A 72,089-nucleotide genomic window follows, 5' to 3' on the forward strand; every position below is an offset into this window, starting at 1 on the left:
AATTACTGTAACGAAATACCATAAAACTGACATTTCGTTATTACAAATTAAAGCTTTGGATTTCATATTTAAATTTGTTTCGGTTTTAGATTTAGCTAGGATATTACACTCTATTTGGTTTGTTATATTATTTAAAAATGTGGTATTTAAATTGGATTCATTATGAAATTCTACGCCTAAAAGTTTAATTTTTTCGTTTGAAAATGAAATATCTAGTGGACAATCAGTTCTAGTTTTCCATGAACCAATCCATAAACCATTACTTTTATTTAAATTAAATTTAGAATTACTTATTGTTTCGAAACTATTATATTCTTTCTTTAAAACGGTAAAACCATCTTCTTTGGATATGAAAATATTTACATCATCAGCGTAGCTAGGAGTTATTAGCGGTCGATTTAAAAAAGGACGTAATTTTTGCCTTAGATGACATAGTAGTGGTTCGATAGCTAATACAAATAACATACTAGATAGGGGATCTCCTTGCCTTATTCCAGTAAATATAAAAAAATTTGCTGTTAACGTATTGTTTAATTTTACTCTGGCGAAAGCATTTTTATAAACTGTTTTAATGAAATTTAATAGAATTCCATCGAAGCCAAATTTTTTGAGAACCGCAAATAAATAGTCATGGTTTATCCTATCGAAAGCTTTTTCCAAATCCAATGAGACCAGTGCCAAATTTTGATTTGACTCATTATAGTAATGCAGAGTATCTCGTACAATATCCAAATTGTCCCTTATATTTCTACCGGGAACTGAACATGTTTGATCTTGATGAATTACGGTGAATATTACAGCTTTGAGTCTATTTGCAAGAATTTTAGCTAGTATTTTATAATCGGTATTGAGTAAAGAAATTCCACGCCAATTCCATAGATTAGAATGATCACCGTTTTTGAAAAGTAAAGTTATAATAGCTTCGTGAAAGGATTCTGGAAACTTGTTGTTTTCTATGCACAAATTAAAAATGTCGCGCAAAATTGGTACGAAAAAAAGCGAGAATGTTTTATATAGTTCAAAGGAAATTCCATCTTTACCGGGGGATTTGTTGTTTGGCATTGAGTTTATAGTTTCTTTGACTTCTAAATTTGTAATTTGTTTGTTTAATTCTTCTTTTTGTTCATTTGATAACGTTGGTAGCGGACTCAAATATTTTTCAATATTTTTGATTTCGATATTACTTTTTCGAAAAAAGTTTGTGTAGTATTTATGTACTTCTGAGAAAACATCCACCGGATCAGTAGTGAGTTGGCCATTACTTTTGATTACATGAGTCAGTTTATTAATAGATTTTTGATTTTCTTTTTGTAATAGTAGCTTGCTTGGTATATTAGTTTGTAGGTTCCATTCCATTTTAGATCTTATTAAAAGTGCTTTAGCTCTTTCTGACTCGATAAATTGCGCTCTTTTTAAAAAATTTTGTCTGATATTATCGTTTGTTGTTTTTCTAGTTCAAAGTTAAGTTTAATTATCTCCGTGTCTTCTCTCTTTTTATTGTTATACGTTAATTCTTTGGTTAATGTTTTTATCTCCCATTATAATTATATTTGTACTTAAGTCATCGTATTCTTCAATGTCTTTATCAATGGCTTCCAACATTTCTATCGCGTGTTTATCTTCTTGGGGTACATAAATATTATAAGCTACTAGTTTAAATTTTTGTTTTTCAAAATTTATGTCCATTTTTTCAAGATATCCCACATCTAGTACTTTAAAGGAAATAGTTGGTTGGTACGTCATTAATATTTTAGCTGAATATCCCATTGCAGTTCCAGCTTGCATTGTAGACAAGAAATTGTAATTTATTACATAGGGATTATAAATATTTTTTGGAAGAAAAGTTTCTTGTCAGGAAAAAAAGGTAATGCTTCTAATTTTTTGTAAATTTATTTCTTTGATGTATTCGTTCGGGCTATTTAACCCTCTAACATTATGAGTTAAAAAGTTTAATCTCATTTGGGAGAGAAAAATAAAAATTATGGCAATATTTATTTTTTTTTACATAGATTTTTGTAAAGTAATTGTATTCGACGTTTTTCATATTTATCAGTGATAGTATCTGAATATTTGCTTACTTGATTTATTAATTAGTTTATATTTTTCGTATATTTTTTAGCTGCAGTACGGGGCTTTCGTAGTCCTTTGACTGTATTTAAAAAATCAGCAAAATTTTCTTCACTTAGTTTTCCTTCAGATAGTGGTATATTTTTGGTGCCTACTACTTTATTGACCGATTGAGAACTTGCGTCCGAATCGCCTTCATTTTCGTCAACGTTTTTCATGGAATTTTGTTTAGTAACAGGGATTTCTTTTATTATGTACTCGTTAGTTTCAGGGTTTTTAGATACTAGCGTGGGTTTTTTTAATTCTGATTGTTTCTTTTGTGTATTATATAGAGGTAATGAATTCCCTTGGAGAAAAGGCGCTACTGGTTTTAGAAATTAATTAAAAAAGGTTTCTTGATTTTCTGTCTTATTTGCGTAAGATTCTTCTAAGGTTTTCGATTCTTTTTCTTTCGGGGAATAACATTGTTCTTCTGGTGAGGAATTTATCTCCGACCAATCGGCTATGACGTTTTTTGGGCTATTTTCTCGTTTTCGTTTACTCTGTGGGGTTTCTAAATTTCCGTGTTCTTGATTTTTTAACATATTATTTTCGATGACTAAGTTTCTATTAGGCGTAAGTTGCGGTGCCGTTATTGCACCATTGGTTATTATTTTTTGAATTTCGTGTGGTTGGTCAATTAATGTTTCATTTTCTATATTAACTTTTTCAGCGATATTTTCGCCTTCATTCGCTTATTTTTCAAGTTTTTCTTTTAGAGCGTAACATTTATCACTAGTATGACCCTTGACTTTACAATGCATACAAAATAAATCTCATACAGTTATAAACATCACGTGGGTTTCATTTTCAACTTTTATTGTTAATCTTTCCGGGGGGTTATCTTTAAGGTGCATGAAAACTTGTCTTCTAAATGTATATGTGTCTAATAACGAGTTTTCTTGCGAATTAAGCGAAATAAAATTAATATCGCTTGCCATTTTTCCATATTTTTCAATATAAGGCCTAATTTCATTATGTGGAATATATGGCGGTAGATTTGATATAACAACCCTTTCAGATTGTTTAGCTACTTTGTTAACACTTATGTGAATTCCTCTCAAATCAAAACCTTTTTCTGCTATTTCGTCTGCCAATTCCGCTGTTTCTACATAAGCTGATATTCTATTATTTGACATTCTAGAAACGTACAGTACCTTGCATCCTTGAAATTGTTGAGTAATGGCAAGAGCGTGGTCTTCAGCTGGTATTTTTTGAATCCCCGTGAATATTATACCTTGTTCTCTTGTTACTTGTGGTGGTTGATTTCTTGGTTGACGTTGATAAGTAATAGTATTTCTTGTAGTATTATTTTCATAACAAGTGTTGTTAATTGAATTTTCCCTCGGCCGATACCGATTTCTATCTCTATCATCCATTTTCGTGTAGTCGTAAAAGCATACCCGTAAAAATAAACGGCTTAGGCTAAAAAAAAATTCGCAGATCAAAAAAGCGGAGACCAAAAGCGCACGTCTTACCTCGACGAGAGCAAGACGCAAAAAATAAATAAATTATATTAATCTTATATTTAATAAAATAATTATAAATTATATTAATCTTATATTTAATAAAATATTTATAAATTATATTAATAAATTATATTACTCTTATATTTAATTAAATATTAATAAATTATATTAATCTTATATTTATTATAATATTTATAAATTATATTAATCTTATATTTAATTAAATATTTATAAATTATTTTAATCTTATATTTATCTAAATATTATATTAATCTTATATTTAATTAAATATTTATAAATTAGATTAATCTTATATTTTATAAAATATTAATAAATTAGATTAATCTTATATTTAATATAATATTTATTAATTATATTAATCTTATATTTAATTAAAAATTAATAAAATAGATTAATCTTATATTTAATATATTTATAAATTATATTAATCTTATATTTAATATAATATTTATAAATTATATTAATCTTATATTTAATTAAATATTAATAAATTATATTATTCTTATATTTAACTAAATATTTATAAATTATATTAATCTTATATTTATTATAATATTTATAAATTATATTAATCTTATATTTAATATAATATTTATAAATTATATTAATCTTATATTTATTATAATATTTATAAATTATATTAATCTTATATTTAATTAAATATTTATAAATTATATTAATCTTATATTTAATAAAATATTTATAAATTATATTACTCTTATATTTAATTAAATATTAATAAATTATATTAACCTTATATTTAATTAAATATTAATAAAATAGATTAATCTTATATTTAATATGATATTTAAAAATTATATTAATCTTATATTTAATATGATATTTAAAAATTATATTAATGTTATATTTAATAAAACATTTAATAATTATATTAATCTTATATTTAATTAAATATTAATAAATTATTTTAATCTTATATTTATCTAATTATTTATAAATTATATTAATCTTATATTTAATAAAATATTTAATATAATATATATTAATCTTATATTTAATTAAATATTAATAAATTAGATTAATCTTATATTTAATCAAATATTTATAAATTATATTAATCTTATATTTAATTAAATATTAATAAATTATTTTAATCTTATATTTAACTAAATATTTATAAATTATATTAATCTTATATTTAATAAAATATTTATAAATTATATTACTCTTATATTTAATTAAATATTAATAAATTAGATTAATCTTATAGTTATTTTAATATTTATAAATTATATTAATCTTATATTTAATTAAATATTTATAAATTATATTAATCTAATATTTAATAAAATATTTATTAATTATATTAATCTTATATTTAATTAAATATTTATAAATTATATTAATCTTATATTTTATAAAATATTTATAAATTATAATATTCTTATATTTAATTAAATATTAATAAAGGATTTTGAATGAATGAATGAACGTGGGGTTTATTGTGTAACAAAACAATCCTGGTTACAAGATCAGCTAGTTGATACACATTTTAACAAATGAGAAAAATATACAATGGTGAAACTAATGACATAAATGCATTTTTATGAAAATGTACAGCAATAGATAAATAGTATGGAAGTAAAAGTTATAAATTTTTTATGTCTGACAATTTACAGCTAAATAGGTCTAGTTTGTGCGGATAGTTATTTGCAGTTTTTTGTAGACGGTTTAGTGGGTTAAGGCTAGTATACAGTGTGTTGAATATTTGCTTATTTCTTAGCTTGTAGTTTGGTACAGATATGTTTAGATTAGAAACAATATTTTCACTGGCTACTCTATTATTAAGTATCTTAAAGAGAAATATTAATAGGTGGGTTTACTAGTGTCCAGCAGGGAAGTAAGCCAAAGGGGCAAATATTTGTTCGGATTTTTTTTAATGATAGAAGGTGTCAAGAGGTGGCGTTAGTAGTTGTAGGAAGCTATGTCGTCTGCTTATAAACTCCGTCTGTTATAAATTTTAGGGATTCTGTCGTGTGCATCGACGCCTCGTGTGATAGTCGCTTGTTTTTACTAATTACAATGAATGAAAATAATAGTGTAATTATTTTTCCCATAACCGGCTACAAACGTTCCATTAAAGATGTGCCTTTTATAACCTCGGAGACTATTCAAAAGTATTACAATTCAAGAAATCCAACAACAAAGCATTACCGAAAAAGCTATAACTACCTTGTCGAGGGATATGTTGATTCAGATTCAATTTTGACAAATTCTAACAGTTTGAAGTAAGTTGAAAGTTTATGTTCTTTTTGAATCAGTCGAATTATATTATATTTATTAATCTCCATTTATTTTAGGGAAAATGGACTAGTATTTTAAAAGCAAAATGCTTTCGCAGTCAAAGGAAAAATGAAAAACCATATCTAGTAGCGGTAGTATTGGCCACTTCTGGATTTCAAGTAGAAGTGAAGGATGGATGTTACTGCGAATGCAAAGCTGGCCAATCTGGAACTTGCAATCATCTGATTTCACTACTGCCGTTGTTATCGCTATTAAAACAGAAGGATGTATCTGATCCACCCCAACAAGTTGCCTGTACAGATCTCCCGCAGAAGTGGAATAGACCACGGACTTCAACTATAACTCCTTTGGCGCTTGTTGATGTAAATTTTCCGTCACCTAAGGAAGGTGGAAGTACGAAGCCACTACCTTGTCGTATCTACGAGAGTAGAGCAAACCCTCGGACTGCGGAAGAAGTTGAATTGGCACTGCTAAAACTGAAAGCGGCTTTCGAAAGTACTAAATCTGACGATGAGGATGATATGTTCTCATGCATTCCACTCCCGAACTCATCAAAATGGGTTCACACCAAAATGGGAGACGCTTCCATGAATTCCCCGCTTAGTTTTCAACTGCCATTCAATACAACAGGATTTGAAGTTGTCCATAATCTGACAAGGTACCCAGCGGTGACACTGTCCAGCAGAGCTATAGATTTTAAAATTCCTTCTTTTTCAACGAACTCTTCAATACTACAAATCACTGGCCTTTATTTTCCTCTCGATTTTCAGGAAAACGATATGTTTTTGGTAATTTACAAGCTTTTTGTCAGGGTGTAAAGTTTACTGATTCTTCTACATTTCCTTTTCAGAAAAATTTTGTTACTAATGAAGATTCGAAAGACATAGAAAAAGACTCAAAAAGTCAGTCGGATTCGAGTTTATGGAAAAAGATGAGGTCAACGTGGCTAAATTCTTCTACGTTTGGAACTGTGTGTAAAAGACGAAAGGAAGAATGGAATAAAGCTGGACTGAAAAATGTTGTGAACCCCAAGGATATCGGACATCTAAACGCAATAAAGTACGGGAAAAAGTTTGAACCAGTAGCTAAAAGCAAGTACGTTCAAGAAATGTAGTTCCATCTGGATATGTCATCAACCCAAATAAATTTTGGCTTGACACCTCACCCGATAGATTTGCATATGATCCAAGAGAAGCTAACCCCTTCGGGACTATCGAAATAAAATGTCCCTCATCGCTGCGAGACGAAAAGCCATCGAAACTAGTGAATTCAAGCAATTATCACATCAAACTAAAAAATGGTAATTTGAAATTCGATAAAATGCACAACCATTACCACCAAATAATGGGTCAAATGGCGTTGACTAGATACACGTGGTGCGACTATATTGTTTACGTCGCTCAAGGTCTTATCATTCAAAGAGTATATTTTCACGCAATCGAGTGGAGGGTAATGGAAGAAAAATTAGATCGATTTTTTTTAATAACATGTTGTGTAAACTAGTCGAAAACAGAAACTCTGCTTAAGTCAATCTCATAAGTAACATCTGTGATATATGATAATTAAGTTCCTATTTTTATTTTACTAAAGTAGAATTATCTACTAAATGAAGTTTTTAACGGGTGATATCATGTTATTATGCCATAGCAATTATCTGTGATTGACTTACTCCGTAGTAATATTTTACGTTATTTTAATAAGATGAATTATGAATGAAAATTATATTTTGTAATAACTAAAGTAGCGAAATAATTTTAGTTAATTACTCAATGTTTATTTCAATATTGCTAATTTCTAGTCATGTGGAAAATTTGACAACAAATAAATTACTCTTCGTAATCATGAATTAAAAATTATATTTTAAAAAACAATCAAATATATTCATACATCTATTGGCCACTCTAATGTATCGTCGAATTGAAATGAATCAGCATTCTCATTATTTGCTGGGTTTTTGTTATTTTTCTTCTTTATAATTGTTTTTTGAAAATTGGTGAGAAGTGCAGCAACAGTAAACAACTGATTTATCACTGGAGATAAACTTATCGGTATCGGCCGGTCAAAAATGTGCCAACCTTTTATTCTTTGTATTCGGCGCTCTACATGTATTCGAACAGCTGCAATTTTTTGGGTTTCTTCAGGTTCGTGTTTTTCAAATAGGTCTCGTGGCCCAAGAAACGGTGGTATATTGAGTCGAACATTCTTTTCCTTAAGCATATCATCTATTAAAAAGCCTTTGTCGGCCATTACACTGTCATTCTCATCGAAATCTAATTCACAAAAGCCACTTCTCTGAGCAAGTTCTTTATCCGATATGCAGCCGGTGTATAAGCTTGACACAAACGTTACGAAACCATTTGGACTGATTCCGATTAGAGCTTTGTAAGTGTTACATGATTTGTAATTGGAGTATGTACCCGATTGTAACACTAACGAGCTTGGTACTTCACACTTGATCTCACTTGCGTCCAATATGACACGCGTTGAAGGATAAGTGGTTTTGAATTCTTCCGGCATGTGGGCGTCAACTTGTTCCCTCGTAGGCCAGATACTAATTTGGCTGAGTTGCAAATACATATAATTGACCCATGTATTACAAATGTTGCTAACAGAAGCTTTTGAAATTCCAAACCTGTCGGCTAAATCATGTACAAATATACCAAGCCTCAATCTCATTAGAACCATGAAAAACTGATCAACTGTACTAACTTTTAAACTACGAAGTCCAGGGGAGGCATTAGTATTGCTAGCGCTTGACGATCCCTTCCAATATATAATATTGCTTCCATCAATTCCTGGATCAAGAAACTCGTACAACTGCATAACTCTTTTATAGTTTGGCAAGCCGGTGTAGAACGCAACGGCTTCATCATCCGTTTTGATATTTTCGATACTGGGAATCAACTTTTTGATTTTATTTTCAAGTTTATTTCTTATTTTTATTTCTTCGTCTAAACGCTTTTCCACTTGTTGCAATTTGAGGTTTTTCATGTACGATGTTAACGTTAGCTCGCTTAGGTTTTTTTTTCAAATTAGAAATCTCATTTTTAAGTAACGTGTTTTCAGTCAACACTTCATTCAGACGATTTGTCGTGTCATTTTCAATTTCCATTACTTTATCCTCAATTACATCTGCATTTTCTGTGGGTTGGTTTTCTTCTACTTGTTTCACTACATTTTCATCTTCTTGTGAGATTAAAACTTCGTGCTGAGCATCATTTTCGTTATTTGTTTCATTGTTCGCAAATCTCCACTGGAATTTAGAGGGAATGACATTTTTCTTCAAATAACGTTTACCGTTGGGAGTCAGTTCTCCAAAGTCAGTTTCCTTAAAATGTTTTGAGCACACGCAAATACTTTTAACATCTTTATACAAGTAGTCCCTTCTGCGTATTGTTTTGAGCCAGACAGTCCTTAATTCTTTCTTTTTTGGAACTTCATGATAAGATACCTTAAAAAAATTATTTTTAACAACGGAAAAAATAGAAAGCCAGCTTTAAAAAGTCACTTACATTTTCTTCAGCACCTCTCTGTTTACAATTCAGTACACAACAAAACCTACGCATGGCTAGCAAAGGCTTATACCCATTTCAATTTGTTTAAACCTATAATTAATTTAAAAACACTTTAAGATAGTCTTTAATCGAAAATAACTTGCCTTAATAAATTACAATGACTAGACAACCCTCACATAAATTTTAATTAAATTAAACAAGTGTAATTCATAAAAATATAACCTTGCATGAGCTAACGAACTAAAAAAAAATTTTGGGCAGAGGGGGAGGATAGATTTCCGCGACCGTTGGCGCCATCTATCTACGGATCGGTGCTTAAAAAAAATCCGAATATTTTGTACCCCTGTAAAGGAAGTTTCTTTCCAGGCGCACTGTAAACCCACCTATTCAGTTTTATCTCGAAATTGTGCTAAGGTATTAATACTAAGGTCAGTAAGAATTTTTCCATAATTATAATTGTGGGATTTTAAAAAGTTGGTGTGAAGATATTCAACAAATTTCTTTTGTATATTTTCTACGCTATGCAAAAGGTATGGGCTGCACCCACCCCAAGCTAGTGAACCGTACATGGCCCTAGATCTAACTAAACTCTTGTATAAGAGAACAAAGTGTTTTTCAGAATTAATTTTTTTGCAGAGTTTCAGAATGACGCCTAGCAACCTCCTACAGCTGTTAACGGTAAACTGAATATGTTCCCTGAAGTATAAACCCGCGTCCAGGAACACGCCAAGGTCTTTAATAGAAGATTTTCTAGGTATTGAACCGTTGCCAATTTTAAAGATATACCTTAGGATATCAGTTTTACGAGAGAACGACACCAGAGCGGATTTAGATGGATTTATCGGGAGGTTGTTTACTGTGCACCATTCTGAAACTAAATCAATGTCGTTCTGTAGAAGTTTACAATCATCTGGTTTTAAAATATGCTTGCAAATTTTGTGGTCATCCGCGAATTGAAATAGTGAGGAATGTTTAATAATGAACTGCAGGTCGTAAATATACATATTAAATAATAGCGGCCCTAACGACGATCCTTGAGGGACCCCCGTAGTGACACCGTAGGATACATCCGTTGTAACACCATTACATTTTACGACATTGGATCTATCAGTCAAATAGTCGCCTAGCCAGGGCAGTAAGGTGCCGTGGATACCGAATTGGTCAAGTTTTTTAAGTAGTAAGGGGTGAGAGACTCGATCGAACGCTTTAGCAAGATCTAGAAAAATGACGTCATATTGTTGTTGGTTTTCTACAGCCCTTGTAGCTTCATTTAGAAAAGAGACGTGGTTAGTATCTACGCCTTTACCCCTTGAGAAACCATGTTGTGGAGAATTTGGAAAAGTGTTAAACCAATTTGAGATGTATTTATGAACAATATAATCGAAAATTTTAGCAAATACGCAAAGCAGGGATATAGGCCGGTAGTTCTTGGGATCGCCGGCGAACCCATTTTTAAAGATAGGACTGACAATTGAGGTTTTCCATAATGTCGGAAATATACCAGTGGATATGGACAGGTTTAGTATGTGTTCAAACAGTGGTAGAAGAAGGTCACCGCAACCTTTCACTATGAATGCCGGAATAGAGTCAATTCCGGTGCTGAAACTTAATTTTAAATTTGTAATAGCCTCTTTAATATCAGATTGGTTGATTTTAATATTGTGAAAGGTGTCCGAAAAAAGTAAATTTTTATTGTAATCAAAGGGTTGGTCGGGTTTAGTGTTATCAATAGAAACTTTTGATAAAATAAAAGCGAATTCATTCGCGAGGTCAGTAGGGTTGGTAATAAAATTTTGTCCTATCTTTAGGCGAATTTCTATGGGAGATCCTTTAAGGTTTTTGTTAACGTATCCCCAAAACATCCGAGGATGTTTCAGGGCCGTGTTGCAGATGTTTTCAGTATTAATTTTCCCGTCTCTTCGAATAAGTTTTTTAGAGGCTGAACGTAAAGAGCTAAATTGTTCGTAATCCCTAACGTCCTTTGTACGGGTAAATTTCCTATGGAAATATCTCGTTCGTTTCAGTGTGGCAATAAGTTCGGTGGAATACCAACAAGGAAAATTTCTAGAAGTCTTATGAACTTTTTTAGGAATACAGGTATCCATGGCAGTTAGAATGTCGACACAAATATTCACATCATTATGTTCATAGAACTTGGTCCAGTCAAAGTCCCGTAATAGGGTGTAGAGCATATAGTAGTTTACTTTGCGATAGTTTAAAGATTTTGATGCACGCGGTACAGATTTATCAAGGTCAGCGAGGTAGTTTACATAGAATGGAGGGTGACGATCGTGCTTATCAACAAATGGTTCTTTCAATGGGAAAATATTTACAGAATTTACATTAGTAAGGCATAAGTCCAAAATATTGCCACAGTCGTTTTTTAGAATGTTAATTTGCCTTAAATTACTCGCGTAGCAGATTTCAAAAATGTGATTCGCTTTAATTTTGGTACCATCACTGCATTCGAGATTACTAAAAGTGGGCCAATCGAGCTTAGGTAGGTTAAAATCACCTAGTATGATGAGGTCCTGACTGAAATTATGGGCAAGCAATTGCCAGTGTGAGTTAAAAATCTCATATACATTTTCAGAAATGGTTGGGGAAAAATAAACTGTACCAATAAGGAGGGAAGAAACTGCGTTAATTTTGACTTCGATAAAAACACATTCAGGGACACTTTCTAGGTCGGTCCGCCTTATGGCCATTAAGGAATTCCTCACGGCAATAAGGGCACCGCCACCCCGAATATTGGGATCTGAGGAACTGTCCCTGTCCGCGCGAAAAACTAAAAAATTGTCACTAAAGTAGTCACCATTAAAATGGCTGCCGTTGAACCATGTTTCGGTAATGCAGATAATATCCAATGTAGTTAAATTTATATTATAGAAAAACATTTCAGCTTTAGTGCGTAGCCCACCAACGTTTTGGTAACCAATTTTGAGAGAACTAGCCATACTAGGATGAGGGGGAAAGGGGGTTGAGAAGAAGGTCAGCGCGTAGCCTACCACTAAATTCCTTAAACAGGCAGTGATGCGGCCAATTTCCAGGGTCTTGAAGCTGTTCAAATTCCGTGTTATCGCAACTAATGTGGAAAGAAGAGTAGCTATTAAATTTAGTTTTTAATTTTGTGCATTTGAGGGATTTCAGATTTGTTTCCTCAGTCAAAATTTCTAAGAGCTCAGAATCAGATAAACTGGGGGCCAGCCTAGTAACGAACAGGGCTTTCCTAGGTACACGTAGGTGACCAGTGGCCGCTTTAATTTTAGATTCGTTCTTGGTACCGCTAAATCCTGGTCTTATGGATTTCGTGGGAGGACCTGAGTGAACTGGAATAGGTGGAGGGGGAGGAACAGAAACATTAGACAGACAAATGGGGAACGATGGGACAGGAGAGAGAGAACCGTGGGTGGAGGGCAGGTAAGCATTAGCAAATGGACCAATGGGTGTTCCGGTCATTTTCGCGTATGTTTGAGAAAAAGGCATACAATTGGTAACCGATGGTACAAAGGGTGTTGCGTTAATATTAGCGAAAGATTGAGTGGTTGTCAGCGGAGGAAAGATTGAGTCGGCGTTCGACGTCTGTTGAACGGTAGTGGTTGAAGTCGAAGAAAGTTGTTTTAGAGAATATAATTCAGATTGCAAAATAGAGATTTCAGTAGATTGGTCGCTGATGAGTGATTTTAAGCAGACATTATCATTGACTAGAGCGGAGACAGTACCCTGGAGGTCTTTTACCATATCCACTAGGAGACCAATATTGCAGTGTAAACTGTTCAGAATTGACGAGTCACTCCGCGTCATACTATTTATATGGAAAAGTTCATTTAGGACTGCTTCGAGGTCCGCAGAGGTTAGGGAGACCGAAAGAGAAGGGCGACCAACGTTGGAGTTTGAGGGAGAGCCTATGGGGCTGCTTAGATCCTGGTTTTTCTTGTTCGCCTTCTTATTAACTTTATTGAGGCAGGAAGGACAAGTATATTTGCTCAGAGCTGCATCAGAACCGTCCCATAGTGCGTCGAATTCGCTCTCATTAAGATGGGGTAGACAGTAGCGATGTATGCGCTTTCTGCAATTCCCGCATGGCAATTTGCGTTGTTTGCCATAAAACTTTTTGTTGCAATGCAGACAACTGTCAGTAGACGGAGCCATGTTGAGATGGTGAAAAGATAGAGAAAGGAAAATGCTCCCGTACAATTTGTCCAAATGGTAAAATCAAAAGTCGCCGTCGCGTATCCAGTGCCACCTCCCACTACCGTCCAGAGTGGAGATATACGCGTATTAGACAAACCAAGATAGTCGCCGTCACGTAACCAGTATCACTTTTAAGAATTAAAAACGCGGACTTTTGAAATAAAAACACGGCAGCGCAAGAATTGAAAAATTCCGCGCGCTCGTGCGCTCGCGAAATAAAAAGAAACCGACTTTCAAAACCCGTCGGGCCTAAAAAAACGCCAAAACGGAAAACTAACAAACTTTAAAGTTGATGATACTTGCATAAAACACAATGAAACACGACGGAAAATGTCTTATCCGAAAGCACGTAATTGTCCTCTTTCGAAAGATATAAAATGCGGCACTGTACACAGGGAAAATCCAGGTAAAAGCGCGAAAAATCACGGAGCGGAAAGCGACGTGTATCCCGCGTTTGATGATATTACATTTTAATATTTAATAAAATATTTATAAATTATATTAATCTTATATTTAATTAAATATTTATAAATTATATTAATCTTATATTTTATAAAATATTTATAAATTATAATATTCTTATATTTAATTAAATATTAATAAAGGATTTTAATCGTATATATAATAAAATATAATAACAAATTTCGGACATTCATAAAGTTACACTACTCTCCCAACTAAATTCAAAATAACGTTATTTTAGCTTCTCCAACTTGTCCCTTTTTCAAGTCGTATTTTGTCAGTGAAAAAGACGTCTTTTTTTCGCGTCAACGCTATTTGTTCGTTTTCGGTGACGCTCTACAATTTTCTCATTGACAATTTTCTAATAGCACCTAGCGGTTAAAATTAAAATTTTCGAAAAACGTGAAAATATTTTTCGATTTAGATGCAATTTTCGTTGAAAGTGTCCCCCGGTACGTATAATGTACAGTACAAATTTCAATTTTCTAGAAAACAGTGTTTGGAAAAAAATCACTTTTTCGAGCAAAACAAACACCCTGTATAGTTTTCCGGTGAAACGGACAATATTTTGAAACATGCAAACCTTTCTCTACGTGATTTAACAAGGGAAATCAGCGACTTCAAGGGAACTAAATAAAAAAATTAAATTTAAAATTAAATGGAATGATTTATTTGGTAGATTAGACTATTTTTGGGTGGATTAACCTAGTAATTGGTAAATGCGACCAAATTAGGGAAAATGACAATATATTAGGGTGAATTCTAGAGGTCGGGGATGGTTTACTTTTATTCAATAGATAAAGCTCTCAAAATTATTCGTAAAACGTTTTGATCAAGTAATTTATATTTAGGTATTATCCTATTATTTTTTTGATAAATTTGTAAAATTAATCGGAAAAAAGACATTTTACGAATAATACATATTTTTTAATCATTTTCCGAAATATTAACCGGTAAATTTTTTTGTTTACATTTTTCCCCAAAAAAATCTATTTAATCATGGATAATGAGTAACCGTTACCGACCTCTAGTGAATTCGAGTGAATGTACAAAAATTAAAATTAAATTAATCCAATTTCATTGAGGTAAATTCTATTAAATTGAACTAAGTTAAATAAAACGGGTACAATTGATTAATTTCCGTTAATACAAAGAAATTAAGACAATGGCGAGTAAAATATGAGGAGATAAGTTAAGTTAAGTATATGCAAATTAATTTTTCTAAATTGGAAATAATAAGCATTCGAACTCACTCGCATCTCACTAACAAAATGCGTTGAACAATACGAAGATAAATTATATGATAAAATTTATAATATATATATGTATAAATATAAAATTTAATTGGAGACGTTTCGAGCCGAGGCCAGTTATCAAAACCTTAATTTAGGACTACTTACATAAATGTAAAAGCACGAGATTTTGAATTATGTCGCGAGAGACATCTGCGTCAAAAAGAGAACGTGAAATAAAGCAAAACAAATAAAAAATGAAAAAGAAGAATACAATTATGAATACATTAATAAGTATAATCATGAATGTATTCATTTCTACCATGAATATCAAACTATACCATTTGGGGCACAATGGGCGAATCAGGAGACAGGGGTTTGTTGTTGACTTGATTCGCAAAAGGTTTCCGGGGTTGCACAATTTATCCGGTGAAGAAAATGACTCGTGATTCTTAGAAAAATACGTGTAATTTTTTACAAAATTACTTGATAATCACATAATTAAAGGGTTCAAAATTCTTACCTTCGTTCAATTAATAAGATGTGTATTAAAATTTTAGAAACCAAATTTCGCGCTAAGCCTTGGCACTGTAAGCTTCTCCAATGTATACCTTTGTTTTGTTTTATTTCACGTTCCCTTTTTGACGCATATGTCTCACGCGACAGTATGTAAAATCGCGTGCTTTTAATTTTATATTAATAGTCATTAAACAAGGGATTGATATAGGGAATCGGCTCGAAACGTCTCCAATTACAAAACAAATATGATTATACCATGAAAGTGTCTCCAGTTTAAATTTTATATTTATATTATACCATGGTAACAAACAAGTTGAATATTTAACACGTGTTTTGTTTCGCTGAAACAAAATTAGGATTCAAACTTTTTATCAAATTAATTTATTCTGTTTCACTGGATAAGGAAATTTCAATAAATTCATCTATCTTATCATATAAATAAAAATTTGTTACCACGGTTAAATCTAATAATTAAATGAAGTCTTGAAATCAGTCGCGGTTTCTATACTTTATTTAATAATCATCTATATTAATTAAAATTTTTTCCAAATAACTTCAATTTACTTCACTCATTCATTGCCAAAATTTCAATTAAACATAAAAAATTCGATTAACTGTTTATTTGTGGATATTATTCGCTACAATTATACGATTTAATATGCAACAAATAAGTTCATATTCTGATAATTTTCAAATATGGATATAAAAGTAATGAACGGAAAGTTTCGTATCTGAACGCCGAGCCCTGCATTCGCTTAACCTGTTTTTTTTTTTAACTTTAAGCAGTTTTCTGAATTTTTTGTTTAAATTACTTAAACAGTAATTTTATACATTAAAGTCTACTCAATCCTTGAGTTGAAATCAAATCTGTGAGAAACACGTCGGGTTGTCTCATTGGTTCTTAGAATACAAAATGAAGCTTATTTTTGCGATTTGGAGTTGACGAAAAAAAAAATTGGAAAATATTTTATAATTTGGCTGTTTTACCATTTACATTTATTTTTTAATTAAAAAGGTTTCATCGTGGGATAGTCAATAAACACTTCTGTTCGATTGTTATTATGGTTGACGCTTATTTAAATTGATAAAATGGTCAAATAACTGTATAATAATTACTTCATCGTTGTCTCCCTAACCCCATTTTTCTACATTCATATATTTGGTATATTTTTCCAGTTTATATTTTTTAAACAAGGGCTACCAAAAGAAACCAAAGTAAACTTTTTCTAGTGAGATATGTGTGTAAAAAATTTGGTTTTCTTAACCAGCTTGATGGGTATCCTCTGAAAATATTTAAAAAATTAATAAGTCAGAAGTTCGTCAAAGAAGATTAACGGGTATTAAATTTGCTGATATCTCTAACTGGGAGAGCTAATTTTACCTAAACAAACCGACTGAAAAATCTGTTTAGGGTACTTGGTATCTTCCAAACCAAACTAAAATGAAGATAACGGTTTTTACTAATTTTCAAAAATATTTTATTGTTAATAAATTTCGCCGGACTCTCTCTTCGGAGTCCTAGGTCCAAGTGTCCTTATTCTGCCTTCCACCTTACCAGTACGGTTCGGTTTTTGCAGGTGGGCATTATAACAAATTTGGAAATACCCTTTTAACGGATTGGGGTTTTTCCAAGATTCTACAGAGGAAACGAGCCAACCTGTCAATCTAACTTTATTGTAGTAGCCAGCCCGGCTCCTCTATTTCCGTTCGCTAAATTTGTCTTTTTTATTTCGTTCCCAGAAGTAAATGAATTCCCAAAAGTTATTTTACATATATACACTTGGTTTTCTTGAAATATTTTTCAACAGCAGACTTTTTAAATTTCAGAAGGAATCTAGAAAAAAATAATTTTGTTAGCTAAGTCCAAACCAAGGAAAGGACGGTTTGGAACTCGAGCTCGTGCAACCCCTGTTGTTAAACGATTAGGTGTTTCTATATAACACGGGAGGTCACGTGACAATGTTTCGTCACTTAGCTGTAGCTCTGGAAAGTAGAGAAAACGCGCTGCGGTCGTGAGACGCTTTTTAATCTGAAATCCGCGTGCGAGTATTGCACTTAAATAAGAAGCGCTCGTGTCGCGAATAGAAACATTTTATACTTCAATTTCAGAAGGACAATTCTTGATAATTTAAATCCGAAAAACAAAACTTTACGCGCCACAACATGGAAGCCACATGGACTAGCTTTATGTTCATTCCCCCTTTTTCTCATCGCCGTTTGACCCTAGTTTTCCGTAAGCTCTTAACTCTACCGCCAGAGCGCACATTTAACAATCGCCTGAAGCAAATATTCGGGAACGGAGTGTCCATGTGCTAATTAGTCCATCGGCTAGGTAAGTTCATTTTGAAAAGGGATGCTAGAGTCACCAAATAGCGCGGCAAATTTAAACTTCTCCTGTTATTTTTCCATGGTTTGTTTATGATATTATTTATTTTCATTTTGAAGACGTGGTAGTCAATGGCTCAGTGGTAAACAATTTAACTGCTAAGAATATGGCCCGTGTTCAATTCCTGGTCACGACGGTGTTTTAAATTAAATCAATTAATTTTATTTAATCTATAAATAATAGAAATCTTTCAGGATAGATTGACTTTTATAAACTTATTAACGTAAATTTATTTCAGAATAAATTAACGTTAATAAGTTGAAAAATACGTAAAGGAAGACGGACTTTCACCAAAGTTGTTTCACTAAATGTCGTTGTACTATAATATGGGTCGGTGGTTCATGGTAGAGTACAAACTTGTGAAGCAGGAGGGCGGAGTTTAAATCTGGGTCACCGTGTTGGTGTTTTTTTTTCAATAGACAAGTGGAAACATGTAAAAGCCTAGCTATGAAATAATTTAAATCGAACATGAAATAACAATATAAAACTATTTTAACTATTAATATACGCGTTAGCTTATGCTGAATTTCTAATTTTCAATTGATTTTAGTATGAGCCGGCGGTTCTGTGGTAGAATACTCAGCGGCCAAACAGGGGGGGCCCAGTTTCCAAAGCTACCCGACGCTTTCGCAAATTGATAATAGGACGTATACCGTGAACATTTGGGCGAATGTTTCCAAATTTCGAGAAACTGCGAACGCAGTGATTACACTTTGCCACGAGACTGAGAAAGCGTTCGCGGCCCAGACAGACAGAGATACATGGACACCCCGACTGGCATGGTCATTGAAGTGGGAATTGGTCCACCCATTGCTGCACCTCCTGCTGGGTTGAGTGGCTTGCGTCAAAGGTGCGACCATCAGTAGTAGGGTTCTGCTACCCATGCTGGATTTGTCACCTGTCCGTGCTAGGTGGACGCTAGCGTAGGGTGGTATGGTTTCTGTTACTAGGTACACCAGGCTATAACTTCTGACACACTGACACGGTCATTTTAAAACTCCTCCTAGGGAATAGTTCCATCGGAGGGATAAAAAGGGAGCAAAAAATTGCTAAACATTAACACATTTGAAGTAATAATAAGAATTTTGAAATAGTCGGACCAATAGGAATAGATGATATTTATGCTGTATAGCATCACGTGTACAAAATTAAATTTAGGGTGAAAGTTCTATCGTCTATACATTTCAAAGAGTAAAATTTTCAAAAACATTACAAAAGGCCATGCAGCGCGTTTAAATATTTGGGTGTTTCCACCGCCTTCCCGTACACCTTGGATTATGGAATTTAAGGTCACTAGATGACTTCGCCTCGGGTTGTGCCTTAGGCTTTAGCCTAGCTTATTATTATTTTATTCTTGATACATCGTAGAATTATAACGAATATAAATCATCTGAAACTTATCAAAAGCATTCTTATTTCAAAATATATTTTATTGTAAAACTAAAATTCAAGGAAACAAAATACTTATAGGTGTATTACTCGAAAGCTAATCGACAGTTGAAGAACCTATTCGTCAACTCAAATTTTCCTCTGTTCACTCATTTTTCTGATACTTTGGCCGGTGCTAGCGTCATTAGATCTCTGAAAGCGGCCGACATATTCACCAAGAAAGCATTTTCACTCATTGAAGATAACGAAGCTAAATACATTTCATGGGCCATGAGCGTGAGGTTAGAAACTTTCATATATTTAACTTAAACAAAGTGCAATCACGTGTTGTGTACAATTCATATTTTACTTTAAATATCTTTACAATTTTTTTTATTACGAACGTTTTTGGTGCTTTGAGTAATTTTAATATTATTTTTTGTTCTTTAATTCGGACAACAGTAGAGTAAAGTATATTATTTAAATTGATGTCGTGTTTGCGCAATGCCCAGCTAGTTAAAGTTCTTGCGGTTCAATTTCTGTTGTTAAGATACCAATAATATTTATATTTATCTCTACGCTTATACTCAACAAGGAAACACAAATAGGAAATGGTTTTCAAGACAGTATATCCAGGTTGATATTAGATAGATGTCATGGTTTTGAAATCTGGTACATTTCAAAACACTGATATCATTATTTTTAGGCGATAAGGCGTGGACGTACTACTGATCTTCTTAATAAATGTTTCCTCGCTATAAATAAATGTATCACTAGAATTTTTCTAAACTCCTCAAAGATATTTCGTATTTAAATAAAAATCCGTTACTTTTAATGATTGAAAAAATCCGGACTTTTTATATTTCTAATTACACTAATTGGATATAAAGCCTAATTTATCCATCTCTTGGCCTTTATTTTGCAATTTCATTGTTATAAGTAATTAATCTTTCAAACCAAACGTATAAAAAGGGCCGGAATATTGACTATGATCCGGCAGCCCTCTTGTAGGAGAGTAGATCGTACACAATAAATCAACGTCTACATTCCACAAATATCGCACAAACGTTTTAGAGATAATGATTTATTTGTCTAATAACAACTCCGAAACTACAAACACTTTTTTTTTTCAGATGGATGTCCTTCCGGGTAAATTTGTTACTAAGTGTGCTGTTACTCATTGCTTCTCTATGGGCAATACTGTCAAAAGAATTAATCTCACCTGGAATTGTTGGATATATTTTTAACAACATGAACACGGTTTGTGTTATTTAATACATTTATACCTAATTTCATCATCACCGCATTAAAATGATTTCAGTTCATTTTTCTCCTGGCTCCTTTATAAAATTTATTACACTAATTAAAAGGAAAAGTTTTGAATACCATTATGAACATGACCACATATAAAATGCCTTAGTACATGAAATATATTTTTGGACTTCACTCGAGCTTACTATAGTAAAAGGATTTTTCAGTGGAACCTATTACACCTATGCAGGAAAATCTTTAGTTCAGATATACCAATTACATATCTCTTCTTTACTTGAGAAATAAAAAATGTAAATTAAGAAATATGAAAAAATGATTTTTAATCCTAGCAATATTTTCCAAAGTGATATTTATGAAAAATAAGTTTGAATGTCTGAGCTTTATGTATAATATTTCTGACGATGGCAAAAATTTCCTGACTTTTTCTAGATACTTAAACATTTTGTAATTTACCATATATTTTTGGACAAACTTTTTTCGCTCCCCAAAATTGGGAACTAAATTGCAGGGATTGTGTTTACTTGGAGAAGTTTTCAAACCCGAAATTTCTAATCATAATTTTTGGCTTATTATCGAAATAACAAAAAATTATTTTTTACGCGCGCGCTTCGAAACGACGTTTATATGCGCGAGGAACCATCGGTTTCATATAATTTTCTACTACGTATCCTTGTGTATGCCTATTACAATTACTAATGCGTAAGGTTTTTACTGGTTGTTAAATCAACCTTCTTTTAATGCCAGATGTAAAGAAATATATTACTGACAATAAGATAATGATACACATCGCATTTTCTGACATTACGGGTGCCGAAAATTATTTTAAAAGTCAGGAAATTCGGCAAAAACCTCGATTTCCAGCATTTGGACTTCATTTTATAATAATTCAAAGACCACTTAACCGATTTTGATGAAATTTTCTGTACTTGCTATAAAATGTTTGCGCCTTCTTATAAATTATGCATTATAAATAGCTAAAATTTCGTGCAACAAACACTTTCAGTTACCGCAATGAATGAATGAGTTTATTCAGTTTTGCGTACATTACGCGCCCTTTTAGAACAGGGCGGCTCCAGTCGCTACACTTAGGGGAGCACAACTGAACCAAAAAAAACAATAAAAGGACATAATACAAATATTTACAACAAAAAGTATTTAAAAGAAGTAACGGGGGGGGGGGAGTGGGTAAGAAAGTAAAAACTTGGGTGAAGTTTTGGTGTTTCTTAGGAAATTTTGTACTTGGGGTTAGGTGGGTACTTCAGGTACCCGAGAAAGCCCGTTATTTTATTATCAGCCATTGTTTTTAAAATTGTCTGAGCCAGGGAAATGTGAAGTAAATCAATATTTAAAAAAATAATAATTAAGGTGGTCCTTATTTTAATTATTTCTTAAATGTTGAAGTCATACCGTCTTAATTTGTTCCAATGTATGAAAACATTATTCATAAGAAAATTGGGATAAATTGACCAAATTTTCGAGGTAGCATTAGAAACAAGGTCATCTAAAGTGTTTTATATTTTGCGAGTTAGTTAAAAAGGAAAGTAATAATCAGCTAGGCTAATACCCAAAGCACCACCCTAGGCCCCGGTCATCTAATTTATAAATTTATCTGAATTCCAACAGCTTCGTTTTTATACATTGAAATCATTAAAATAAATAAATAAAACCACGTTAATTAAATTACACGATAATAGTTAAATTTAACGATTATAATTAAATATCACAATTAAAATTATCAGTTTTTGCTGCGCCATTGGTCGTTTTTCGCGAGTTTGATATCGATCATCCAGTAATGACTATTAATGTTAACTGCCGTTATTCTTTTTGTAATCCTTCATCATTCAATTTTGAAACTTTTGCAGATTTTACCTTTAGTATGGGTTTTAATATATAACGGAACATTAGTTGAGGCTTCTTTTGTGAGTCTGGAGAGGATATTTGAATATTTCAAATTGAAACATGAAGTAAGATTAATTTATATCGACACAATTTTATTTTTGTAAAATTATAATACAAGGTTATTAAGTGATATTGTGCTCCTATACTAAAACAAATATTCCTTTATATGATTTTGAATTGTAAAAACGTGGTCATCGTCTACAATAAATTAATAGACTTTCATCCAGATAAAGGGCAGTGCAGCTTAACCTTAATCAGCATAATTTGTATCTCAAATTAAAAGGTACAACATTGCTCATCTTTGGATAAAGTAACCGAACTCTTGAACAGTGGTCAAAATATTTAAGCAATAAGCACTTCATTTCTGTTTATATTTAAAGCGAAAATGATTTAGGGTATTGTATTTAGAATTGCTTTTACATTTAGGTTTAGCTTTATTAAGAACAATTTAAAGGTCTGGGAAAAATTTCGTACTAGTAAATAAAATAAATCTAAAATTTTTATGATTTTTCACTATACATATACGATGAATGATTAAAATTTGCCCGATTTTGATGTTAGAAGGTTAAGAAGGTTTAGTCATCAAAAAAGAATTAATCTTGTGCACAAGCGTCAAAATGTTTATTAATTCCTTTACCCTTTCATGAATGTTTTATTCCCAAACAAACAGTTTGGAATAAACCAGAAGTGCATCTCACAAAGCAATGGCCGGAGAAAGGTCAAATTATATTTCGGAAATATTCAACTCGTTACCGTGAAGGATTAGACGTTGTTTTAAATGACATATCATTCGTTGTAAACCCAATGGAAAAAGTAAGGAATTAGTTAGTTTTCAAAATATAATTTAGAATTGAGAATAGTGATGGAAGTCGTAAAGGTTTCTGCAGAAAATTACCGAGGCCTTAAATTTCCGGAAATTTTTTTTTTTTAGAAAAAAAATTTCAATCCATAATTAGACTAAAATTGTTTGAAAATTTAAACAAAGCGGAATTTTCGTCTTATTTTTCAAATCTAAAAGTAAAACTAAACCGCTAGACTAGCTTTCAACTGATTATGAATGTAACACTATTAATGTTTAGTAGTATGGTTACTGTTATTTGACATTTTATATCGATGAAAAGTTTAAAAAATGAAAAGCCCTTAAAATATGTATAAATTTTTTATTTTTCCGATTTGCGGAAACTTTTCTGGAAATTTTTCAGCATTTTATTTTTCCAGAAAATTAACAACACTAATTTAGATTCATAGTCTACAGAACCACTGAAAGCCTGAAATGTTGGAATTGTTTGTTGAAACAAACACTTTATATTTTCCGTCAACCTAAAACATTAAAAAATAACTGTCTTCGGCCTTTTTTAAAATAGTTGCTAATTACCACCAAACTCAACTTTAAATAAAAATTCATAGTTAACCCAAAGTAATTTTGAAATATAAATACAATTTTTTACTTTGTTTTGGCCTTTGTTATAAAAATACAAAGATTTTAAGCATTTTCAAGATAGTCAAAGTAATTTATATTTCAATTAAAAAGGTTGGGGTGGTAGGAAGAACCGGTGCTGGAAAATCTTCTTTGGCACTGGCTCTGTTTCGGATGATTGAGCCAGCAAACGGAGAAATCATTATCGACGGACAAGACATCAGCAAACTGGGTCTACACGATCTGAGATCCAGAATAACCATCATTCCACAGGATCCAGTTCTCTACTCCGGGTCCCTTAGATTCAACTTGGACCCTTTCAACTTAAAAAGTGACGACGAACTCTGGACAGCTCTTGAATTAGCTCATTTAAAAACTCTCGTGAAGACGTACGGTAGTGGGTTAAATCACGAAATGGTGGAAGGTGGACAGAATTTAAGGTCAGATTTTATTAGAATTTATAAATTGTGCGAACACCAATTTTGATACGGATCGGCAGTTTTGGAATCCTTTATAAAAGGATATTTCGGCGTTTTAACTCATTCAGCGAAATTTCACCAGTTCTTACCAGAAATCTCTTCGACCAGATTTATTTGCTTTATTTCCGCGTGGACAACAAATTCAACTCCTCATCTTTAGCCGCATTCTATTTGTTTGTAATCTTTAAACGCTTATAAAATTCTTCAAGGCAGCGACGGTCAATCTATAAACTTAAGAACCCGGCAGTCCTGGGCTTCATACTAACTGAAATTCACTTGAAGTTTTACCTTTTAAAAATCAATTTTCTTAAAAAGTGCCTGAGCCTGCAACCATTAAATTAAATTTATCTATTTAATTCTTTTAATACAATCACAATGTACAGGATATGAAAAGTTGGTATTTTCGAACTTAATATGAGGAGTACAGAGTTTTTACCCAACACTCTCCAATGACGAGCCGCGGCACGAAACGTCTTAACAATTTTTAAATAATAATACTAGTTAATTTTATCCTTAGCTCACGGGTTTGTTCTTCGTAAATATATTTATATTTCCTACACATCAATTTATTTAATCTAACTTTTAAGAAATTTATAAAAAACAGAATATTGCTCTAGTGGCTTAGATAATGTGGTTATGCCTAAAAACATCTATAGTCCATGATGATTCAAAGTTAATTTAAACTTTCTATTAAAAAATGGTGATGAACACTTTTGTCTCTCATTTAATGAAATCGTTTGCCACATGATGCGTTACGTCATGAAATAATAATTACTTGTAAGATTGATGGTTCAAGCTATATTGGTAACAAAGAAATAATAAACATTAAAAGGGATACCTTTTTTAATTTATTTAGTGTTGGCCAGCGCCAACTGGTGTGTTTGGCAAGAGCGCTTATAAGAAAGACGAAGATTTTGGTGATGGATGAAGCGACAGCTTATGTGGATATGGAAACGGACGATCTCATTCAAGCCACAATACGGGACTAATTTAAGTCTTGCACAATAATCACCATTACGCATAGAATTAAAACTATCATGGACTACGATAGGTAAAAATACACGCAATCGAATTATTAATATGTTCTTCGAATATCCTGAGAACAAATACCAACGCTTCATTGCTAGAGATACACTCTTAAAAATTTCGAAGTCATATAACCGCGCGGCACCTTGAATCAGCATAAGAGATTTTACAGCTAAGAATGAACAGGGATAACAAGCGAGCCATTTTATAACAAAAAGTTCCCTCTCAGCCTATAAGAGGAAATTAAATTTATCAAACCAACGCGATACGGCTCCATGATTAAAAACAAACTCAGCTTGTGGGGATATTTTTGGCTATTTCGGTCAAGCCCGTAATATTACCTCTCCTCGGAGGGGTTTAAGTTCATTTATAAAGACGCTAAAGTAAACTGTATTAACTATTATGCTTACGATGAGTGTCTTATTTGCAGTACAGCTAAGGAGTTATCGTTGGTTTGGTGGTAGAGTGTTCAACTGCCTAACTGAACGGTCCAGGTTCAAAACCTGGGTGGCGCCATGGAACCAACTAACGCTAGGGACGGTTCACAGAAATTCATTTACGGCGGCTCTCCTGAAGAGCGTTCTTTAACAACCCCGCCCACGTTTTTACCCCCCCCCCCCCCCGAACAAAATTTGGTGATTCAATCCGGAAACCATTAGGATCTTCACGCCACCCATCGGTAGTTTTAGAAACTAAAATACCGATTTTCGTGAATTTGAGCGCCAAAAGTTCGTCTGCTAATGCGCTTTTTTAGTAGAAGTTACCTGTACCTAATTATCCTTAACTAAATGAGAAAATATGGTAAGACCCAAGATATGCGTGTATAGTGGTTGTCGAAGCGACAATCGGCAAAGTCATAAAGAGTACATGAAAAATGTAGACTTCATTGCTTTTCCTAAGCCGAAACGTAGCAATGATAAATGTAAACAATGGATTGAATGGTTGGGTAGGAAAGACTACCCAATTGAAAGGGTAAACAAGAACACTTATTTATGCACAAAACACTTTGTGGGTGGTCGTGGGCCGACTGTTCAACATCCAAACCCAATTCATAGTTCCAAAGTAAGTGCAATAGTTTAATTTGTTACTTTTATAACTCTTATTCACTGTATTGTACATATTTCAGGAGTACGTTTCTATTCTAAGACCAATTGTGCATTCTGATGCTCAATTATTAGATGAAACGCAGATTCAAGCTCCAATAACAGTAATCATAAATTCGTCTACACTCTACAGACAAGGTTCCTCTACGCATGCACTACACAACCAAAATTTGCACACTGAAGCTCTCAGTCATACTCAAGCTTCAGTATCAACCGTGATGAATCCAGTTGTATCTATTAACGCCCATATATTGGATCATGATTACGCCATGGTTTTAGCTTCAGATGTAGAAATGATGGCTACTCAAACTATAGATAACGTTTCTCAAGTTAGCATCCAGTCATTACATTCTATCGAACAGCAAGATAACAGAGTACATGTAGCTCAGAAACTTGACGGTATCTTTAGCTTGTGCCCTTCGCCCTGGTCCATAACATTTTTTGAAAGCTATTTAAAAGTTCGGAAAATAAATGAAAAAGTTGGATCTGTGCTCATAATTGTAATTATCGATAATTCCTTTAATGCAAGCTTCGAAGTATTTGGGAAAATTGTCACTGAGAACTCCATTTTGTCAAAATTACCCAAGCATATTTATGATCAAGATTCTCTAATTGAATTTTTGAAAAACATAGAAGACAATTTTCAAATTTGCAAAGGTAATCCTGAGAAAGATTACGTCGATCTATTTGTAAACCATCAGATGAAGACTGGGTTTCAAGATTCATTATCAAATTCAGCACATAGTGATAGGTGTTGTTTGTTAATTCCTACAAGTGTTATAAAACTACGCTGTTTTTATTGTATTAAGCAAAGAGCCAGTTTCCGTACTATACTGTGCATTGAAAGAAAAAATCTGCTGCTAACACATCCCATTTCAAAAACTTAAGCAAATCTACATTAATACATAGCCTCCGAGACAGCAAGAAAAAGGAATCCATACTGAAAACTAAAGTCAAACGTTTAGAAAGGAGACTGCATAAACTAATTCAGGCAGAAGGAAAAGGTCTTGGTGATGATGATACTGAGGCTATGATGACCATCTTGGAAAAGAAGGTGAAATCAAATGTAGAAAATAAAATAGGAGATTTTCCCGCACTATTTTTAAAAACACAGTTGAAGATGTTAAAAACCAATCATTCACACAGAAGGATATGGCACCCAACTGTTGTACAATGGTGCTTGTATATGCACGGAAAGTCAGGGGCTTTTTATGATGTTCTACAAAAATCCAACATATTACAACTGCCTTAAAAATCAACTCTCAAAAGGCATTCAGAAAACATTGGGACAGCACCAGGATTCCATGGAAGCCAATTTGTAAAAATGCAGGAAGAATTTGAAAAAAATGCAAAATATACCCAATCACCCATGAATCCAGAATTGTTTTTGTTGGTTTTAGACGAAATCAAAATAGAAGAAGATTTAGTGTATAGAGTGGAATCAGGGAATGTTATTGGCTACACACGACTAAATAACTATCTCGAAAAGATAGAACAAATTAAAAATCACACGTACAAACAAAAACCTATCGCTACCCATGTACTACAATTCATGATTAGAGGTCTTTCAACAGGTTTAAATATTCATTTGCACACTTTGGGACTAAATCGCTTACGACCGAAACACTAGATATGCTAATTTCAGAAGCCATTTCCAAACTTGAAGCCTGTGGGTTCAAAATTCTTGCTGTAGTGGGAGACGGTGCCACTTCCAACAGAAAGTGTTTTAAAATGAATACAGGAGAAAATGGTTACAAAAAATTTAATCCTTACAGCACAGATGGTACCCCCTTATATTTTTTATTTGATGTTCCACACTTAATAAAAACAGTTCGGAACTGTCTAGCCAACAGTACGGAAGGTTGTAGATATAGACTCATGCAAATAAATGGAGAGAAGTTGACATGGAACACTATAAGGGCGGTGTACAAGAGAGACCTAGATAGGTCAACTAATTTGCGCAAATTACACAAATTGTCTTCGGAACACATCAACTTAGAGAATAGGATGAAGGTAAAGCTAGCGACTCAAGTTTTAAGTCAGTCGGTGGCTAATGCAATACAAGTTAAATTCCCAGGAGAATATACGGAAACAATTCGCTTCATAGAAACCTTTAACAAATGGTTTGATATTTTGAATGTTGGCCATCTGTTGAAGGGTTACCATTCGTGTAATCCAAATCTGAATCCGTTCCGAGACATAAAAGACCCGAGAATAGTTTGGTTGAAAGACGTTTTTTTTGCCCTATCTTGATGAATGGGAAACCTACGTTGAATCCCTACCCGAAAATAAAGCAACTAAGAAAAAAATGCTTCTGACTCAAGAAACCCCATCAGGGCTACGCCAAACAAGTGAGATACAAATTCTATTTATATTACATAGGGAAAGTGACTAAAATATTTTATTTTTTAATTAGCTAAATGTGTTTTGGAAATAATTCCATTTTTGCTTGGGAAAGGAGCCAGTTTCTTTTTAACATCTCACTTAAATCAAGATCCTCTAAAAACAGCTGTTCAGCAAGATGCGCCAATCGTGGAAGGCGGGATCAAGCCCCAGTTTTTACCAATTTTCGAGAAGTTCCCAAACGTTGAGAACGTTACAAGAAGGGAAATTAATTTTAAAATCTATGGAAGGGTGTAATACTCAAGAAAGTGAAGATTTTCCTCATATGTAATTCATTTTAATTTTGTTAATATATCGACATACGCTTCTATTCAATGATTTTTTTGATTTAGGAACATTAAACAACAAATTTGTGTTTTTCATAGATTTCAAGTTTGATTTCTTCTTTGGCCTCTGTTTTCATTTTGGCTTGTTGCTTCTCTTTGGTGCGTGCTTTGGTATCCAAGCTCTTAATTCTAACTTCAGTCTTGCGTGTATTTTTGAACCTGTTAGTGTGTCCATTTCCAATGGTATTGATAAAAGTGCTGGCGATGAGGTTGAAAATCCCTTGGGCCTCATTAGCTGTCACTCCTGCTTTTTCACATATTCTTTCCTATTTTGATTTGAAGCATTCATCCTCTTTTATAGCTGCCAGTGCCAAATGTTTTTTATCTTCAATGTATCTTTCATTGTAAATTTTTTCAACCACTCTGTTTATGTCTTTAAACATTTTAAAAGCTTCTTCTGTAGAGTATTTAAGGTTTTTTCTATTCTGCCTATCTACCCAATCCCTCTATTCATTATGAACATTTTCAACATTTTTTTCCAACATAATATTTCCAATTGTTCTACCCAGTTTAACTTTTTTTGTCTAACACTTTCTTTTTTTTACTAATTTGTTAATAATTGAACCCACCACAAAGTATAAAGCAGCATCACTGCCTTTGGCAGATTCGGTGTTCCCAACATTAACAGCAATATCACGTGTTTATTCACTAGTTAGTTTTCCAGACTGGTAGATAAAATCCATAAAATTTGAAAAAGCAGCATCTTTTTCTCCGAAGGAAAGATCACTATCTAACTAAAATATAAATGAATAGTTAAATAAAGTTCAACATAAAACCTCTTAATATAAAATACTAACCTCTTCACAATCCAAGTATAACCTGGGTCTTTCTTCCATGGCGTGCAATATTTTGAACCTGTTGTAAGTTCCGACAATATTTGTTTTTGTAAACAAATTACAAAAGAATGTTTTAACATTTCCATAAAACAAGGAATCAATTTGGCCTATATTCAGTACCCAATTCAAAGCCATTTTTTTCTTGTTGTTGTCGGCATTCCATCACAAAACATTTGTAATTCTTCTTTGGCAGTGTTCCAAATTTGTTTAAAGATTTCATTAAACTCCGATTCAGAGAACAGACATACAATTTCCATGACTTTTTTCTTTCTTGGTTGAGAAAATCTGGATCCCTTTTCACTATAAAATATAAATAGTACTTCAGTTAAAACCAATTGCAGTGAGCGCCATGAATTAATATGTATGCATACATTTGTGTTGATGTTAACGGTTCAGCATTGTCGCAATTCGTAATTTCGGTCAGAGCATTACATTCACCTAAATTGGCAAACCTCACAAAATCTCCATCACTGTCATCTGTTAAATAATATCATGCTTAATTTAACTACACAAACTTTCCAAGTCATAAACATGTGTAGTATTTCCAAAACAAACGCACCTGATAAACTATTATTGTCATCAAAGGGTGGCCTTTTTTTCGATTTCTCGTTTATAGGAATTCCTATCATTTCATATGCATTTGAACTAAACATTATCACAGATTACACGGTTAATTAACTACCGTCGTAATTATCACAGCTTAAACGGTTAATTAACTACCGTCCTAATCATAACAGCTTTAACGCACTAGGAATCTACAAATTTTAAGCCTTGTTTATAACCCGCGTAGCAGACCGCAATTTTCCTCAAAAGATTTTTTCCCCTCCGATTGTCGTCCCTCCCTTTCAACACAAAATGAATCGCCTATCCGGAGTTGCGCGTAATTCTCGCTAGGCGCGTTGTCAAAATAAAATTTTCAGGTTTTCTTATTTGTGACCCGTCCCTAGCGTTAGTTGGTTCCATGGTGGCGCATTTGTTTTTAATCAATAGAGAAATCGCTAAATTAGAATTTCTTCGACGCAATAATTTAAATCTTACACGAAATCTTGTTCTATATCAATTAAACCAAAATTTCATATTCTATTAAAACGCTTCCGATAAAGCTGAAGGTCTAATATTCGATGAAGCGTAATGAGTGTCGGTGGTTCTGTGGTAGAACGTCCGACTGTCAAGCAGGCGGTCTCGGGTTCGAAACCCGCCCGATGCGATCGCAAATTGATACTAAGACGAATACCGTGAACAATTGGTGGAAACCCTGCCATTGGACGTTGAGAGGTTGCCATAACACTCAGCATTCGGTCCATCCAAAAGTCAATAAGAAGGAGTTGGAAAAAACACACGGTAGGTGTTAACGAAAAAGAACCAAGCAACCAAACTCAACGCAATCACAGATTTCTCCGTTAACGCTTACCGTCACACGGTGGTTTGGCCAACCTTTAAACTGCCAAACGGTTATTCGACTGCGTACGCAGTGAGCCTAGAAACTGCGTACGCAGTGATTACACTTTGCCCCGAAAATGCGAACGCGTTCGCAGGCCTGACAGACAGACCCACAGACAGACAGTCGGACAGACACGGTGGTTGTATAACCCCTCCTAGGGTACAAATTCCCCTCGGGGAGGTAAAAACTAACTTAGCTTGTACAGATATTTTTGACTATTTCGTCGGGAAAATAAATGGATCATATCACCAAATAAACGTGATCAATACTCCTGCATGATTAAAAACAAACTTAGCTTGTGGGGATATTTAGGATTATTTCGCCTGGAAAATAAAATTATCATATCACCAAACCAACGCGATACGCTTGCATTATTAAAAACAAACTTAGCTTGTGGGTATATTTTTCGCAATTTCGCCCGGAAATAACCATAATAAAACCACTAACAACCGATATTATAACCTTGAGCTGCTTGAGTTGTTGTTTATTTACAGAGGATACTGTAGAAACGCCTAAGGTTTATGTATTGCCAAGTTCATGACCACAGCGTACCGTAACTAGTAAAATAATATTCATCAAATTAGTAACAAAGCAAGGCATCAACCTAGGCCGAACTAATCTAGCAATGTTTTATGCAGTTATCGCAGTTGGCCGTGTTAACTTAATGCTGATATGGGTTCGTGGAATTCACCCCGTGGTCTAGCGGCTTCAGTCAAAGCATGGCCCTTGCCTAAAGTTTCTGGTGATGGCGATACTGATATATCATATCAGTATTCTCTGGTGGTTTGAGGAACCCTCTTCGTAATATTATTATGTATTTCCAAAACCTGCCGCTTACCCGCATTTCGTGAGAGGGCGAAAGCCTTTTCACAGGGCCACGCGCTTTCAGTATTTACACAATTTGCCAACACAAACACATTTTCTAGAGGATTTTATAGACATTCTTTTAAAAATAAATTACCACCTTGAGAAATGAAACTATAAGGCAGGAGATTTCTGACTCCAAGTATAACCAATCACTATTCAAGTTGCGTCATCTGGCTTAGTGCTGGGTCATTCCATGTGAAATCGAGACGTTGGACAGATTTTTACATGCATTTTTTGAATGAATGTAGGCTTGAAATAATGACAATTCCCAAAATTTAAGCCCTCTAGCTAAGAAATATCTGTCAATTTAACAGTTAAAAATTCGTTTTATTAAGAGTTAAAATTTAATATTTGAACTAACTGCCATTTTCTTTTGGAAAATATTCCGTTTTTACTTTCTGTTGGAGGTAGTGTTGCGCCAAAAACAATTTCTCTCAAAAACCGAAAAAAAAATAGGTTCTCTGTTTAAAAAGGGTTAAGTAAAGACGAAAGGTTTAACCAGTGAACTCGACCTTTAAGACATTTTTATGTACTCCATTTATATTTTTAACTTTGAATTAAATATGAATTTATTTTCAGGGTGTTGATTCTCTCTAAAGGAAAAATCGCAGAATTTGGAGCTCCTCTTGAGCTTAAAAGAGATAGGAAGTCGTGGTTTTCTGAACTATCTAACTATGCCGAACTTCAAAGAAATAGCAAAATGGGAAAATCTATAAAACTGAGTTAATGTTTCAGATGTTGTTATTTTTCTTAATAAAACAAAGAATTGAAACATCTATAAAATTAAAACAAATAATTAAAACATCTATAAAATTAAAACAAATAATTGAATTCAGACTGAATGACGAGCCACGGCCTGAAAGTCTCGTATTTTATAGATTAAAAATAATTTTACTTATATTATTTTTTGTCTCTCATTCACGGTATTTCTTCGTAAATAGTCTTAATTTTTGTCCTATATTTTAACCGTGAATATAAATTAGTATGGACCTTTACAAATACTTGAAACATCTATAAAATTAAAACAAATAATTGAAACATCTATAAAATTAAAACAAATAATTGAAACATCTATAAAATATTTCTTGAAATATATGTTATCTTAAGAATCAATTTTAAATATCAGCTTACTCTTTTTCCATTCATCCAAGATACCTCTTAAAGTATTCTTAACAACTGCCTTATATTCTGACTGAAAATATTTCTTTTGAATATCATATAGGATGCTTATATATGCATTTCTTAATCCAATTAAAATGATAAGTGGGGCATATTTTGTTCTAAATATTATAGAATATGGTTTTCAAAAATACGAAAAGCTATGAGATATATTCCTTTGAATATAAGCTCGTTTTGGGTGAGATATGAAAAACATTTGAAATTCTTAAGGAAGATTTTATTAGTACTGATTTTTAACTAAGTTTTTGAAAAGCAATGAGCGTTCTTAGATCAAACAGTATTAGAAGCGAAGGGGGAATAACTTGCTGAAAATGTCTTCGCCAGATTACATATTTCAAGATATTATTTAAAACAACTACAGATTACAAAAATTATGCGCGATTAATTATTTCGAGTAATCCAAATAATATTATTGGAGATTATTATGAGATAACTCGAGATTACGCGAGATTCATTATGATATCTGATATTACGTTTCTTTTTGTTGTCACGTACCAATTTTACCCCCAAAATTTAAATTTCCTTCGAAATATTGATTTTTCAAGGCAGAATTGGTTCCACCGAAAGGCAGCGGAATTACGGAAATTACGGATATTACTTGGGATTATCTTGGAATTACGGATAGTACTTGGGATTATCTTGGAATTAAGGGTATTACTTGGGATTATCTTGGAATTACGGATATAACTTGAGATTACACAAATTACCTGGGATTAATATTTCCTTCTGGGATTATCTACCATGTTTTCACTAGATTACTCGAGTTATTTCCCATTCGATTAGAAGTTTCGTAATTTTTTGGTATCCAACTTGGAGAGATCGACGTTTAAAATAGCAGTAGCACGAAATTTTTCAGAATGTTGAAACCGCACAATTATGCCTCATATGTTTCAACTACAAAATGAACAAAGTACTCTTAAATAGTAATCTAGTCCATTGTTTGTTCAGTTGTTAATGCGCCAAGTTTCTGGACTAATGTTGGCGGGCTCCAATAGTACGATGCCTTCAGCAAAATATATTAAAATCAACCGTTTCAATGAATTATTTATTATTCTATGGTTGTATGGAAATTGTAATTGCTTTATTTGGAGTCTCTGTACGTAGCCTTAAGAACGTTTTATAAATTAATTATGTTTTTAAAAAAACATTTACTTCTTAAGTGATACAGATTCTGTAAAAACCGTCAATAATTATTTAGCTACTGCTGCGGGAAGCTTCGAGTTCTGTTGAACTTCTTCTTTTGAATCTTGAATACTCTGGTAAATTGGTCAACATTAATAAAATTATTTATATTTACCATGCATTTATTGGACATTGAGGCTCTTTCAAAAGTAATGGCGTGACAGACAGTTCAAATGAGGAACATGAAAGAGAGGGCGCATGAAATTGTATAAGAAAATTATACAAAGTTAATAGCTTACCATAGATCACCTTATAATTAATCGGGGTTCCCGTGATTTTGAGTTTTTCTATCTCGATGTTAATAATAAACCACCTGCGCTTAATCAGATAGCGACAATACATTACTGTTGAATCTAGCAAAGTGAATCATAAAAAATTTGGTCATTTTTGATTTTAATGGATCATGTCACGTAAATGTCTGTACAGACTATCTTCGGTGTATATATCATTATCGGACATGAAAACACCCTAATTATTAAAAGCTTTAGTTTCATATCTTGTGTATAATACTCGAAAGCGGTAATTAACTATTATATTTTTCTAAGACATGATGTGTGTCTATCAAAGCGTTCCAAGCAAGTCTTTTAAGTTCATTTAAATCTTTATTAAAAATATATTAAAAATTTATGTTAACTCCAAAAATCCCGTTGTACTGTTATTTCAATCTTCTCTTTAATATACAAATAAACTCGTTATCTTAATTTTCAGTTTCAAGATCTATTTATAATTTCAAATATTAAGAAAAGAAAAGCTACTGCATGTAAACCGTTCGGTAAAGAGTTTGGCTGACAAAGGACCATGCGCGAAAGTTTCCCTCATATAAATAAATGATTAATTATCTATTAAGTATAAGTTATTTTATTAATATTATAAAAAAACTAAAATAATTTGAAAACACGTATAAATGTTGTATAGCCGATGCTGAAGCTCGAAATCACAAAATTTATTCCGTTAAATAAGTGATGGAAACACTTCCCCTGTAGCACATTAAGTTGTTTTAGGGTCAAGGTACGGTTGTTAAGTAATTTTATTTTCGACAACTAAAAACCAACTTGAAAAAAATTATCGACATGAAAACCATAAATGATTTTTAGAAACTATTTTGAGTCCTTATGCCGACTTTAATTAGCCCTCACACTTATTTATTGGATTCCATATTTAGTTTTTAAAACTAAACTGTAGATTTTCAAAATCAGAAATGTGCGAGAAATTAAAAATCTGCTTCCCTTACTTCCGTTTCCCATAATTAGAGCTCATGACACGTTTTTCGTCACCAAGTTGGAAGTGACCTACCATATGTCATATCCCGTAAACAAGGTTTAATTAAAGAAAATGTTTTCATGGCATTCTTCTGAGGCATAATGTTACACATGCTTTTGCCCCACGAATACACGATTCCTGTAATAATAATTTTCTTTAAAATAAAAGCGATTATCATTTAAAGAGTAAACCTCAGTTTAAAACATCGTTATTTAAGCGACATCTTAAATCAGATCGAAAACCATTCTTTGGTATAAATAGGCGTAATCTATCCTAAAAACTACAAGGTTTCATAACATAAATTTAGCAATACGGAACTTTAGAGTGCTTTTCTTAAGAAAAAAAAACATTATTTTATGATTATGCTGAGGTATACGACCAAAGTTCTATGTATATATAGTTCAGATTCATATACCAATATTTTCAATTACTTAGAGGTTCGCTGTAGTAAATTTTCTAGTGGGTGATTCGGTGTCGTAAGTGCTAGTATCTCGGTGTATTAAAGATTAACTATGTTTTTGCATAATCAATTAAAGTTGTCTGAAGCATCTAAAATTGTTAAAAAAACGACTGAACCTGCCCAAATTGAAAAATAAATTGCTGAACCTAACACCAAGGACACAAAGATAAAATATAATAATGATACAGTGCTTGTGGTGAAAGTGACAAAGGATATGGGGCAATGTTACGGAATATTATAGCAGAAAACCGCAAAAGTTACAACTCTGATGGTCTGTTTTGTTAAATACAATAACTAAGGATAAAAGAGGAAGTAATAAATAATATCCTTGTTTTAGAACCATTAATTACAAAAAACCACTGGTGAAAAATAGATATCGTGGTATTTGTGTAGATTTGTTTCTTAAATATATTAAGAAATAAGGAAATTAACTTAAAAAATCTCTCCTTTCTTTTTCAATATTCTGACAAATTGATAATGTGTTAATTGTCGTTCATCAAGATATAAATTCAAACTCCAGTATATTCATTACTCTATTCGTGCAAAGGACCAATTAATACTGGTATTAAAATTGATCCATTTGTATAAAATGAAGAAAATAAATATAGATTTTAAAAATTTTACAATGGAAAACCAAAGACCGCTAAAAGTCAAAAGAAGATAAAATAATACCTACAATTTCAAAAGTTAGGGATCAAGGTACTAGTGTTAATGTGTTGGATCAGGGCTCAAGATCTAGTAGAAATGTGATAATTCAAATTAGTTGGAGTTAGGTTCTATTACGGAACGACGCTCGAAATCGAGAAGTGTTGCAGTATACCGAATCTCAAATAAGCTGGAGCCAGGCTCTAGTATAGAAGGAGGGTCAAGATCGATTATAAAAGTGGTGGTTCGAAGCTGAAATGAGTAAGAGCTAGGCTCCATTACGGAACGAGGCTCCAAATCTAGAGATTCTGCAGTTGACCGAATCTTAAATAATGGGGAGCGAGGCTATAGAACGGAACGAGGATCAAGATCAAATATAAATGTAGTAATTCGAATCTCAAATAAACTGGAAAGGGGCTCTAGTTCGGAACGAGGCTCCATATCTAGTATAAATGTGGTGGATCCAATCTCAAATAAGCTAGAGTGAGGCTCTAGTATCAAACAAGACTTACGATCTAGTATCTATATAAACCTATTTTTCTTTATATACCTTTAAATCTTTATATACCTATAAATCTATATAACCTATATATATATACCCAGGTAGCAATTGCACGTGTAGATTTGGTGGATACTAGGTTATTATAGTGGAACACACGTGTGGAGAAATATTAAACGTGGTCCACACGTGTTTCTGGGGTTTTTTATACAGCAAATGAAGTTCGTGCACCAATACTCGGGGCCTACACGAGTTGGTTTCGGTTACCGTCCACGTAACAAAAATAATGCACAAATACTCAAGGTCTACGTAACGAAATCCGTGCTTAAATACTCGTGGCCTACACGTATTGGTTTCGGTTACCGTACACTCAACGAAATTTGTGCTTAAATACTTGTGGCCAACCAAGTGATCGCGGCCGAGAGGTTCCAAGCAATATCTAGAGACACGTCATACTGCGTGGTTGCGAGTTCAAAACCCGGAAACTTAAGTTTAAAATGAAATGTAAAACAATTAATAATTTATTAACTCTTATAAAATTTAAAATATTTAATGTTGTGGTCAAATTATTTCTGGTTATTAAATAATGAGCCACCGTAAAAGCCGCGTCCGTGTAGAGTCGTTGAATTTTATCCGGGGTTATCCTACGAAGTGAAGTCCCTTTGGCAGGTTATTTGTCGAAGGTACATGGAAGATATTATTTGAGACTTCACTTCCTATCGTAGTGACATGTTTTCAAGTTTTTGCTTTTTTGGACTAAGGTTGAATAGAACAAGATTTTATAAATGGCTGCTAAATTATAACGATTTTATTTTTTCAAAAACCTACCCGGCAAACACATATAGCTCCATTGGATATCCATGGCACGTTAACTTTGGATATAATTATGTCTGTAAGATATCCATATATCCAGGTTTTACGTCTCATGGATATTCCATACATATCCAGATGTGATGGTTTTGGAGATCCAGGGAATATCAAAACTCTGGTTATTCAATATCCAGGGAATGTTGTAGGGATATCTAAGGGATTAAAAAAATAACCTATTTAGGATATGACCAGGATATAATATATCCTTGGGATATCCAATATATATTCTAAAGATATCTTAAAGATATTTATAAGGTCCATATTATGTACGTTAGAGGTCTTGGGGATTTTTAAATTTTCCTAAAATATCCATATAAAGATATTTTTATTTTATAAAGGATAAAAATTTATTTATATTGATTTTTTTGGTTCATTAATGACTATAATAAAAAAATAAATTTAAATAAAATTACGATTCTTGCATTAAAACCAATTATTACCTATATGTAGCTAAATAATTGGTGTAAATGCAAGAATCATCACATGAACATAACTAATATAATAAATAAGATTTAGAATTAAGTGATATTAACCTTTTTAATAATATAATTGGAACTAGGCATGATGACGAAAGATATCAAAAGATTTATTAAAAACACCACTAATAAGATTTAAAATTTCCTTTGATCAAGGTTTTATTTTAAAAAAAAATTTCTTCCAAAGTAGAAAGAAAGTAAGGGTAACGGGTCGATCCCGGGATCGGGATCGTCGGGATCCGGGATTAAAGGGGTGAAATGGGGGTAAAATCATCGAAAAGTCAATGTATTTATGATATTTCATGCGACGATATTTTTCGTATATCAACATATTGTTTTCAGGCCCAACTTGTTTATTTATCTCCGCTTATCTCGAAAGACACTTGAACGTATATCAAGTTTTATCGTACGTAATAAGATGAAATGATGTAAAAAGTGATAACCTAGGCGGCGCGTGCGCGGATTACCCGGGAGGCGCGGTTAATTTGAATTTAAGAGTGTTTTGACGTCATGGAATATTCGTTGTTAAAGTAGAATGGAAATATTTTTAAACTTCATTTTATAATGTCGAGTGATTCAATACTTTAAAGAGATAAACTGTTATATAAGACGCGTGTGGCATTGGGTAGTGTGTTTACCGCGTATATTTCCGTATAAGGGCGTTTTCCGCGAATGAGCACGTTTTCGACACCGGCCCGTTTTCACGTATTTTTCCGCATTGAGGATCTTGTTTCTTGGTATGTCGATGAAAACTGAGAAAAATTTGGGATATACTGATAAAATATTACTCTGATTGACGGGAATTATCGTCACTGATTATCGAATGTATAACACCTTTTAAGGAAAATAAATATTTGAGACAAGGCTGCCATCTATAGAAGCGTTTTACAGTTCATTGAAAAACCTGATTTTTTTTTAAATCATCATCTCGTTCGTAATTGCCTTTCTATCTCTTCAATTTTAAAAGTATATCATAATTAATTCTATATTTTTAACATTAACAAGTCTCCAAATTATACCAACTTTTAACCAATTTTCCCCAATTGTACTAATTTCGAACAGAATTTCCTAAATTATTCTAATTTTTACCATAAGCCAAATAATTTCAAAACTATTGTCTATTTATGAAAATTGAGTTTTGTACGTATTTTGAATCGTTTCATTTTTATCCCTAAAATGGGTGATTTGTAGGAAATTTATATTATTTTTATTGGCTTTACGATACTTCAAGTTCATTTATAAATGAGTTTAATTAAATTAATAATTAAGTATATTAAATCGGTATTTATTTATAATAATTTTTTCACCTAGATTAATTATTATCCCTAACACTCTCGATCCAGCTCCGTACTATACGTGTCCAATTATAAAATCAAAATTGAACCGTCATGAATAATCCATATAAACGTAAAAGACGCGGGCGTCTTGAAGTCCAAGTTTCGTTTCCACTGAAATAGAAACAACAAGAGGAAATTGTCTTTGTGGTGACCTAACGTTTAACATTGCTGGACGTTTTATATTTCTTGTGTTCTGTAACTTATAGTCTTATGGATTTCCATTCATTCGAGGATTTTAGTGAAATAGTGGAAGAGTTAAAGATATAAAACCAAATACAATTGGATTGAAAATATTGCAAGATAGTTGGAAGGGAGCAGATAAGTAAAGGGATAATATTATATGTCATTGATTGGCTTAATACCTGTTAAATAAAATATAAAATAAAATGTAGTAAAATAAAATAAAAACATAAAAATTTTAATATATTAAAATTACTAATTTTTAACAGAATTTCCTAAATTATTCTAATTTTTACCATAAGCCAACTTAATTTTAAAACTATTGTCTATTTATGAAAATTGAGTTGTGTAGATATTTTGAATCGTTTCATTGTTATCCCTAAAATGGGTGATTTGTAATAAATTAATATTATTTTTTATCGGCTTTAGGATATTTCAAGTTAATTTATAAAATTTATCAATGAGTTTAATTAAATTAATAATTATTATCTCTGCTTATCTTTATGCCAAATGTTTTAAATAGCGATATGAAATACACTTTATTTTTTAACTACGTCAGGGAATATTTGACAAATGTCACGATTGTTTTGAGGTGTTATTTTGAGCTCCATTTTAGTATCATTAAGTGCCTACATACTAAAGTGGCTGTTAAAGCAACGTAGAATGGAAATATTTTGAAATTTAATTTTAATGTTATCAAGTACGTAAGTGATACTTGAACCTGCTACAAAAGGAATTGTAGAGCGCTGCGGGCATCATTCTTCGGTTAACTGCAGCAGCTATATACAAGATGCCTAAAGCCCAGCATACTTGCCTTACAAGCACGAAAGGTTTTTCTATTAAGTCAAATTTAAATCGGCCAGTTAGAGAAGCACATGGTGATAGACATAAGTTTGTCTGCGAAATATGCGGTAAACGGTCTACTAGATTGGAGCATTTTAAGAGCCATCAAAGAACTCACGACTTTAATGCACCTGGCCCTTCTGAACCTATGGACCTGTCTCGCACACCGTCACCAATGCAACGTTCGCCAGTATCTTCCCGAACACCATCACCAGCCCGTCCACTGTCACCTAGTCTGCTTGAAGCCATTCAACTGGAATCTATCCAACCATCTGCATTAGCTTTACCCAACAGCCCAACACCATCACCTGTTCCTGCCTCACCAATACTTGATGAAACGCCGCCAGCTTCCTTAAGTATGGTCCAGGCCCTAAATGATACGCTAGCGTCTATCCGTTACAATGCCGAGGACTATGATATTGATGCGACTATGTTTATTGGACGTTATCGAGCTGCTTTTCGTAAATTTCTAATGGAAAGACTTGCTAGTAAACGTGGAATTAAGTGGTTCTTACTCGTAAGATCGGAAGAGCAAAGTGCGGAAGTGAGACCCTATTTCCGGAGCATAATGCTGACAACATTAATGGCCGATGTAATTGAAGACCAGCTGAATGACTGCATTGAAACAATACAGTCAGCAGCGGAAAACTTTGAAGCAACAGGTATGTACTAAAATTTTTGGCATTTATATATAAAACTAAAAAATTATATATATATTTATTTTTTATAGGATAGGGTTGGGTGATATACCATATTCTATACGTAGAATTAAATGTAGCATCTTACCAACCGTTACATGGCTCATCGTATATGGAACTACCCGAAGAGCTATCTCAACGTCACGCGATTCTTAATATTAGAAATGAAAATGATGAAACATGTTTTCTATGGTCAATTATAGCTAAACTTCACCCTGTTGCTTGGGGTCAAAACCCTAACCGTGTTTCCAAATATACACCTTATGAAAATGAACTTAATACTAGTGACAAATTTTTTTCCTTTCAAATTAAATTCAACGGAACTTGATAAATTATTCATTAACTCAAATTTTTTAATATCTGTGTTTGGCTTTTCGGGAGGTTTATTCTCTCTTTACGTAAGTGTCAACAAATGTGCTAAGGAATGGGGGGTTGATTAACTATACATCACCGATGAAATTAAAGATATTGATGATGGGAAAAGGCATTACTGTCTAATACGAGACCCAGGAAAACTGTTACAGCATTTAACAAAAAATAGAAGTACAAGTTATTATTGCAGGTAGTTTAGTTTCCAATATTTTAGTTTCCGAAATTCTAATTATTTTCTTTATTAGAATGTGTCTTCATCTATTTGGCGGTAATAACGCTGAACAGCGACGTGATGCCCATATTGAAGAATGCGCCACCCACAGTATCCAAAACAAAAAACAGTTTTCCCTGCCAAGAAACAGACGGTTTATTTTGATAATTATGACTGGACGGAAAAGGTAAAATAAAAGTATTTTAATTAACTATTTATGAAATGACGTTGAAATTATTAGGTGCAGTACGTATTTTACGCTGATTTTAAAGCGATAGCGCCGAGAGTTCAAGGATGTGATCTAGATCCCGATACAAATACCAGCAAAGTAAACATGTATATCAGTTGCGCGTATTCTTGGGTACTTGTAGGACCTAACGGTAAGTTATTTTGCAAAATTTTGTTTAACAGATAAGTTATAATAGGATACGGTGTACCTGTTCGAACTGATTGCTATCGAGGACAAGATGCAACTCGAAGATTTCTAGTGTCTATTCTGGAATTAGAGAAGGAGTTGATGGAACTCATTGAGACAAATGTACCAATGATTATTACCCCGGTGGAGGAGGAACAGTTTCAAGCGGCTACACATTGCTACATTTGTCAAAAGCAGCTTAACCAGGGAAATATGCCCACGGTTCGCGATCATTGTCATTTCACTGGGAAATATAGGGGACCAGCGCATAACCTCTGTAATCTTCAAAAGAAAGTTCCAGAATTTATCCCTGTTTTCCTTCATAACCTTAGCAGGTAAATTTAGTAAAATTAATAACCAGGAATAATAATAATATCAATAATAAATCTGCATAGATACGATTTACATCTCATATGACAGGATATTGGTCATTTTAGGGAACAGACACTCGACTGTATTCCTTCCACTAGCGAAAATTATATTTCTCTGAAACTAGGTAAATATATTTTATTGTGAATTTAACCATAATATTAATTTTATTGTTTTTAGAGAGATTTAGGTTTTTAGACTCTTATCGATTTCTAAGTGATAGCCTCGGCTCTCTCGTATCTAATCTCGTTTTGAAAGGAGCTAGTAAATTTCAGATTATTAAGAAATATTTTGATAGTGATAAAGTTCAAATGCTTTTGCGGAAGGGTGTCTACCCTTTTGAGTATATGGACAGTGAAAATAAATTTGACGAGACGATGCAGCCAATTAGAGAAGCGTTTTTCAGTTCATTGAAAAATCAGAATATTTTAGAATCTGATTATTTACCCGCCCAAAATGTTTGGACAGCGTTTAATATTCAAACATTAGGTAAAATTACTATAGTATAAATATTTCAAATCTCTTAACCTCGGTTTTCGTAGGGTAATACACCGACCTCTATGTGAAAAGCGATGCGTTGCTCTCAGCCGACGTTTTTGAAAATTTTAGAACATTATCTATAACTCATTATAAATTAGACCCCGCTCACGCTTACACCGCACCAGGTTTAGCCTGGCAAGCAGCTTTGAAGATGACCGATGTTCGCCTCGATCTCATACTCGATATAGTTCAACACTTATTTATTGAAAAGGGTAACGCTTTTTGATATTTTAAATATTATTGTATTTACATTGAATTTTTAGGTATTCGAGGCGGTGTTTCAATGATCTCAACTCGTTATTCTGAAGCGAATAACAAATATATGCCCGACACATATGATTCGTCTAAAGAGAGCAGTTATATATGCTATTTAGGTAATTTACATTTATAAAAAAATAATTCTTATTTATTTTAATTTTAATTCTTTTAATTTTAATTCTTTTAATTAACTTAATTTAACTTAATTGAAGATGCGAATAATTTGAACGGTGCTGTTATGTGTGAACCACTACCGCTAGGCGACTTCCAGTGGGTTCAAGAGGATGATTTGCAAACACTCTGTGAAAATATTTTGAGTATTCCCAATAACGTTGAAAACGGATACATTTTAGAGGTAAATAACAAGTGTTATAATTATTGAATTATATTTTTAAAGAATTGTTTCCTTTGCAGGTGGATCTTGAATATCCTCCAATGTTGCATGACTTACATAACGATCTCCCAGTAGCGGCGGAATCTAAAGTTATTACACATGATGTACTATCTCCGTACTCCAAAGATCTCTTAGGAAAATTAAATATTAAGGAGAATCAAAGTCTACCAAAACGTCTTCCTAATTTAAATAATAAAGAGAAATACATAGTACATTACCACAATTTAAAATATTATGTAGAATTAGGTTTGAAAATAACCAAGGTTCATCGAGCTCTAACCTTCACTCAAGAAAAATGGTTGGAAAAATATGTAAGATTCAACACTGAACAGAGGAAATTATCCAAGAGCTCATTTGAAAAGAGTTTCTGGAAACTTATGGTTAACTCTGTTTTCGGGTAAATCAATTTAAATAATTTATTGTTTTTTATCCTTACTTCATTTAAATCTTTAGAAAAACAATGGAAAATCTACGGAAGCATATAAATTTCGAGTTTATTCATAAACCACAAAGAATGTTAAAAGTTCCCCGCAGTTTGAACATTTTACCATCTTTAATGAAGAGTTAGCCGGCGCTCATAAGAAGAGAGCTAAAATTGTTCTTAACCGGCCTATATTTACCGGATTCACCATTCTAGATTTATCCAAGGAGCTCACGTATCGGTTCCATTACGGATTCATGAAAAATACGTATGGGAACAAAGCATCACTATTATTTAAAGACACTGGTAATTTAATTTAATATGAATTTTTTAATTAAATAGTACTAATATATAAAATATTTACAGACAGTTTAACGTACAACATTAAGACGGATGATGTTTATAAAGATTTTGAAGTTCATAAAAACCGCTTTGACTTCATTCTTATCAGAATAAAAAAGCTCTCGGCTATTTTAAAGACGAGACAAATTCAGAGTTAATTCAAAGCTTTGTAGGACTTCGTCCAAAGCTTTATTCTATTAAATTGTACGGGGAGTCTAAGACCGCTGAAGAGATAGAAAAGGAGTTGCGATTGCGGAAATCTTTAGAGTCAATTTTAAACCATAAAAAGGTTTGTAAGGGCGTTGCCATGAACGTTATTAGAAACGTCATCCGCCACGAAGACTATGAACGTTGTCTTTTCAATCAGGAAACCATGTCAGCCGAGATGATGCGTATAGCTAGTTTCAATCATGAGCTATTTACGTTAAATACTAGCAAACTTTGCTTATCACCAAATGATGATAAGAGATATATTCTACCCTGCGGGGTTCGTACCTTAGCGCACGGTCATAAAGATGATAATGAATGCTTGTATTTATGTATATATAAAAACTGCTATTGCTATAAATTGTAAAAAAATATTTTATTGAATACATTTTGCACATAAACTCTTTAATCATTTTATCGTTTACATTTTTATCTTTCTTAAACCTAGACACAATGTTATACATTTCTATTCCTTTACACCTGTTTATAGCAAAAAAATACAGTATGCTCCAGACGTATTACTAGAATTACTCTGTAATTGATTAGAATTAAAAGTAACAGTTTACTGTTTCTTTCAATAAAGTCATTAAATTTAAAATAATCTGGCGGGTTTCCAAAGGAATCCATGAATTCACTATTTTTATGTTTAGAAAAATATATTAGAACCCAGTGTTCTCCAGGTCCAGCACTCGTATCGGTATTTACAACAAATAGAGAAGGGAATATTTTTACATATTTAGGTAGCTTGTCAGCCGAGAATATGCCTCGAAATATACTTTTAGTACTTAAATCTTTTTCAAGAATTTTAGTTATCTGTAGCGAATCCATTAATTACTGTAATCCAAAATCACGGTTCGATTTTTATCAATTTCAATCAAATTTTGAAACTGAGCGTAAATTACAATGGAAATCGGCTCCGGTAACGGTTTTGCAAATTTTAATTTTAATCCCAGGTTACTGTTTTTTACAAGATGCAAGTGATTGGCGTTGTTATTAAGATCCGGGGTATCCAAAATCAAAAAGCAGGCTTTAATTTTCTATTTTTGTTTGAAAATAACCAAAACTATGCAGTTTGTTTAAAAGAATCACCCAAATTATAATTACATTAAACAAAATATCCCCAATTATAATTACTTTTAACCAGGGATAAAAATGAAACGATTAAAAATATCTACAAAACTCAATTTTCATAAATAGACAATAGTTTTAAAATTAAGTTGGCTTATGGTAAAAATTAGAATAATTTAGGAAATTCTGTTAAAAATTAGTAATTTTAATATTTTTGTTTTTATATTTTAATATTTTAATATTTTTATTTTTTTTATTTTATTTTTTATTTTATTTCATATTTTATTTTATATTTTATTTAACAGGTCTTAAGTCAATCAATGACATACAATATTATCCCTTTACTTCTCTGCTCCCTGCCAACTATCTTGCAATATTTTCAATCCAATTGTATTTGGTTTTATATCTTTAACATTATTTCTCAGTACAATTTATCTTTGACAAGCTTCTTCTAACTTCAATTCCAACTTTTTTAAATGCTTTTCCATTTCGTCCAAATGCTCTTTTATTTCTTGCATATCTAATCACGTCCTATTATATTCTTCCACTATTTCACTAACTTCCTCGAATGAATGGAATTCCATATGACTATAAGTAACAGAACACAATAAATATATACCGTCCAGCAATGTTAAAAGTTAGGTCACCAGAAAGACACTTTCCTCTTGTTGTTTCTATTTCAGTGGAAACGAAACTTAGACTTCAAGACGCCCGCGTCTTTTACGTTTATATGGATTATTCATGACGGTTGAATTTTGATTTTATAAATGGACACGTATAGTACGGAGCTGGATCGAGAGTGTGGGGGATAAAAAATTAATCTAGGTGAAAAAATTATAAATAAATACCGATTCAATATACTTAATAATTAATTTAATTAAACTCATTTATAAATTTTATAAATTAACTTGAAATATCGTAAAGCCGATAAAAATAATATAAATTTCCGACAAATCACCCATTTTAGGGATAAAAATGAAACGATTCAAAATACGTACAAAAGAAAGAAATTAAGTTGGCTTATGGTAAAAATTAGTACAATTGGGGAAAATTGGTTAAAAGTTGGTATAATTTGGAGACTTGTTTATGTTAAAAATATAGAATTAATTAGGATATACTTTTAAAATTGAAGAGATAGAAAGGCAATTACGAACGAGATGATGATTTAAAAAAATTAGATTTTTCAATGAACTGTAAAACGCTTCTATAGATGGCAGCCTTTCTCAAAAATTTATTTTCCTTAAATACATTTGATAAGCAGTGACGATAATTCCCGTCAATCAGAGTAATTATTTATCAGTATATCCCAAATTTTTCTCAGTTTTTATCAACATACCAAGAAACAAGATCCTGAATGCGGAAAACTACGTGAAAACGCACCGGTGTCGAAAAACGTGCTCATTCGCGGAAAAACTACGCGGAAAACACACTCGTTTGCTGGAAAGTTCACGGAAAAACCCCCACTACCCAATACCACACGCGTCTTATAAAACAGTTTATCTCTATAAAGTATTGAATCACTCGACATAATAAAATGAAGTTTTAAAATATTTCCATTCTACTTTAACAACGAATATTCCATGACGTCAAAACACTCTTAAATTCAAATTAACCGCGGGTCCCGGGTAATCCGCGCACGCGCCGCCTAGGTTATCACTTTTTACATCATTTCATCTTATTGCGTACGATAAAACTTGATAAGATATACGTTCAAGTGTCTTTCGAGATAAGCCGAGATAAATAAACAAGTTGGCCTGAACACAATATGTTGGTATACGAAAAAACAAATCGTCGCGAGAAATATCATAAATACATTGACTTTTCGATGATTTTACCCCCATTTCACCCCTTAAATCCCAGATCCCGACGATCCCGATCCCGGGATCGACCCGATACCCTTACTTTCCTTCTACTTTCCAAAATCATTGTGAAAGTTATTTAAATATTATAATTATTTGGTTTTTCTTTTTTTACTTCCTGCTGGGCAAAGGTGTGACCAGTCTTTAATTATTAGTTCAATTTCAGCAATCGTAGAATTGGCAGCGCATTTTGATTGTTTAACCGCCGCTAGAAATAAATTATTGCTCGTGAATAATAGATGTAGAATGAGAAAAAATCTAGACCAATATACTAAGGATAATTTTCATTGTGATTAGACCTTGACGTTTTTTTTGCATTTTCTTCCTTCCCAACTGTAATGTGAACCAAGGGTTTTTCTGAATCAGAGTGAATTTAAAAATTTTGCTCGTGCAAATCCATTTTATCGCTAGCAGCAAGCTTCAAAATCAAATTATAAGCAAAGTGCCAGCTACGCTAATTTAAAAAAGTGGAAAAATAACATCAAGAAGCCCCATTCAGAGTTAATTGAAAAATGTCCATACATTTTTCTCGTGTCAATCAATTGAATCACTAGCAGCGAGCCCCAAAATGAAAAAGCCAGCTACACTAAATAAAATTTTAAGTTTAGTTGGGTTTATTTTTTCACAATTAAGAGTAATAGAAAAATTGGCATACATTTTACTTGTTTTTAAACCATTTTTCCGCCAGCAGCAACGTCAAACTCATATTTAATGCAAAGTGCAAGTCAAGCTGGTTAAAATTTAAGAAAAATTACCTAGACTTAGGTGAACGGTTGGAAAACTATAAGATTTCAAAGTCATATTGACTTTTGTATTAATTACTTGAATATTAAAAAAATTGCTTACCTCTTATTAATAGTTCATTTAAGTTTTTAACGTATTACTGCCAACAGAATTATTAGTGTTTTACGTGTTGAAAATGGGCCTTGACGTCTAGTAAAAGCGTTACCATGCTGACGTTACCAACTACCAAACAAAACAATTTAGTACGCATGGATGATAAATAGAGGCACGGCAACTTCGATCACGCGCTGCCGCTATAGCACGAGCTATCGAAGTTGGCCGTGATAAAAAAAATTAATTTCAAAATTATTAAAATTACTAAAATTATTTAAAGAATAATATATTTATTTTAGTATAAATATAAAATAAATTTCTAATATTATTATAAATTGGATAAAATGAAAAAGGGATAAAATTCTTAAGAATTGAGCGCCAAGTTTGAAACTTTTTTTACTTCTTGACTTTAATTTTGAAAATAATTATATTTGATTAATTGGAATTTTGGAAATAATTCTTCTAAACATTTACAAAAAAATTTTACTTCGTTTTTTATAGATTTAAGACTAGTATATATATATATTGCTGTATTAATCTATACAGATAATATCGGTAGTCCTACGTATGTAAAATATGTATTTATCGTTCTTATATATTTTGAAAAGTTTTATAGTAATTAAATTAATAAGAAAGCTCCGACGCGAATGTTAATAATAAGGAAACGGAAATTGAAATTGATATTAAAGAGACTTCCCCATTTTTGTGATTTTGGACATAAGCAGTGTCCGATATTCGGACGTCCCAGGGATATGCATTAGATTTTGAAACTTGGATGTATGAACTGTAAGATATTTGGATCAAACATGGATATCCATACAATATCAACTTTTGGGATTTTTGGATATGACCTACCAGGGAGATCCGGATCATATATGGATATCCCCGGGACTTTTGTGTTTGCTGGGTACAGACGAGTTGATGTGACGCTTAGAATTATTCACGTTATTTTAATGCATATATTCAAGTTTTATTTCGATTGGAAAAAATATTGAAGAAGTTTAATGCCTTCGGTTAAAATATGGAGATTTGCGGTTTTTTACATTTGACGGTTTAAAATTCTTTCCTCTTACCAATTAGCCGTGTTTTCGCAATAATGGGTAAAAATAGAAAAATATACATTTTCTAAATGTAAATACACAGAATGAAAGTGAAATACGCTTACCAGTATTTCTTGAGTGGAAACCACTTGTTTTAATACCGTATTTAGAAGTTCAGGATTAAACAGAATTTATTCGTTGTCTACCGTGTTAAAAATAACCTTATGAAAGTAAACAATTACTGTTGCTGTGCGCTGAAATGTATAACACGATTAATAAAAACATTTTTGATGATACTAAAGCATTACGAAAGTTTCTTTGTTAGTAACGTCCCTTGTTATAAAAATATCTTGTATAAAACGTCCCTTGTTAGGAAACTTTCTTTGGAACATCCCTTGTATGGAACGTCCCTCGTTATGAAATTTCTCTGTTACGAACGTCCCATGTATCAAACTCCGTTTTTAAGACATTTCCATTGTTAGGAACGTCCTTTGTATGGCACATCCCTTGTATAGAACGTCCCTTGTTATTTCGTTTATTTAGACGTATATTTAAAGACGTTTATTTACAGACATTTATTTAAACAAAATTAATTTAACGACATTTATTTACAGACATTTATTTAATAAAATTTATTTAACGACATTTATTTAAAGACGTTTATTTAAAGACATGTGTTTTACGATATTTATTTAACAACATTTATTTAAAGACATGTATTTAACGATATTTTTTATAGAAATTTATTTAAAGACATTTATTAATCGACATTTATTGACAGACATTTATTTATAGCCATTTATTTATAGCCATTTATTTATAGCCATTTATTTATCGACATTTATTGATCGACATTTATTGAAAGACATTTATTTATAGACAATTATTTATAGACATTTATTGATCGACATATATTTGTTTGTATATGTTTATAAATAAATAATTGTTTGTATATTTTTCATATTTGATCATTTATTCACCTGATATATCTAGCAAAAGTGTGGTGCATTTTTGAAAGGAATGGCAGTAGAATTGGACAATGTTTTAACTTTCTCGTACAAAGTATTTCAATTTGCTTGATCGGGATATTTTCCCAAAAAGGTGTAGCAATTTCTTTCCAATACTAAATGAGGATATTTCCATAGGATTCTAAAACACGTCATTTTATGGAAGTTTAACCAAAAGTGACATAAGGCCCAAACGTCTGTCATTAGAGTATAATGTTTAATGAGCGCTTGTCGCGAAGTAAAAAAAAGCAGGGGGAGAGGGGGTTATCAATTCGAAATTTTATCAACCCCAGCGCCGCCTATTAAGACGTTTAAGAACGTATATATAAATATATCGTTGCTAGTACTATTTCTACAAATAGGTTATGCATTCCATTGTGAGACTAGCTCCTAGTAAATATTTTTAATGGCGCAAAGGTAGAGTTGACACACTTTTGGGTCGAATATCGCCTTTGGATTAACATTTTTACTTTATTGGTTTCGACAGATGTTAATAATACTCGTCGTTCTGCTTTGCGGATATTTTTGTTTCATTGTCTAGTTTCGGTTTCCTATTTATTTGGTGAATTTGTGTTGGTAGGCGACTTTAATGGCGATAGTCAAGATTGAAAGTATATGTTAGAAAAACCTTATTTTCAAAACGCACTTAAAATGGAGAAATTTAAGTGTCGTTCTGAAAGTGATTTAGTGATAACACTCAGGTATAGTCGTGAATGGATTCATCTCAACCATCAATATCGAACTTGATCATGACCCTTTCTACCTTCTGGGCACGTTTCCGGGATTGCGCGATTTAACCAGAGAACGAAATGACTCTTGATTCTTATAAAATACCAGGAAAATCTTAAATCAATGAATTTCTTATAAATATTCTTACCTATTCTCATTTCATTAAAAAAATGCGTACTTTAATTTAAGAAATAAAACAAGTCTTGGCACTGAAACGAAGTCAAGTGTCAAAACCTTGCCTTCGATACAATTATTGAGTGGCGGCGCGTAACCAATGATATTATAATTAAGCCTCTCCCATTCTAGTGAAGGAGGCCACACTTTCTTATTCAGTTCGATATTTATGGTTGAAATGAATATATTCATGGTATAGTTAAATAACGAATTTGTAATTTACTGCTTAATAATACATTTAATAAACTGAAGAACGAAGTGTTTGAAAATGACTGAGCCGCATTAAAGTCCAACAACCGATCGCTAAAGGGGCACGAGTGAGTATTTGTGTTAACCCGCTCTGGTGAAAAGCGAAAATCCAACTGAAGCAACGCGTCCTCAAAAAATAATTGCTTTTCTTTCTGACTCTCAAATTTGGGGTCCAACGAGTTCAGAAACGGGGTCTCTGCCTAACGCATTCCACGGCCACATAAGAAAATATGTGGGCTGACAAATAATATTTGAAATCTCCCAGTGGCCAAAGCTACTACGTCAAAATCCTGAAAGCGTGGCACCCCTTTGGAAAATAACCATTCCACGGAGAACCGCGCTCATTTCCCGTTTACAACAACAATGGTACAAAATGCAACTTCTTAAGTTGAGAAATATGTGCGTTGACCAAAATACACTAAATTATAAACTCAAATTAAAGCCAATCACTAATTTTAGAAAATTGGAAATTAGAAATTGGAAAACATTTATGTTTCATAAAAGAACAATCATTTTTCAACAAGGGAATAGACGCTTCAATAAATCTTCTTTCGATGAAATCGCCAAGATGTGATATTTCCGAAAGCCAGGATCTGCAAGTCACTGTTTTTATAGTGCCTGTTTAAATACTGGAAATTTCTCACCTTTCCGGCAACAACATGCCGTTCGTTTTTAATGGTAGTTTTTTATTACATATTATAGCTTGGCAAAAACAGGACGTTCTTTTTACAGGTGATTGGTTTCCATTATTTCCACAAGCCCTATATAAACACTACCTTTCGGGTCCTGTCTCTAAAAAAATACTTCTGGGCGATTCTTTGGAGGATGATTTAATAAAGCACCTATTGATAAAATATTAAATAGTAAAATAATAGATTAAAATAACAAAATTTTACTTTGATATGTTGGGCTTGTTGGCTGTTATTTTTTAACTTATACCAAAAACTTTATTTAGAAAAAAACTACTATAATATTCTTCAAAATATAAGTTTTTTATTCAAAATTTTTTGGTATAAGAGTTAATTTGTAAAATACATTTAGGAAGGCAACCATTGTTTCCCACTTTAATATTTTTATGCAACATCAAGTATTAAAAAAATCAATATATGCTAAAATTGAATATTTAAAATAATAGTTCAAATCTACAGATTGCTAGTAAAACAAAAAAACTATATTTTGAAAAAAAAAACAGTTAATTTGTACCATGTATTTTAAAAAAAAATATTTAAAAAGATTCGAAGTACATGTAGACACGAAAATTAAATTTTTATTAAACATGCTAGACCTTTAAAATTGGCTTTGTAAAATGAACACTAAAATTCACTAGGTGTAAAATATTATGTTTATACACCATTGCAATTTAATATTTAAAACTCACGATAGTTATATTATTATAACACATAAAAATTTAATACTCCTTACACAAAAATGAAAGCAAACATTATCACAGAAATGCTTTAAATATGGTTTACTCCCCGATTTTCAATCTGGGCCAAATATAAGCTTTCCGAGCGTCTGCAAATTCGCTTGTTATCTTGTTATCAAAATCAACAAAAATTACACTAACGGACAGTTTTAAGTTTACTAACGCGTTAGATACAAAATGAATTTGAATAGTCTATCTAAACTATAAATCCTAAACAAAGATAATTTATCCTTAAAAAATTAGTATTTTTACTTTGCCGTTTCCAGGTTCAAATATATACATTTCCATCTGATAAAAATTTTACGAAAATAAAATTATCTGTGAATATTGATATCTGCCTCTAAACTGCTTTGCATTTTCGTTTTAATATTTGAATGTTTCGATAAATTTTAAGCAAAACGAAGGCTCATCTTTCTCTAAATATGCTTTTATTTCTCTTGGCTCGGACAAGAGAAATTCTGCACTAACAAATTGTAAGTGTAATAACTTAAAGATTTTTGTTAAAATTACCGTAACTATAATTGACATTTTAAATACATTCTTAAGCTTGAAAGTGTATTGTTACGGACATGCCACACTAGCGAGACAAATCTCAAGAAATGCGACTAAGACTGAAATAGAAATTGGAAGAAACCAAATTCTGAATACAGGGAGAAGAAACCATAAACTCATCGGTGTAGCATCGTGTATTTCTCCACTGGACGAAAATACCAATTTACGCGCCCACCACACCGTTTGCCTTTTTCGAGGCTTAGATTGCGCTGTTTCCACGAAACTAGTTGTTCTAAAACAAATTAAAAAATTAAATAGTATTCATAAATTTATAAAATTTTCCCTCAAAAATATTATTAGGTTTACCTACAATTTCACCTTTCTATGAGTTTTGTTTTTTATAAAACTAATAAATACAAATAACCATTTCAAACTTTAAAAGAGAATTAATAAAGTTTTTTTTAATTCTATGAAAGTGTATTTTTTTTGGTAAATTTGTGTATATCTTTTTAGGTAAGGGTTATAGGTTGGTTTTAATCTGATTAGGTGGGAGTAGTAGCGGGGGTATTCTAGAACTGGAGAGATTGATAGAAATACCCAAAGCGAAAAGGATACTAAAAACCAGGTCATTTAATTACGTGAGAATCTATTAGGGTTATAACAAGAAACTCCTTATACGAGTGAGGCTTTAAATATAGTACAGGCCAAACTACAAACATTGGGCGAAGCGAGTTTGATTGTGATGCTCTAAAGGAAATTAGTTGTCTTCATGACGTGAAATTGATGGTGAATGTGATATTTAACTGGCGGCTTACTGATAATATCGAAATACTGGTTAAACATTTCAGTCTCAAAAAATTAAAGTTAGCCTAGAAGGCCTATAAGCCTTTTGAATACTATTGCAACTTTAATTGGCTTTTTAGTGATTTGCATTCCTTTATAATGGTAAAGATCTACCGAGGCATTTGAATACTAAACTAACAAAAATGGGCTGTTGGGGCATTTAAATTCCTTCCTTTGAATGGCTTTTTACTCCAAGTAGTGGCGATTTTTTTAATATCGCGGTTATCGACTGTGGGCTTAAGGTGCTTCATAAATACAACTAAGACCTAAATGTAAGAAAAGTTTTATCATATTAAAGTCCGAAAAGTGTTTGGGTGTGCAACACCTTCCGTTAAAGTTAAAATTACTTATATTTAACATCAAACATGTCAGAGCTTTACACAGGGTGTTTTATTTTATTCGAAGGGTAATTAATGGCTTCAAAAGTCGCTTGATGACTTCGGCCTAAGGTGGTGCGTTGGGTATTAGCCTAGCTAATTTGCACAAGATGCCATTCATATGAAAGTAATACCAATTTTTTAATTAGATCTAAGTTACACGGGAACGTTTAAACAAGCAGCTCCATCTTGGCATAATTTAAGATCAGAACATGTTACGAGGACGATGTTTAAAACCTCCACACCTTTATTTTCGGTGTATCTTACGTTTCCGCGTCCAGTTCAGTTTTGCTTTCTTCTTTTAAATAATACCTTAACCGTATTTCGAACACCATAATGTTCACTTGGTCAATCTCCAATGGCCCAAACACGGAAAAAATCAATCGTTTTTTTTAATTTTTACTTATGAACAGGATTACTCAACTTAAATTTGTTAATAGCGCTTGACTTATAACAAAGTTAAATATAAGTAGCCTAAAGTTGAATTTAAGAAACCTTTAAACAAATAAACAATCTTACAAAGAATCAATTCGTTCCAAAATTTCCCTCGAGAGTTTCTTGTTGAAGGGCAAATTAACGTGAACGCATTCGCTCAATGTGTTTCCAAAGTGTATTAAATTTCCAAACTGTTTCAAGTAAGTTTCGAATGACCGAATCAAGCTATTTTTGTTTAATGAATAGAGGAAGACGGCTCCCTTACCACTTGCGATGGACTTTAGCATTTCGTCATAATTTTCACCCATAAAATGGTAATACACAATTCTTTGTATACCAATCTTTCTAATTGTTCTATAGTCATATCCTTCATCGCTCTAAAATAATGACACAATTGTTAAATGTAGCTCTTGAGGAAGTTGTAAGAAAACAAGTGAAACGCAGGCGCGGGGCAGTTATTAAATGGGCGCGACCTAATCGTCCAGCCCATTTAGCAAACACGGAATCACGACTCGAAATATACCTATTAACTTAAAAACTTTGCCACTAAGGGCTCTCTACTTTAAATTAAAAATAATTTTTTTAATGTTATAGTTTTAGAAATTCGAAAAACAATGCATTTTGCGATCTCAATGATCGAGACGTATTTTGAAAAAGCCAGTGTTAAACTTTTAACAAGAAGTATATCCATGATCTATTTTTAACAAGATAGTCAAAATTCAGAAAGGTGGGAGTGGTTCTGCAAAGCCAACATCGCCGGCTAACGATGATAGTCATTGTTTAGGCTCAGTCACTTTTTGGGGTCAAAGTAAACTAACCCGTCAATCAGTTTATTCCTTTTCCACAAAGCCTTTTTTGTTACTGTTCTATTTATAATTCATGTTCTAGGACTGATATAAATCAGCTATACAATTATAAAACTGAGGCAGCTGAAGCTGTAAGGATCAACGTTAAAATATTTATTTCTTCATCAATTTATCTTTCCCGTCATAAGAGGTGTTTTTGAGAGGTGACTTCGAATTTAATTATAATTGAAAATTAATTTCATAAAAGGAGTTGACGAAGAAACTACTCTAAAAATGTGAACAGCTTCAAAATTGAGCCCGACTTAGCTCGAGAATAGACTAAAGGAAAAAAGTGAAAACTCATTTGATCATTGTTTCGCTCTTATGATATTTAAAATTCCGTAAATTTGGAACAGAGCCAAACTAGTAAATTACTAAATATTCTAACGAAGACAAGCTCGATTGGTTTTGCAGCACCCGACTACGATTGAGCCGCAACTGCTTCCTTCGGTCCTCGCTCCAATTGCCACCAACGACAAACTGCCGGCTTCTCATGGGGCCGCTAATAAGTGAATGATTATTTATTTCACCCCATTGGATACATGGTCCCTTTTGGATCACGGAGGCGGCATAGCCTCTCGGTAGCAAAATAAATTGTAAGTTTAAGATTAAGTGTGGTTAAATACGTTATTTTCAATATTGACGCTTAGTTTAAATTTCTCAATTTATCGCTTTAAAGGGGAGTATGCTTAGTCGCTGATATCATCAGCCTACCAAGACCTTCTTAGAAGCCAAGGAGCCCGGGTAGGTGTTCGGAATAGCATGGGTCCCTATTTTACTTTGTTCCAATATCTGAGGTCGGTCAGCGCTGGGCAACTCAACAGTACCGTGTCCTCAAACGCCTCTCCACCACACAGAAGACACACTGGTACGTTGCTGCTCTGGACTACGTATTCGGATGGGTCATTTTAAAACTTTTTGCCTGATCGGAAACAGCTACACGGGAGTAGTATTCCACCCCTACCATAAACACACCTGCAAAATCTTTTTGGAATCGCTCAATATTTTCTGTTCGTTCTTTGACAGTCAATTTTTGAAATTTTAGGTAAAAACACAAATATTTACTAATTGATTTCTTAGGGTCACTCGGCGATGAATAGCCATTATAAACGACCACAAACTCAAAATCAAGACCCAAAAGTTGTCCTAGTTTAAATGCCAGGTGGAAGGGTTATTATGTGGATTTTCGAGCAAAACGAAGCATTGTTTGTGCAGATTTTTGCTCATTTACTAGCACTAAAACAAGTGACCCAGAGCCCACACGAACTTAAACACTAAACAGTTAATACAAAAGAGGAAAGTAGGTATAACGAGCTGTTTTGTTGTGGTCGTCATTGCCTTCTTGACTGTTGTTTGTTTCTATGCGTCCGTAATTTGGCGAAATTTTCAAAGAGGGATCTGGTCCGATGTCCAATATTTGGCTTTTGTAAAGAATTTGATAAAAAGGTTTAATCTTCAAAGGCTGACGTTTTTAGATGTTGCCAAGAAACGAGATCGGCAATGTGGTGTCAATCCGGTGGCAAAAGGGAGCCTTCATTTCTGGATACCGCAAATGAAGTAACTCTGAAATTAAAATCAATTTCATTATCTTCTATTATTCCAACAGTCTCAGAGAGACACATTAATTAACTAATACTAGATTTTAACTCAAAATACTTAACCATTAAAGCACTTTTGAAAGCAAATCCACATCAGATAACACAAAAGAACAAAAGACTATCATTCAGAGAGGATTCCTCAAAATTATTTTATATGAGCTTATTTAAAATCAAGTATTTGGCTTGCTGCTCATGCGGCAAAGAGAAGAAAGTTCAAATTATTGATTTTTATCTTGTAATTCGATCGTCCTGAAACAGAAAATATGCGTAAGGGAGCAGAACGTGCTGCAAAAAATAGAATGAAACCTGAACGGGGTCAGGGTAGATCATTTTCATCGACTTCCCAAGATAATACTGATACTTACTTTGATGGGCATCGTGCTGAAGAAGGCGCTTCTTAAATAGAGGATGGTGTTTCTGCCGATGCCGATAGTGGAGGTGTAGTGGACGATGATTTTACTTTACCACTCAGATTCACTAGGAGCCAGTCACAGTCATCGCAGTTGAAACTTGATTTATCTGAAACATCATTTAAGGCTCAGAGATATGACTTAAAATCAAGGGCCACCGAACATGAGGCACGTGTGTGCTGCAGCCAGCCAAAATGACAGTTTTTATTTCTGAGGAAACATCTTTAAATATAACTTCAGCCGCTCTAGTACTTAACAAAAACCAGATAAGGTGTGAGACCGTAAAATCAGATGAAGCACAACTTGAAAATCCTATATGCGCTATATACTTTGATGGCAGAAAGGATGAAATTTTGAAAACTCTAGGGTTAGTAAAGGAGGAACATTTTGCCTCAATAGCTGAGCCTGGCTCAAAATTCCTAGGTCACCTTGTCAAACCATCAGGCTCTGCCCAAGATTAGTGTGATGCTATTTTAAATTACGTCACGAAAGATCTTAACGTCGATTCGATGAAGTCGTTGTTTCTGTATGCAATGGCACAAATACCAACACATGTGGAAATAAGGCATTATTCGAAAACTGAAAGAAAATATTAGTCGTCCTTTGCAATGGGCAGTTTGCCTTTTATAATTTAATGAGCTCCCATTCAAAGCTCTTTTTAAATTTATTGACCGCCCTCCCTCTGGTCCAAACAGGTACACATGTCCAATAGGATCAAAGCTTCTCAATTGTGAGACACTTATAATTGTTAATTACAAATCTATAGAATGTGATATACCTGACATGAATCCAAAAGACCTCAGCAAGGATCAGAGTTACCTCTTCAAAAGAGCAAAATCTATTTGTTGTGGGGAATGCTCGTTTTAACTTTCATCTCGAAAGCCAGGTCCTATTAACCTGGCGCGCTGGCTTACCACTACAAAAAGAATTCTTAGATTGTACATGTCAATTAGTAATTATTAAATTCAAAGTAACAGCGTACATGCCTTTGTGGTTCACTATAAGAAAGAACAAGTTAATTGATGGTGGTTGCCGTCCTCTCTTCGAAGCCATCAAGCGGTCATTATATCTCCCTTTGAAATACAAAATGGTGGGGAATGCATCCATTCAGGCCAACGCATTCTTTGCGAAAACGGAAAATGTTCTTCTTGGTATGTTAACGGATCCAAGGCTTGCCGTTCGTATACATGCACTGGAGTAAATCCTAAAAGCAACGTGTCCTCAGAAAGTTCTTTCTTTTCTTTTTGACCCTCAAATTTAAGGTGACTGAGGTCCAATAGGTTCAGAAATGGGGGCTCTTATCTAACGCATTTCACGCCCATGTAAGGAAAAAATGTGGTCTGACAAAAAATATTTGAAATCGCCCAGTGGCCAAAGCTACTACGTCAAAGCCCTAAATGCATTGCACCACTTTGTAAAATAACCCTTCCACGGAAAACCCCTCGATTTCACGACCACTTCCCGTTAACAACAACAATGGCGCAAAATACCATACAAAACTTCTTTATTTTAGGTATATGAGCTTTGACAAATTTACAATAAATTACAAACTAAAATTATGCCAATCACTTATTTTAGAAAATTACAAATTAAAAATTGGAAAACATTCATGTTTCATAAAAGAACAATCATTTTTCAACTAGTGAAAAGACCCTTCAATAAATCTTCCTTCGAGGAAATCGCCAAGATGTGATATTTCCGAGAGCCAGGACCTGCAAGTCACTGTTTTTATAGTGCCTGTTAAAATAATGATAATTTTACACCTATACGGCAGCAAAACGTGTTCCCCACGCCTTTCGTTTTTAAGCCGGTAGCTTTTTTGACATATTAAGGCCTGGGAATAACACAACGATCTGTTTACAGGTGATATGTTTCCATTTTTTCCACGAGCACTTTACAAACGATAGCTTCGTTTTGCAAGATAATCCGCATAGAAACCCCCTCCCCCTCCACGTTTGAACTAGGACCACTTTACGATCTCGATTTTGAGCTTGTGGTCCTTTATGTTGACTTTTCATCGCCGAGCGACAATTAGATTAATTAATTAATTAATGCAGCCGGGCCCATTTCAGAAAAAAATATTAAATTTTAGGGTTTTTACCAAAAGTTTCAAAAGTTGACCCTCAAAGCACGAACAGAAGATTTTGACTTTTCACTGGTAGCCGTTTCCGATAAGACAAAAGTGTTTAAATGACCCTTCTATGGTAAAGAGTGAACCACATGGAAGATAACTTCCTGATAGTATAACAAAGATTGAGATAGATTTTATAAACAATTTCTTAATAACCAATGACCTCGTAAATGGAATAAATAAATAAATAAATTAAAATAAATATTTTTTACCTTTATTAAGTCCTTTATGTGCGCTATTACCCCAATGTGAAGAACCAAGTCTTTTCTGTCGACTAAGTCTTCTATTGAATTGACGAAACTCCCCTTTCCCAATATTAAAGCTCCTTTAAAATTTCCTGAATACGCTTTCATTAAAACGAAAGTAGCCATCAGCCACCCACAAAAAATGAACTTGAATGAAGGAGAATTGCAAAAATCTTCCAAACCATGAAGGTTATTACATATTTTTTTATGTAAAATGCGTCATTTCATTGCGTAAGATGAACAAAGAATTAGGAAATTATTTAACCATTTTGCAATAAATGTGAAGAATAGAACCAAAGGTCCTCCAGAATCTCTTACACACCTCTCCTCGATGACGCCGCTGGCCATTTCTTTCTAAATGGCAATATTGACAAGATCAACATGACAAACGCCGTCGTCATCCATATTTCCTTGCCTCTATCCTTTACACTTTTAACAGCGGTTAAAAGCTCGAAATTTCCGGTATTACATGGCGTACCCCAGTGCGTATTATTCTTAGTATCTCTTAGCACAAAGGCGTATAATCCGGCATCAACCATCTTAAACGTTTAAACAATAGACAAGTCAGTTGATTTTGATATGATTTCAATTAATTTATAAAAACAATTGTTTTAAGATTGGCGGTTACGTTTAGTTGAAATTTGCCTAGCCTACTCCGTGGAACATCATATCAATTTCCAAAAAGGTGACTTAAACGTAATAAATATTGTTGGGATGTATAAAGAGCGGCATTTAAGACGTCAAAAAAACGATAGGAACATTTTAGTAAGGCAATATACGTGTTTTCTAAGTATGTATATGATAAGGTTCGTACTACAAGTTGTTACCGTGTTGCACTTTAATTGGGCAGGTTATGCCCAGAAAATGAAATGAGTAGAGGAAAGGTGTAACGTAAATTTGTCGTCTGTTCATGTTAGTTTCACTTATTTATAGAACAACTTACATCATATTCGAATGCGTTAAACCATGAAACTTTTCCATTAGGGTTAATCTCATGTTTCAAATATTTTTCTCTGACGTACTGAAGTCTAAAAAATACCAAAGTAATTAGCAAACAGCGCAGGTATACAAGATAAAAGTAAGATCGGAATTATAACAGTAAAAGCGTGACATCAAAATAAACGCGTATTTGATAATTTTATTTAAAAACGTTAACATTTTCTATAAAACTGACTTACTTTTACAAAGTGATGGGAAATATCTCATTATAAAATTGAAAATTATTGCAGCAGAAAAGACCTAATATATTTCCAATTGGAGATCTTAAGTAATATTAAATAATGGGATTAAATACTATTAATTTATAATAAATTTGTAAACCGTAGACCATTTTTTCAATTTGATTACAATGTTTTTTTGGAATCAGAACGCAAATCGGGATTAGGAAAAACTATCTATATTATAAGGAGCGCTTGGTACGTTGGTCGTCGTCGTCGTACGTCCGAGCTTTCAGGAATGTCTGTCACGCAGCCAAAGGCGGGGCGGCGAGGAAAAAGCGACCCGCGGCACAGAGGGAAACCGAGACTGCCTTTCGCAGCGTTACTGAGGTGGTTCGACTATCTATTTTCTCAAAATCTGTCACCCCTGAGATTTGGGCCGTGTTTGTCCAACACGCAATACACCCGAAATTTTATCTCTGTTTCCGCCGCGAATTTCGGAGGGGGGGGGATTTTATGGGGTAGTTTCAAAAGGACTTTGCATTTCGGGAACGGTGAGGTGGGAGGCGGGGCTGGGGGGTTTCGGGGTCGTTCCTATTTGAAAGTCCCGTGGCTGCGTTCAACAACTCTAAAAAACCTCAGCGCTGAACTCAACATTCAGCGGTTTTTTGACTTCCGGTTTTGACGTCACGTTGATCCTCGGAGACTTAGCGGAAACATCGGCTGAATGAGAAGGTTTTTCCGTTGCTTATCGGTATAGTGACGTCATTCGACAAAGTTGAAGGAGGGGTAGCAGACGATATCTTGTTCGTTACAACAACTTTTAGTTTTTCTCCGTTGATAGTTGTTGAACGCCGCCCGTGGCTCTCTCGGCGTACGTTAGTCCCGTGGCCTTTATGCATCAGCCATTGGATACCGGGGTTTAAAGAGGTACAGGGAAGGGTACCACGGTAATTATCACATGGGAAAAAGGGGAAGGTGGGTACCACGGTAATTATCACATGGGAAAAATAGGGAGGTGGGTACCACGGTAATTATCACATGGGGAAAAGGGGGAGGTGGGTACCACGGTAATTATCACCTGGGACAAGGGGGAGGAAGGGACTTACTGGGGTACCCCGGTAATTAACACATGGGGAAAAGGGGGAGGTGGGTACCACGGTAATTATCACATGGGGAAAAGGGGGAGGTTGGTACCACGGTAATTATCACATAAGGAAAAGGGGGCGGTTGGTACCACGGTAATTATCTTATGGGGAAAAGGGGGAGGTTGGTACCACGGTAATTATCACATGGGGAGGAAGGGCCCTACTGGGGTGGTTCGACTATCGGGAAAAGGGTGCCACGGAAATTATCGCATGGATAAAAGGGGGAGGGTGCCTTACTGCGGTGGTTCGACTATGGGGAAAAGGGTGGCACGGAAATTATCCCATGGGAAAAAAGGGTTGGGGGGGCGTACTGGGGACGAGTGCCTCGAAACACACAACTAGCTGAGGGCCCACCTGTAAGGCGGGCTTCCCGGCTAGTCTATATTATGAAAACCACTTCGTCGTCGTCGTTCGAGCTTTTCGACCAGCGAGGAAAAAGCGACCCGCGGAACAAAGGGAAACCGAGACTACCTTTGGCTTCGTTACTGAGGTGGTTCGACTATCTATTTTCTCAAAATATGTCGTCCCTGAGAGTTGGGCCGTATTTGTCCCAACACGCAATACACCCGAAATTTTATCTCTGTTTCCTCGGCGAATTTCGGAGGGGGGAGGGTAATTATCCCATGGGAAAAGGGGGAGGGGATGAGCGGTAATTATCATTTGGGGAAAAATGGGAGGTATGGCCTTACTGGGGTGGTTCTCCTTTGGGAAAAAGGGTACCCTAGAAATTATCGCATGTGAAAGGGGGGAGGGGGCCTTACTGGGGGAGGTAGACCTAGATCTAAGGGTACCAAGGAAAAAGGAGGGGGCCTTTCTGCGATGGTTCGACTATGGGGAAAAGAGTGCCACGGTAATTATCACATGGGTAAAAGGGGTTGGGGGGGGGTACCGGGGTGGAGTGCCTCGTAACACACAACTAGCTGAGGGCCCACTTGTAAGGCGGGCTTCTCGGCTAGTCTTATATATAATCCTCAATGTTTGTGTGTATTTGTGGCCCCTGTTCGTGGACCGATCGTTTTCTCCTTTCGGTCTGCGAACGGACGATCGTCCCCTAAGTTTTCTCCCCCTCGCTCTCATCCTCTTGCTCTCTCTTGAACCCGTTCTGGTTGTCCCCTACGTTTACGCTCTCCCGCAGCCACTAATTAGTACCCGGTTAACAATTATAAAGGCTCCAAAGTTGGCGGGGAAAACCACGTATGGAAAATTAGCGAGTTTTTCTTTTCGCCCGCATTATTTACCGTATTATTCTTCGGTATTCTTTCGCGTATTAAAAGTAAGTGAGTTTTGCTGGGTTTTTTAATAATAATAAAATAATAATCAGCTAGGCTAATACCCAAGGCACCACCCTAGGCCTAAGTCATCAAGCGACTTTTGAAGCCATTAATTCAGGTGACTGGGTTACAATGCGTAGGAGGGTGGTGGGAAACCCTGCATGCTGTAAAGTCTTCAAATAGTAGTAGGTTGGAAGGAAAATGAAATGAATAACCGAGAAAACGTTTATTGTGTCTGGTCTCGATAACGGTTCTAAAATTAATTCCTTCCTTTTTAAGAAAACTACTCCGCCCTAAGCGCGTGTTAATATTTTATTGTTTCAAACACGTGAACGTGAATTTTGAAGTTTAAAATTCAAAATAGTAATCGGTTAATAAGCTTATAAAGGATATTACATCTCCCCCCTTTAAGATTTTTTTTTAAATTATGAAAACATAATAAACTAGTATGGAGTATATTTTTTTGGTGGTTGTACTTTGCGTGTGGATTGCCGCTGCATTTGTGTAGAATTGGCAACCATTTTTGGTGAAGTGGAGTTGTTACGGGTTCTTCGTACAGGTTGAGATCGTTTTGGTGATCTTCCACGACGATTTGCTGTTATAGGTTGTGATTTGTTTTTGGGGTAGTGATGTCGTTGGTGAGGGTGTGATGTGGTCACATTCTCTGGTCTTGGTTGGTTAACATTATTTTGTTCCGTATGGTTGGTGCTGGATTGTGGCGTTGCGAGAATAGTAGTTGTTTGAGGGATCAGTATAGGTTTCTGTACAAAATTTCGGTCGTACATGTTTGGTAAATGTCTTTGTAACCGAAAGAATAACGCGATAAATATGTTTTAACTGGTTTTAGCATCGAGCTGTTTCGGTTTAATTGGTTCCCTTGAGCACTTTGAATAGTTATGTTTGAACCATTGACCTTTGTAACAGTCCAAGGGTTGATGTCATAGTATGATTGAAACTTGGTTTTTTCGATAATTTTAGGGATAATAGTGTCTCCAGGTTTCAGAGTGTGGTGGTGTGAATGGTGTATATTGTCAGCGTGTTCTTTCATCGTTGCTTTCTGTTGAGTGTCTCTTTCTCTCGTTGTCGAATCGAATGGGGAAATGGGAATGATTGCCGGCAACCGAGTGTTTATTGGTCGATTGAAAAATAAGGTCGCTGGTAAATGACCGGTAGTGGGATGAGTTGTTGCGCGGTAGTTTAGTAGATTATGTGATAAAACTGTAGTCCACGATTGTTGGTCAATGATCGCAGTCTGAATTACTTTACCGAGAATGGGCATCTGGCGCTCTATGAGCCCATTGGCTTGGGGCCATCGGGGAGTGATCTTTTGATTTTCGAAACCAAATTCTTTGGCGAACTGTGAAAAGTCTCTGCTGTTGAAAGGAGGACCGTTGTCACTTTTGATAGTTAGAGGAACTCCAAACATGGAAAAAATGTGTTTCAAAGTTTGAATTGTTGGGGTGGCTGCTGTCGATTTTTGATTGTATGTTATTGGGTAGCGGCTATATGAGTCTGCGATTACAAGTACGTGTTTTCCTGTAGGTGTGGGTCCGAAGAAGTCTATTGAAACTGAATGCCATGGATGTTTTGGTAGAGGGGACATGGAGAGTGGTTGATACTGTTTGTTGGGAGTGTTCGCTTGACACGGGATGCAAGTATCGATTACTGACTTGACTCTTTCGTTAAGGTGAGGAAAACACACCTTGTCTCGCAGCGTTTGTTTTGTACGGACTATACCGGGATGTCCTTCATGCGCTATGGCAATGTCACGATCCACGAGAGATTCTTGTAGGATAATTTGGTTTTCTCGGAAAATAATGTGGTCTTCTTCAGAAATTGAATTTCTTTGGAGTTTGTAGGCGTTCCATCGTCGTAAGTCGGATTCGTCGGGTGTGTATGTATCCCACGGGGTGTTGTTAGTTAGAGCTTCAGTAATGACACGTAATAATTGGTCTTTTGTTGTTTCCGTTTGGACTTCGAAGAGGGTTATAGCACCGAGCGATGACATAGATGCTATGGGTAAGTGTTCTGTAGAATCGTCCGAGTTTTCAATTGGATGACGAGACATGTAATCCATGGGTTTAGTCTTTCCTGGGTGATATATTACAGTGAACGTGTATTGTTGGAGGCGTGAAATCCACCTTTGAATACGGCTTGATGCGGGAGAACGAGGATTGTTGAAGATAGGGATGAGTGGTTTGTGATCAGTTATGACCTTGAAGTTTGATCCAGCAAGGTAAATATGAAATTTTTCACACCCAAAGGTAATGCCTAGTGCTTCTCTCTCAATTTGAGAGTAGCGCTGTTCTGTTGGGGTGAGAGCTCGACTGGCGAATTCAATTACGGTGTCATTACCATTTTTATCAGTTTGAATAATCATAGCGGCTAATCCAACCGGGGAAGCGTCTACAATCACTGTTGATGATTTTGCACTATCGAAGTACTGTAAATTAGTACATTGGGTTAACTGGTGTTTAATTTGATTCATTGAATCCTGGTGAGTTGAGGTCCAAATCCAATCCACGTCTTTCCTCGTGAGATTACGTAGAGGTTCCGTGATCGTCGCGTAATTGGGAATGAAACGGGCGCAGTAGTTTGATAAACCCAGGAAGCTTCGGAGCTCTTGAATGTTTTTCAGTGGTGGTAGCATGGCGATAGCATGGCGATAGCTTCGACTTTCTTGGGATCGGGTCTTAAACCATCTTTTGAGAAAATTAATCCAAAAAATGTAACCTCGGACTTAGCAAATTCACATTTAGTTTCGTTGAGTGTCAAGCCAGAATCTGAAATTCTTTGTAAGATGACCTCTAGTTTACGATCGTGATCTTGGTTGTCTTTTCCGCCTATTAAGATATCGTCAGAGGTGTTGACAGTGTTTTGTACGTTTGAAAGGACGTTTTCAATAGCTTTTTGAAATACTTCCGATGCGGAATTAACTCCGAAGATTAATCGTTTGTAGCGGTAAAGACCTAAATGGGTGCTGAAGGTGGTGATATCCCTCGATTCGTCATCGAGTTCGAGTTGGTGGTATCCCCGATTTATGTCGAGTTTAGTAAATACAGTCATACCGCTCATAGCGTTAATAATATCAGGGGTTGTTGGACCAGGGTGGCGTAACCGTTTGATGTCAACGCAAATGCGTACTTGATCATTTGGTTTAGGGATTATGACGGGAGGGGAAAGCCACGTAGTTGGTCCGAGTGCGGGCTCAATAATATCGGTTTCAATTAGGTGATCCAACTCCATTTTCACTTTTTCACGAAGGTGAAAAAGAATACGATGGTGTTTGATTGCTACAGGAGGCATTGAATGATCGGTGTAAAGGTGAACTTGAACATCTTTCAATTTTCCGATGCCTTTGAAGATGGCTGGAAAATTCTTTAAATTTGATGTAAAAGGGCTTTGTTAGTTGCAAGTACGATGATTTCGTAAACTTCTCTAATAATACACCGATGAATGAAGGTTCGTCAACGGGCAGTTCTTCAACAATGTAAGGGTCATTGGAGTCGTAATTGTATTGGTCTATGTTTTCCATGGGGACGCGCGTTGCTGTTTTGAGTAGATATGTGAGCTGAGGTTTGTCGTCGTGGCAACGAATTACAAACTTGTCGAAAATGTCCTACTTTTCCACAATAAGTACAAACAGCATCTCGCGCTGGACAATGAGCACGACCCATTTAATGAGGAAACGGGCCACCACAGTTAAAACAGGAAAGCGGTTGATTCGGCACGTGTATTCGTGAGTTAGTTGGATAGCGTTGATACATTTGTGGGTTTGCATACCGGAACGTACCTCGGGGCATTGGATTGAAAGTATGATTTTGTGTCCGTTGAAAGGATGAGAATCGTGGATTGATTTGGAAGGTTTGGCCGGTGTATGTTTGCTGAACAGGTGGAGGGTAAGTGGCTGGTAATATCGCGTGTGCATTAGAGGTTGCTGATGCAGAATTCGAGTGGTTAGTGACAGCATTGAGATCCATGACAGAAGATTGTTTAATTTTCATTTCAATTAAACTTGCCTGCTTCTCTGATTCTTCATAGGACTTGGCCAATGTTAAAAATTCGTCTAGCGTAATTGCGGGATTGCGAAGACCTTTACGGCGTAGGGCGTTAGAAAGACACGTGTGTATTAAATGTCGTAATATCTCTTGGTCTGTGTTTACAAAATCGCGAGTTTGATATTCATCGATGGTTTCGGCTTCATATTGAGTTGCATCGTGAAAGTGTATTACCTCGAAATTTGGATTTCGACGCTTAAGAAGATGATTGTTAATAGTTTGTAGAAGCGTGTGATATTCGTCGGGCGCAGCGACTCCCTGGGCAGCAGGCTGAGGAGCGGGAAGGGGCAACGTGGCGTGTAAATCCTGAATTTCATCACCGCCATAGTGCAAGAGTAAAGATCGTTTACGAGGAGGATCAGTAACGTTGAGAGCATCTAGCAAGATTTCAAATTTGCGAGTCCACTTTTCCCACCGGGGTCCGATGTTTTCGCGAGATTCCGAAAACAGAAATGGAGGAAAAGTCGGTAATAAAGTCATCATACCTTATTGAATGATTGTAGAAATATGAATTTCAGGCGAGCTTTAGAGTAATACTGGACTATTAATAAGTAATCCCATCTCCGTGGCCATTGTAAAGTCTTCAAATAGTAGTAGATTGGAAAGAAAATGAAATGAATAACAGAGAAAACGTTTATTGTGTATGGTCTCGATAACGGTTCTAAAATTAATTCCTTCCTTTTTAAGAAAACTCCTCCACCTTAAGCGCGTGTTAATATTTTATTGTTTCAAACACGTGAACGTGAATTTTGAAGTTCAAAATAGTAATCGGTTAATAAGCTTATAATGGATATTACACATGCCACGCGATCGAGCCAACAGCTCCCTACACTAACTATTACCGCTAACCTCGACAAGTCTTTATGGAACGGGAAACTGAAGAACTCGGGGAAAACCCCTTAATCCAGTGGGTAGAGTTCTTGCAAACTCAACGCAGAAGGAGTTGTTCCGAGTTTCCACCCAGTGCTACAAGCTGGGATCGAACCCGGCTCCTCATGCTGCGAGGCGAAAGTGCTAACCACTCCGCCACCCCACATTATTTAGTTTTTCAGTCGGCTAATTAAAGAACAAACCCAAAGTTAGCTTTCCCAAAAGTTATTAGGAAGAATTGTCAGGAAATAAAAATAAGAAGTTTTCTGAAGACGGTTTTGTTATGGAGCCGTACTTTTATTACGAACAAATCAGAAAGACCCCGAGCGAAGCCGGGTATTAAAGCTAGTTTTCCAATAAATACCAACCTTGTGTTTGGTATGTTATGTAGAATGAATTGAAGCACGTTGAATGATAATACGCCGTAGGGCTTAAAGCTGTTCGTCGTGAGATCTCGAACAATATCTTGCTTTTCCTTCGAAAATCTTTCCAAAAGAGACTGTTCGAACGTGAAGAAAAATTAAAACGCAGAATTATTTATTAGAGATACTGGAGACAAAAAAAAACATCGTATCTCTTTCCAAAAAAATAAGTTTTAATACTTAATTTCATAAGTAATTAGTTAAGTAGTCAACCTCTTTTGACTCGAAGGCCTATTTGATCCATATGGGTCCCAGCTATTCTTTAAGTTTCTAATATCTTAAAATTCTGAAAGGGTTTATCTTTTTGAACCTGTTTAGATTTTTTCATTCTTCCGTATACATAGTTTATAGGTCGTCCAAAAGTGGTTTTAAACTTTTCTATATCCATATTTTTTTAAAAAGGGGTATCTTACTACAAGAGCTAATTTAATGCAACTAAGTGTGCTGCGATAAAAGGGATTTAAGTTCCCTAACATGAAATAAATTAGTGTAACCTTATGCTTTCCTCGCTTTGCACCTAATGGGTTGTTTAGTTCAACTTCATCCAAGTAAAAATGAAGCCGAAGACATTGAGGATCACGTGAAAACATTGGATGGTTTCTACATATTTCACCATCATCAAAATCTGTCAAATATTGGGAACTGTTTGCGTTTTTTGTTCGATTTACTTCACTCCACACGTCATGATGTGACAATATATGTTTTAAAACATCTATTATGGGTACATAGCTAAAAGATTCTTTAAAAACCTTTCCATTGACTCTATTGTTTCCTAGTAAATACTCTATTGGTTAAATTAAATTTATTCTCTTTACAGTATTTTTCAAGAAGATGGATACTTTTAACGACACCCAAAATTGATCGTGAAATTTTTGAAGCATAAAGATCTCCCAAATTCAAATTGACTTCATTAACTGTGCTAAATGTAATACAGCTTCGATAGCATTTTCTAATACCCCCGCAAAGCTATTCGATATGCTTGCTGAAACACTCATGGGCAACTTATGTTTTTCTCGCAGTTCTAATACCATTAACGCTGCATTTCTATGCAGCAAATCTAAAGTTTCTTCATATTCGATCTTTTTCTTCTGAAATCTGGATTCAGGTGTTTCGAAAACATCTGGTGTTAACGCATTATTTTCCTCAAATGCCCTCGGTCTAGAATCTGGAAAGTTAAGGGACTCTGTAAAAAAAGTATAAGACTTGGTGGGTGTATTGCAGCAAAAACTATTGGACCAATCCAATAGTCACAAAGAATCACTAGATAATGTGATCTCCTCTCCCTAAAAAGATCTTGTACCAACTGCAGGACCGATTCACTAATGCTTTAAATAATGACTCATCTACTTTAGTTGGGAAAATAGAGGGCCTCGGGCTTCAATTGGAAAGCCAGGCTATGACTATCCAGAACATGCAACATCAAACCCGAAACTCTGATAATGAAACTAAGGAACAGGAGGGGACTGATTGTAATCTTATGGTTTTTGGTATAGAATCGGATGCCTTAGACACTCCTGAGATGGCTGTTAACTGGTTGCGAGAAACCTTGGAATTGAATTTTTCCTTTGAAGTTATCAGCTCTATTAGGTTGGGGCGTAGGCCGGTCAAACTCACGCTGGACTCAGTTGAAGCTC

At 34.0% G+C, this 72,089-nt stretch overlaps 2 protein-coding genes across 2 annotated transcripts; one reads left to right on the forward strand and one right to left on the reverse strand.

Moving 5' to 3' along the window:
• Window positions 1-7,742: 7,742 nt before the first annotated feature.
• On the reverse strand, window positions 7,743-8,438 carry LOC149945824 (uncharacterized). Its single transcript, XM_090176730.1, has one exon. It carries the CDS (start codon window positions 8,436-8,438, stop codon window positions 7,743-7,745), a length of 696 nt encoding a protein of 231 aa, XP_090032856.1.
• Window positions 8,439-13,582: 5,144 nt separating this feature from the next.
• LOC149945825 (ATP-binding cassette sub-family C member 1-like) lies at window positions 13,583-25,593 on the forward strand. Its single transcript, XM_090176732.1, has 5 exons — window positions 13,583-13,654; window positions 19,640-19,839; window positions 20,671-20,797; window positions 24,240-24,565; window positions 25,461-25,593. Exons 1-5 carry the CDS (start codon window positions 13,583-13,585, stop codon window positions 25,591-25,593), a joined length of 858 nt encoding a protein of 285 aa, XP_090032858.1.
• Window positions 25,594-72,089: the final 46,496 nt, after the last annotated feature.

The sequence above is a fragment of the Leiobunum rupestre genome, chromosome 5, assembly GCF_980474605.1.
Source record: "Leiobunum rupestre chromosome 5, qqLeiRupe1.1.hap1, whole genome shotgun sequence".
Taxonomy (NCBI): Eukaryota; Metazoa; Arthropoda; class Arachnida; order Opiliones; family Sclerosomatidae; genus Leiobunum; species Leiobunum rupestre.

Coding starts and splice junctions, on each gene's coding strand:
- LOC149945825 (XM_090176732.1), top strand. CDS start 13,583: ATGGTAAAATCAAAAGTCGCCGTCGCGTATCCAGTGCCACCTCCCACT. Junction 19,840..20,670: donor TCATGGGCCATGAGCGTGAG/GTTAGAAACTTT, acceptor TTTTTTTTTCAG/ATGGATGTCCTTCCGGGTAA. Junction 24,566..25,460: donor GAAGGTGGACAGAATTTAAG/GTCAGATTTTAT, acceptor TAATTTATTTAG/TGTTGGCCAGCGCCAACTGG.
- LOC149945824 (XM_090176730.1), bottom strand. CDS start 8,438: ATGTATTTGCAACTCAGCCAAATTAGTATCTGGCCTACGAGGGAACAA.